This window comes from Pseudophryne corroboree (assembly GCF_028390025.1).
Source record: "Pseudophryne corroboree isolate aPseCor3 chromosome 3 unlocalized genomic scaffold, aPseCor3.hap2 SUPER_3_unloc_1, whole genome shotgun sequence".
NCBI lineage: Eukaryota > Metazoa > Chordata > Amphibia > Anura > Myobatrachidae > Pseudophryne > Pseudophryne corroboree.
Window position 1 is genome coordinate 7,673,549 of NW_026967493.1, and position 72,089 is coordinate 7,745,637.

Below are 72,089 nucleotides of genomic sequence, written 5' to 3' on the forward strand. Positions count from 1 at the left end.
GGCTCCAGCCGGCCAGATCGGATGCGGCCCAGCAGAATTTAAACAGACATTTTTGCTACAAAACTTAGGAATGTTCATTACAGCAGAGAGGGCAATCCACCTGGCAGCATCACATCCATATAATAATAATAATAAGCTGGGCAATATACTTTATTCACAGTGCATGTCTGTGTCCGGAGTGGGTGGGAAGTCTGTCTATGCGTGGTCTGTATGGCTGTATGTGCATCGTAGATTGACTGCTCAAATGGTCATGAAGTTAAATAAAATTGGTGTAGACCAGTAAGAAATCAGTCTTTATCTCTGTTATTGATTATCAATTTCTGCCCTATGTGCAGGGTATACTGTCCTGTGTAGCTCATCTGTATCCCTGATGATGGACGGACATCACATGACTGAGAGGATATTACACCTGACCCTGGAGATCATCTACCTGCTGACTGGGGAGGTGAGGGTGTCTAGGAGCGTCACAGTGACATCACTCTTATCTCTATAACTAACACAGGGACCTGACTGGGGAGGTGAGGGAGTCTGGGAGCGTTACAGTGACACCACTTTTATCTCTATTACTAACACAGGGACCTGACTGGGGAGGTGAGGGAGTCTGGGAGCATCACAGTGACTTCACACTTATCTCTATTTCTCTGACGTCCTAGTGGATGCTGGGACTCCGTAAGGACCATGGGGAATAGCGGCTCAGCAGGAGACTGGGCACAAAAGTAAAAGCTTTATGACTAGCTGGTGTGCACTGGCTCCTCCCCCTATGACCCTCCTCCAAGCCTCTGTTAGATTTTTGTGCCCGAACGAGAAGGGTGCATGCTAGGTGGCTCTCCTGAGCTGCTTAGAGTAAAAGTTTAAATAGGTTTTTTTATTTTCAGTGAGTACTGCTGGCAACAGGCTCACTGCATCGTGGGACTAAGGGGAGAAGAAGCGAACTCACCTGCGTGCAGAGTGGATTGGGCTTCTTGGCTACTGGACATTAGCTTCAGAGGGACGATCACAGGTTCAGCCTGGATGGGTCCCGGAGCCGCGCCGCCGGCCCCCTTACAGAGCCAGAAGAGCGAAGAGGTCCGGAGAAATCGGCGGCAGAAGACGTTCCTGTCTTCAAATAAGGTAGCGCACAGCACCGCAGCTGTGCGCCATTGCTCTCAGCACACTTCACACTCCGGTCACTGAGGGTGCAGGGCGCTGGGGGGGAGCGCCCTGAGACGCAATAAAACACTGTTTAAACCTTATATGGCTAAAGAAATGCATCACATATAGCTCCTGGGCTATATGGATGCATTTAACCCCTGCCAGTTTTCCTGAAAAAAGCGGGAGAAAAGGCCGCCGTGAAGGGGGCGGAGCCTATCTCCTCAGCACACAAGCGCCATTTTCCCTCACAGCTCCGCTGGAAGGACGGCTCCCTGACTCTCCCCTGCAGTCCTGCACTACAGAAACAGGGTAAAACAAGAGAGGGGGGGGCACTATTGGCAGCTAATATAAAACAGCAGCTATAAAAGGGAGAAACACTTATATAAGGTTATCCCTATACAGATATAGCGCTCTGGTGTGTGCTGGCAAACTCTCCCTCTGTCTCCCCAAAGGGCTCGTGGGGTCCTGTCCTTTATCAGAGCATTCCCTGTGTGTGTGCTGGGTGTCGGTACGATTGTGTCGACATGTATGAGGAGGAAAATGATGTGGAAGCGGAGCAATTGCCTGTTTTAGTGATGTCACCCCCTAGGGAGTCGACACCTGACTGGATGGTCGTATTTAAAGAATTACGTGACAATGTCAGCACTTTGCAAAAAAACTGTTGACGACATGAGACAGCCGGCAAATCAATTAGTGCCTGTCCAGGCGTCTCAGACACCGTCAGGGACGCTAAAACGCCCGTTACCTCAGATGGTCGACACAGACCCAGACACGGATACTGACTCCAGTGTCGACGGTGAGGAGACAAACGTAATGTCCAGTAGGGCCACACGTTACATGATCACGTTGAACATTTCTGACACTACAAGTACCACAAAAAAGGGTATTATGTGGGGTGTGAAAAAACTACCAGTAGTTTCTCTGACGTCCTAGTGGATGCTGGGACTCCGTAAGGACCATGGGGAATAGCGGCTCCGCAGGAGACAGGGCACAAGAATAAAAGCTTTAGGATCAGGTGGTGTGCACTGGCTCCTCCCCCTATGACCCTCCTCCAAGCCTCAGTTAGATTTTTGTGCCCGAACGAGAAGGGTGCATGCTAGGTGGCTCTCCTGAGCTGCTTGGAATAAAAGTTTATTTTAGGTTTTTTATTTTCAGTGAGTCCTGCTGGCAACAGGCTCACTGCATCGAGGGACTAAGGGGAGAAAAAGCGAACTCACCTGCGTGCAGAGTGGATTGGGCTTCTTAGGCTACTGTACATTAGCTCCAGAGGGACGATCACAGGTTCAGCCTGGATGGGTCACCGGAGCCGCGCCGCCGGCCCCCTTACAGAGCCAGAAGAGTGAAGAGGTCCGGTGAAATCGGCGGCAGAAGACGTTCCTGTCTTCAGACTAAGGTGTGTGCTGGCAAACTCTCCCTCTGTCTCTCCAAAGGGCTGGTGGGGTCCTGTCCTCTAACAGAGCATTCCCTGTGTGTGTGCTGTGTGTCGGTACGTGTGTGTCGACATGTTTGAGGAAGAAAATGATGTGGAGGCGGAGCAATTGCCTGTGTTAGTGATGTCACCCCCTAGGGTGTCGACACCTGACTGGATGATTGTTTTTAAAGAATTACGTGACAATGTCAGCAACTTGCAAAAAACTGTTGACGACATGAGACAGCCGGCAAATCAGTTAGTGCCTGTCCAGGCGTCTCAGACACCGTCAGGGGCCCTGAAACGCCCGTTACCTCAGTGGGTCCTGAAACGCCCGTTACCCAGACACAGATACTGAGTCTAGTGTCGACGGTGAGGAGACAAACGTAATGTCCAGTAGGGCCACACGTTACATGATCACGGCAATGAAGGAGGCATTGAACATTTCTGACACTACAAGTACCACAAAGAAGGGTATTATGTGGGGGGTGAAAAAACTACCAATAGTTTTTCCTGAGTCAGACGAATTAAATGAGGTGTGTGATAAAGCGTGGGTTTCCCCCGACAAAAAACTGCTAATTTCTAATAAATTATTGGCATTATACCCTTTCCCGCCAGAGGTTAGGGCGCGCTGGGAAACACCCCCTAGGGTAGATAAAGCGCTCACACGTTTATCTAAACAAGTAGCGTTACCGTCTCCTGATACGGCCACCCTCAAAGAACCAGCTGATAGAAGGCTGGAAAATATCCTAAAAAGTATATACACACATACTGGTGTTATACTGCGACCAGCAATCGCCTCAGCCTGGATGTGCAGTGCTGGAGTCGCGTGGTCGGATTCCCTGACTGAAAATATTGATACCCTGGACAGGGACAATATATTGTTAACTATAGAGAATTTGAAGGCTGCATTGCTATATATGCGTGATGCACAAAGGGATATTTGCACCCTGGCATCCAGAGTAAGCGCTATGTCCATTTCTGCTAGAAGAGCGTTATGGACGCGACAGTGGTCAGGAGATGCGGATTCCAAACGACATATGGAAGTATTGCCGTATAAAGGGGAGGAGTTATTTGGGGCTGGTCTATCGGACCTGGTGGCCACGGCAACGGCTGGAAAGTCCACCTTTTTACCCCAGGTCACTTCACATCAGCAGAAAAAGACACCGTCTTTTCAAAATCAGTACTTTCGTTCCCATAAGTACAAGAGAGCAAAAGGCCACTCATTTCTGCCCAGGGGCAGAGGAAGAGGAAAGAGACTGCACCATGCAGCCGCTTCCCAAGAGCAGAAGCCCTCCCCTGCTTCTGCCAAGTCTTCAGCATGACGCTGGGGCTTTACAAGCAGACACAGACACGGTGGGGGCCCGTCTCAAGAATTTCAACGCACAGTGGGCTCACTCGCAAGTGGACCCCTGGATTCTACAGGTAGTATCGCAGGGGTACAAACTGGAATTCGAGGCGTTTCCCCCTCGCCGGTTCCTGAAGTCTGCTCTACCAAAGTCTCCCTCCGACAGGGAGGCAGTTTTGGAAGCCATTCACAAGCTGTATTCCCAGCAGGTGATAATCAAGGTACCCCTCCTACAACAGGGAAAGGGGTATTATTCCACACTGTTTGTGGTACCGAAGCCGGACGGCTCGGTGAGACCAATTTTAAATCTGAAATCCTTGAACACTTACATAAAAAGGTTCAAATTCAAGATGGAGTCACTCAGAGCAGTGATAGCGAACCTGGAAGAAGGGGATTATATGGTGTCCCTGGACATCAAGGATGCTTATCTCCACGTCCCAATCTACCCTTCTCACCAAGGGTACCTCAGGTTTGTAGTACAAAACTGTCATTATCAGTTTCAGACGCTGCCGTTTGGGTTGTCCACGGCACCTCGAGTCTTTACCAAGGTAATGGCCGAAATGATGATTCTTCTTCGAAGAAAAGGCATATTAATTATCCCTTACTTGGACGATCTCCTGATAAGGGCAAGATCCAGGGAACAGTTAGAAGTCGGAGTAGCACTATCCCAGGTAGTGTTACGTCAGCACGGGTGGATCCTAAATATTCCAAAATCGCAGCTGATTCCAACGACACGTCTACTGTTCCTAGGAATGATTCTGGACACAGTCCAGAAGAAGGTGTTTCTCCCGGAGGAGAAAGCCAGGGAGTTATCCGAGCTAGTCAGGAACCTCCTAAAACCAGGCCAGGTGTCAGTGCATCAGTGCACGAGGGTCCTGGGAAAAATGGTGGCTTCTTACGAAGCGATTCCATTCAGAAGATTCCATGCAAGAACGTTTCAGTGGGATTTACTGGACAAATGGTCCGGATCGCATCTTCAGATGCATCAGCGGATAACCCTGTCACCAAGGACGGGTGGCATTCTGTATGCCGGCGGTCGGGCTCCCGGCGCTCAGTATACCGGCGCCGGGAGCCCGACCGCCGGCATACCGACACTTATTTTCCCTCGTGGGGGTCCACGACCCCCATAGAGGGAGAATAAAATAGTGTGGCGCGCGTAGCGCGCCACCGTGCCCGTAGCGTGGCGAGCGCAGCGAGCCCGCAAGGGGCTCATTTGCGCTCGCCACACTGTCGGTCAGCCGGCGGTCGGGCTTCCGGCGCCGGTATGCTGGGCGCCGGGAGCCCGACCGCCGGCCAGCCGTAGTGAACCCACCAAGGACAAGGGTGTCTCTTCTGTGGTGGCTGCAGAGTGCTCATCTACTAGAGGGCCGCAGATTTGGCATTCAGGATTGGATCCTGGTGACCACGGATGCCAGCCTGAGAGGCTGGGGGGCAGTCACACAGGGAAGAAATTTCCAGGGCTTGTGGTCAAGCATGGAAACATCTCTTCATATAAACATTCTGGAACTAAGGGCCATTTACAATGCCCTAAGTCAAGCGAAACCCCTGCTTCAGGGTCAGGCGGTATTGATCCAATCGGACAACATCACGTCAGTCGCCCACGTAAACAGACAGGGCGGCACGAGAAGCAGGAGGGCAATGGCAGAAACTGCAAGGATTCTTTGCTGGGCGGAAAATCATGTGATAGCACTGTCGGCAGTGTTTATTCCGGGAGTGGACAACTGGGAAGCAGACTTCCTCAGCAGACACGACCTTCACCCGGGAGAGTGGGGACTTCACCCAGAAGTCTTCCACCTGATTGTAAAGCGTTGGGAAAAACCAAAGGTGGACATGATGGCGTCCCGTCTAAACAAAAAACTAGACAGATATTTCGCCAGGTCAAGGGACCCTCAGGCGATAGCGGTGGACGCTCTGGTAACACCGTGGGTGTATCAGTCAGTGTATGTGTTCCCTCCTCTGCCTCTCATACCAAAAGTACTGAGAATCATAAGAAAGAGAGGAGTAAGAACTATACTCGTGGTTCCGGATTGGCCAAGAAGGACTTGGTACCCGGAACTTCAAGAGATGCTCACGGAAGACCCATGGCCTCTACCTCTAAGAAAGGACCTGCTCCAGCAGGGGCCTTGTCTGTTCCAAGACTTACTGCGGCTGCGTTTGACGGCATGGCGGTTGAACGCCGGATCCTGAAGGAAAAAGGCATTCCAGATGAAGTCATTCCTACCCTGATCAACGCCAGGAAGGATGTAACCGCAAAGCATTATCACCGCATTTGGCGAAAATATGTTGCGTGGTGTGAGGCCAAGAAGGCCCCTACAGAGGAATTTCAACTGGGTCGTTTCCTCCATTTCCTGCAAACAGGACTGTCTATGGGTCTAAAATTAGGGTCCATTAAGGTTCAAATTTCGGCCCTGTCGATTTTCTTCCAGAAAGAACTGGCTTCAGTGCCTGAAGTTCAGACATTTGTAAAAGGGGTGCTGCATATACAGCCTCCTTTTGTGCCTCCAGTGGCACCTTGGGATCTCAAGGTTGTTTTGAGTTTCCTAAAGTCACATTGGTTTGAACCACTCACCACTGTGGACTTAAAATATCTCACATGGAAGGTGACGATGCTGTTAGCCCTGGCTTCAGCCAGGCGTGTGTCAGAATTGGCAGCTTTATCATATAAAAGCCCTTACTTAATTTTTCATTCAGACAGGGCAGAATTGAGGACTCGTCCTCAATTTCTCCCTAAGGTGGTTTCTGCGTTTCACATGAACCAACCTATTGTGGTACCTGCGGCTACCAGGGACTTGGAGGACTCCAAGTTGCTTGACGTAGTCAGGGCCCTGAAAATATATGTTTCCAGGATGGCTGGAGTCAGAAAATCTGACTCGCTGTTTATCCTGTATGCACCCAACAGGCTGGGTGCTCCTGCTTCTAAGCAGACGATTGCTCGTTGGATTTGTAATACAATTCAGCTTGCACATTCTGTGGCAGGCCTGCCACAGCCAAAATCTGTTAAAGCCCATTCTACAAGGAAAGTGGGCTCATCTTGGGCGGCTGCCCGAGGGGTCTCGGCTTTACAACTTTGCCGAGCAGCTACTTGGTCAGGAGCAAACACATTTGCTAAATTCTACAAATTTGATACCCTGGCTGAGGAGGACCTGGAATTCTCTCATTCGGTGCTGCAGAGTCATCCGCACTCTCCCACCCGTTTGGGAGCTTTGGTATAATCCCCATGGTCCTTACGGAGTCCCAGCATCCACTAGGACATCAGAGAAAATAAGATTTTACTTACCGATAAATCTATTTCTCGTAGTCCGTAGTGGATGCTGGGCGCCCATCCAAGTGCGGATTGTCTGCAATACTTGTATATAGTTATTGTTACAAAATTCGGGTTATTCTTGTTGTGAGCCATCTTTTCAGAGGCTCCTTCGTTGTTATCATACTGTTAACTGGGTTCAGATCACAAGTTGTACGGTGTGATTGGTGTGGCTGGTATGAGTCTTACCCGGGATTCAATATCCTTCCTTATTATGTACGCTCGTCCGGGCACAGTATCCTAACTGAGGCTTGGAGGAGGGTCATAGGGGGAGGAGCCAGTGCACACCACCTGATCCTAAAGCTTTTATTCTTGTGCCCTGTCTCCTGCGGAGCCGCTATTCCCCATGGTCCTTACGGAGTCCCAGCATCCACTAGAAATAGATTTATCGGTAAGTAAAATCTTATTTTTTCTTGAATCAGATGAATTAAATGAGGTGTGTGATAAAGCTTGGGTTTCCCCCGATAAAAAACTGCTGATTTCTAATAAATTATTGGCACTATATCCTTTCCCGCCAGAGGTTAGGGCGCGTTGGGAAACACCCCCTAGGGTAGATAAGGCGCTCACACGCTTATCAAAACAAGTGGCGTTACCGTCTCCTGATACGGCCGCCCTCAAAGAACCAGCTGATAGAAGGCTGGAAAATATCTTAAAAGGTATATACACACATACTGGTGTTATACTGCGACCAGCAATCGCCTCAGCCTGGATGTGCAGCGCTGGAGTGGCTTGGTCGGATTCCCTGACTGAAAATATTGATACCCTGGATAGGGACAGTATATTATTAACTATAGAGCATTTAAAGGATGCATTACTATATATGCGAGATGCACAGAGGGATATTTGCACCCTGGCATCAAGAGTGAGTGCGATGTCCATTTCTGCCAGAAGAGCGTTATGGACGCGACAGTGGTCAGGTGATGCGGATTCCAAATGACATATGGAAGTATTGCCGTATAAAGGGGAGGAGTTATTTGGGGTCGGTCTGTCGGACCTGGTGGCCACGGCAACGGCTGGAAAATCCACCTTTTTACCCCAGGTCACCTCTCAGCAGAAAAAGACACCGTCTTTTCAAACTCAGTCCTTTCGTCCCCATAAGGGCAAGCGGGCAAAAGGCCACTCATTTCTGCCCCGGGGCAGAGGAAGAGGAAAAAGACTGCACCAGGCAGCCTCTTCCCAGGAGCAGAAGCCCTCCCCCGCTTCTGCCAAGTCTTCAGCATGACGCTGGGGCTTTACAAGCGGACTCAGGCACGGTGGGGGCCCGTCTCAAAAATTTCAACGCGCAGTGGGCTCACTCGCAAGTGGACCCCTGGATCCTGCAGGTAGTATCACAGGGGTACAAATTGGAATTCGAGACGTCTCTCCCTCGCCGGTTCCTGAAGTCTGCTCTACCAACGTCTCCCTCCGACAGGGAGGCAGTATTGGAAGCTATTCACAAGTTGTATTCCCAGCAGGTGATAATCAAGGTACCCCTCCTGCAACAGGGAAAGGGGTATTATTCCACGCTGTTTGTGGTACCGAAGCCGGACGGCTCGGTGAGACCAATTTTAAATCTAAAATCCTTGAAAAAGGTTCAAATTCAAGATGGAGTCACTCAGAGCAGTGATAGCGAACCTGGAAGAAGGGGACTATATGGTATCTCTGGACATCAAAGATGCTTATCTCCATGTCCCAATCTTCCCTTCTCACCAAGGGTACCTCAGGTTTGTGGTACAAAACTGTCATTATCAGTTTCAGACGCTGCCGTTTGGATTGTCCACGGCACCCCGGGTCTTTACCAAGGTAATGGCCGAAATGATGATTCTTCTTCGAAGAAAAGGCGTCTTAATTATCCCTTACTGGGACGATCTCCTGATAAGGGCAAGGTCCAGGGAACAGTTAGAGGTCGGAGTAGCACTATCTCAGGTAGTGCTACGTCAGCACGGGTGGATTCTAAATATCCCAAAATCACAGCTGATTCCAACAACACGTCTACTGTTGCTAGGGATGATTCTGGACACAGTCCAGAAAAAGGTGTTTCTCCCGGAGGAGAAGGCCAGGTAGTTATCCGAGCTAGTCAGGAACCTCCTAAAACCAGGCCAAGTGTCAGTGCATCAATGCACGAGAGTCTTGGGAAAAATGGTGGCTTCTTACGAAGCGATTCCATTCGGAAGATTCCATGCAAGAACTTTTCAGTGGGATCTGCTGGACAAATGGTCCGGATCGCATCTTCAGATGCATCAGCGGATAACCCTATCTCCAAGGACAAGGGTATCTCTCCTGTGGTGGTTACAGAGTGCTCATTTTCTAGAGGGACGCAGATTCGGCATTCAGGATTGGATGCTGGTGACCACGGATGCCAGCCTGAGAGGCTGGGGAGCAGTCACACAGGGAAGAAATTTCCAGGGCTTGTGGTCAAGCATGGAAACGTCTCTTCACATAAATATCCTGGAACTAAGGGCCATTTACAATGCCCTAAGTCAAGCAAGGCCTCTGCTTCAGGGTCAACCGGTATTGATCCAGTCGGACAACATCACGGCTGTCGCCCACGTAAACAGACAGGGCGGCACAAGAAGCAGGAGGGCAATGGCAGAAGCTGCAAGGATTCTCCGCTGGGCGGAAAATCATGTGATAGCACTGTCAGCAGTGTTCATTCCGGGAGTGGACAACTGGGAAGCAGACTTCCTCAGCAGACACGACCTCCACCCGGGGGAGTGGGGACTTCACCCAGAAGTCTTCCAAGTGATTGTAAACCGTTGGGAAAAACCAAAGGTGGACATGATGGTGTCCCGTCTCAACAAAAAACTGGACAGATATTGCGCCAGGTCAAGGGACCCTCAGGCAATAGCGGTGGACGCTCTGGTAACACCGTGGGTGTACCAGTCAATGTATGTGTTCCCTCCTCTGCCTCTCATACCCAAAGTACTGAGAATCATAAGAAGGAGAGGAGTAAGAACTATACTCGTGGCTCCGGATTGGCCAAGAAGAACTTGGTACCCGGAACTGCAAGAGATGCTCACGGAGGACCCGTGGCCTCTACCTCTAAGAAAGGACCTGCTCCAGCAGGGACCTTGTCTGTTCCAAGACTTACCGCGGCTGCGTTTGACGGCATGGCGGTTGAACGCCGGATCCTGAAGGAAAAAGGCATTCCAGATGAAGTCATCCCTACCCTGATCAAAGCCAGGAAGGATGTAACCGCAAAACATTATCACCGCATTTGGCGGAAATATGTTGCGTGGTGTGAGGCCAAGAAGGCCCCTACAGAGGAATTTCAACTGGGTCGTTTCCTACATTTCCTGCAAGCAGGACTGTCTATGGGCCTAAAATTAGGATCCATTAAGGTTCAAATTTCGGCCCTGTCGATCTTCTTCCAGAAAGAACTGGCTTCAGTGCCTGAAGTTCAGACGTTTGTCAAGGGGGTACTGCATATACAGCCTCCTTTTGTGCCTCCAGTGGCACCTTGGGATCTCAATGTAGTTTTAGGGTTCCTAAAATCACATTGGTTTGAACCACTCACCACTGTGGAATTAAGATATCTCACATGGAAGGTGGTCATGCTGTTAGCCCTGGCGTCAGCCAGGCGTGTCTCAGAATTGGCGGCTTTATCATATAAAAGCCCTTACCTAATTTTTCATTCAGACAGGGCAGAATTGAGGACTCGTCCTCAATTTCTCCCTAAGGTGGTTTCAGCGTTTCACATGAACCAGCCTATTGTGGTACCTGCGGCTACTAGGGACTTGGAGGACTCCAAGTTGCTTGACGTAGTCAGGGCCCTGAAAATATATGTTTCCAGGACGGCTGGAGTCAGAAAATCGGACTCGCTGTTTATCCTGTATGCACCCAAAAAGCTGGGTGCTCCTGCTTCTAAGCAGACGATTGCTCGTTGGATTTGTAGTACAATTCAGCTTGCACATTCTGTGGCAGGCCTGCCACAGCCAAAATCTGTTAAAGCCCATTCCACAAGGAAAGTGGGCTCATCTTGGGCGGCTGCCCGAGGGGTCTCGGCTTTACAACTTTGCCGAGCAGCTACTTGGTCAGGGGCAAACACGTTTGCTAAATTTTACAAATTCGATACCCTGGCTGAGGAGGACCTGGAGTTCTCTCATTCGGTGCTGCAGAGTCATCCGCACTCTCCCGCCCGTTTGGGAGCTTTGGTATAATCCCCATGGTCCTTACGGAGTCCCCAGCATCCACTAGGACGTCAGAGAAAATAAGAATTTACTTACCGATAATTCTATTTCTCGTAGTCCGTAGTGGATGCTGGGCGCCCATCCCAAGTGCGGATTGTCTGCAATACTTGTATATAGTTATTGTTACAAAAAATCGTGTTGTTTATTGTTGTGAGCCATCTTTTCAGAGGCTCCTACGTTTATCATACTGTTAACTGGGTTCAGATCACAAGTTGTACGGTGTGATTGGTGTGGCTGGTATGAGTCTTACCCGGGATTCAAAATCCTTCCTTATTATGTACGCTCGTCCGGGCACAGTGTCCTAACTGAGGCTTGGAGGAGGGTCATAGGGGGAGGAGCCAGTGCACACCAGGTAGTCATAAAGCTTTTACTTTTGTGCCCAGTCTCCTGTGGAGCCGCTATTCCCCATGGTCCTTACGGAGTCCCAGCATCCACTACGGACTACGAGAAATAGAATTATCGGTAAGTAAATTCTTATTTACTAACATCAGGACCTAACTGGAGATGTGAAGGTTTTTTTTGTAATATATAGTGATATATAATGGTGTCTCTCTCAATACCCAGGATCATACATTAATAAATAATGCATCTGGTGAACCCGTGACACCCAGAAGCCGTCCCCGTGTGTCAGGAGGACTGAGCAGGTCCCAGATCCCCATCCTGGTGCCTCCACCTCATTCACTGATACATGGAAAACACAATGACCAGAAGATCCTGGAACTCACCAACAAGATCATTCAGCTGCTGACTGGAGAGGTGACTGCTGGGAATGGGACATTATACAGTAACACCAGGGGATGTGTCTGGGTGATGACTGGAGAGGTGACTGCTGGGAATGGGGCATTATACAGTAACACCAGGAGATGTGTCCGGGTGATGACTGGAGAGGTGACTGCTGGGAATGGGACATTATACAGTAACACCGGGGGATGTGTCTGGGTGATGATTGGAGAGGTGACTGCTGGGAATGGGACATTATACAGTAACACCAGGGGATGTGTCTTGGTGATGACTGGAGAGGTGACTGATGGGAATGGGGCATTATACAGTAACACCAGGGGATGTGTCTGGGTGATGACTGTATCATTGTGTGTGTCAGGTTCCTATAAGGTGTGAGGATGTCACTGTCTATTTCTCCATGGAGGAGTGGGAGTATATAGAGGAACACAGGGGCCTGTACAAGGACATGATGGAGAATCACCGGCCCCTCACATCACTGGGTAAGAGGAGACTGTCATGTAGTGTTATGGAGAGAGCAGCTATGGGGGCCACCTAGATACACATCATCTGATAATCACATATATACAATGTACTCAGTCACTGTGTGTCTCCTACAGATGGGGCCAGTAACAGGAATACCCCAGAGAGATGTCCCCGTCCTCTTTATTCCCAGGATCATACAGAGGAGAATCACAGTATCTATATAGAGGGGGATCAGGTAGGTGGAACTGAAGGTGTTGCCCATTGCCAAAATGTGTTATTTCTCATCCCTTCCTAAGGCAGGTTACACATTAGGCGATATATTGGAATACGAACAATATATCGTCCATATCGCTCATTGTGTATGCTCAATCGCACAAGCACTTGCTTTATCAGCGTCATCGTATCATCTGATGTGCTGTATGTCAGATGAGACGACCACGCTGCTGACACCATGTAGGGAAATGCAGGATATACCTATATATATTGCTACACCGGCCGTCCCTGAAAAACGCATTGTACCCTGCCTACGACTAGTGAACCCTATAAAACTAGGTAGTAAATTTATAATAAACGTGAACATTCTGTTTGCGCTGCAGTAAACACAGCTTCTATCTCTGCCCATTCTACTCGGTCTGTGGGACCGTCATGGGCGGCACACCATGGAGCGTCTGCTGAACTTGTACAAGGCAGCTACATGGTCTTTCATCCACACTTTTCTTAGGTTCAGTGCCTTTGATACATTTGCCTCCCTGGATGCTTCGTTTGGCGCCAGATTCTACTATCCACTCAGGAGCGTACCCACCCTTGAAGTACTGCTTTAGGACATCCCTGATGTTATCCCTGTGTATCCCTATGGAACCCAAAAAAAAGGAGATTTATAGTAGACCAACCTTTTGTTAACTCTCTTTCTTCGAGGTCCATAGGGTCCACAGGTAGCCTAACCTGACACACCTGGCCTCTCTGGGTTTGCGGCTTTGGTCAACTGGTTCTCTTCTCTTGACTGTTGAGAATGCGTTCTTCTGTGTTACATGTCTTTCTTCTCTCTTCATCCTCTTCCTGCTTTGGACTTGTTACCAAAACTGACCTGCCTGAGCATGGGGGCGGGGTTATAGGGAGAGGGACTGTACGGTGCCCAGGAGCAGATCCTACCACCTATAACCCCGTTTGTTATCCCTGTGGAAACTTTGGACCTCGAAGAAAGAGAGTTAACAAAGGTAAATCTACCATAACTCTCTTTATTCCTTTCTTTTGTTTTCTCTAAAATCACTACAACAGTCACTATGACAATGAATTGCACATTTATACCCATTTCAGTCCGGCTCTATCCTGTCCGTTCCCCAGTGTAGTATGGTCATTAAATGTATAATACTGGGTACTTACTTCATATCCCCTAGGTACCAGAGGCATCCTGCAATATAGCATCTATAGAGAAGCTTTGTGGGTCTGATATTATACACTGATATTTATCTGTATGATCTCTGTTCTTTAACTCAGGAATTATTACATTGTCATATTTACAATTTTAGAGGAAAGATCTGATTATTAAAGTAGAAGATATAAAAGAGGAAGAGGAGACGTATGTGAGAGGTGATCAGCAGTGTAAGGAGGAGGAAATCCCTACAGGTATCAGCACAGGTGAGTAATAATCACTAAGTACAGAGTCACATATTCTCCTTGTTCTGTCACTCTGTCATACATCAGGAGCCATCATCCCCTATTATACTCCTGCTCCCCCCCCCCCACATCATGTCACTGTGTGTTACCAGCCCAGAGATCTGACCAGTCTCCTCCCCACACTCTCTGGTGTATCTCATACATCAGGAGCCATCAGCCCCTATTATACTCCTGCTCCCCCCCCCCCACATCATGTCACTGTGTGTTACCAGCCCAGAGATCTGACCAGTCTCCTCCCCACACTCTCTGGTGTATCTCATACATCAGGAGCCATCAGCCCCTATTATACTCCTGCTCTCCCCCTCACATCATGTCACTGTGTGTTACCAGTCCAGAGATCTGACCAGTCTCCTCCCCTCACTCTCTGGTGTATCTCATACATCAGGAGCCATCATCCCCTATTATACTCCTGCTCTCCCCCTCACATCATGTCACTGTGTGTTACCAGCCCAGAGATCTGACCAGTCTCCTCCCCACACTCTCTGGTGTATCTCATACATCAGGAGCCATCAGCCCCTATTATACTCCTGCTCTCCCCCTCACATCATGTCACTGTGTGTTACCAGCCCAGAGATCTGACCAGTCTCCTGCACACACTCTCTGGTGTATCTCATACATCAGGAGCCATCAGCCCCTATTATACTCCTGCTCTCCCCCTCACATCATGTCACTGTGTGTTACCAGCCCAGAGATCTAACCAGTCTCCTCCCCACACTCTCTGGTGTATCTCATACATCAGGAGCCATCAGCCCCTATTATACTCCTGCTCTCCCCCTGACATCATGTCACTGTGTGTTACCAGCCCAGAGATCTGACCAGTCTCCTCCCCACACTCTCTGGTGTATCTCATACATCAGGAGCCATCAGCCCCTATTAGACTCCTGCTCTCCCCCTCACATCATGTCACTGTGTGTTACCAGCCCAGAGATCTGACCAGTCTCCTCCCCACACTCTCTGGTGTATCTCATACATCAGGAGCCATCAGCCCCTATTATACTCCTGCTATCACCCTCACATCATGTCATTGTGTGTTACCAGCCCAGAGATCTGACCAGTCTCCTCCCCTCACTCTCTGGTGTATCTCATACATCAGGATCCATCAGCCCCTATTATGCTCCTGCTCTCCCCCTCACATCATGTCACTGTGTGTTACCAGCCCAGAGATCTGACCAGTCTCCTCCCCACACTCTCTGGTGTATCTCATACATCAGGAGCCATCAGCCCCTATTATACTCCTGCTCTCCCCCTCACATCATGTCAATGTGTGTTACCAGCCCAGGGATCTGACCAGTCTCCTCCCCACACTCTCTGGTGTGTATCATACATCAGGAGCCATCAGCCCCTATTATACTCCTGCTCTCCCCCTCACATCATGTCACTGTGTGTTACCAGCCCAGAGGTCTGACCAGTCTCCTCCAAACACTCTCTGGTGTATCTCATGCATCAGGAGACATCAGCCCCTATTATACTCCTGCTATCACCCTCACATCATGTCATTGTGTGTTACCAGCCCAGAGATCTGACCAGTCTCCTCCCCTCACTCTCTGGTGTATCTCATACATCAGGATCCATCAGCCCCTATTATGCTCCTGCTCTCCCCCTCACATCATGTCACTGTGTGTTACCAGCCCAGAGATCTGACCAGTCTCCTCCCCACACTCTCTGGTGTATCTCATACATCAGGAGCCATCAGCCCCTATTATACTCCTGCTCTCCCCCTCACATCATGTCAATGTGTGTTACCAGCCCAGGGATCTGACCAGTCTCCTCCCCACACTCTCTGGTGTGTATCATACATCAGGAGCCATCAGCCCCTATTATACTCCTTCTCTCCCTCTACCATCATGTCACTGTGTGTTACCAGCCCAGAGATCTGACCAGTCTCCTCCCCACACTCTCTGGTGTATCTCATACATCAGGAGACATCAGCCCCTATTATACTCCTGCTCTCCCCCTGACATCATGTCACTGTGTGTTACCAGCCCAGAGGTCTGACCAGTCTCCTCCCCACACTCTCTGGTGTATCTCATACATCAGGAGCCATCAGCCCCTATTATACCCCTGCTCTCACCCTGACATCATGTCACTGTGTGTTACCAGCCCAGAGATCTGACCAGTCTCCTCCCCACACTCTCTGGTGTATCTCATACATCAGGAGCCATCAGCCCCTATTATACTCCTGCTCTCCCCCTGACATCATGTCACTGTGTGTTACCAGCCCAGAGATATGACCAGTCTCCTCCCCACACTCTCTGGTGTATCTCATACATCAGGAGCCATCAGCCTCTATTATACGCCTGCTCTTCCCCTCACATCATGTCACTGTGTGTTACCAGCCCAGAGATCTAACCAGTCTCCTCCTCACACTCTCTGGTGTATCTCATACATCAGGATCCATCAGCCCCTATTATGCTCCTGCTCTCCCCCTCACATCATGTCACTGTGTGTTACCAGCCCAGAGATCTGACCAGTCTCCTCCCCACACTCTCTGGTGTATCTCATACATCAGGAGCCATCAGCCCCTATTATACTCCTTCTCTCCCTCTACCATCATGTCACTGTGTGTTACCAGCCCAGAGATCTGACCAGTCTCCTCCCCACACTCTCTGGTGTATCTCATACATCAGGAGCCATCAGCCCCTATTATACTCCTGCTCTCCCCCTGACATCATGTCACTGTGTGTTACCAGCCCAGAGATCTGACCAGTCTCCTCCCCACACTCTCTGGTGTATCTCATACATCAGGAGCCATCAGCCTCTATTATACTCCTGCTCTCCCCCTCACATCATGTCACTGTGTGTTACGAGCCCAGAGATCTGACCAGTCTCCTCCCCACATTCTCTGGTGTATCTCATACATCAGGAGCCATCAGCCTCTATTATACTCCTGCTCTCCCCCTCACATCATGTCACTGTGTGTTACCAGCCCAGAGATCTGACCAGTCTCCTCTCCACACTATCTGGTGTATCTCGTACATCAGGAGCCATCAGCCTCTATTATACTCCTTCTCTCCCTCTACCATCATGTCACTGTGTGTTACCAGCCCAGAGATCTGACCAGTCTCCTCCCCACACTCTCTGGTGTATCTCATACATCAGGAGCCATCAGCCCCTATTATACTCCTGCTCTCCCCCTCACATCATGTCACTGTGTGTTACCAGCCCAGAGATCTGACCAGTCTCCTCCCCACACTCTCTGGTGTATCTCATACATCAGGAGCCATCAGCCCCTATTATACTCCTTCTCTCCCTCTACCATCATGTCACTGTGTGTTACCAGCCCAGAGATCTGACCAGTCTCCTCCCCACACTCTCTGGTGTATCTCATACATCAGGAGCCATCAGCCCCTATTATACTCCTGCTCTCCCCCTGACATCATGTCACTGTGTGTTACCAGCCCAGAGATCTGACCAGTCTCCTCCCCACACTCTCTGGTGTATCTCATACATCAGGAGCCATCAGCCTCTATTATACTCCTGCTCTCCCCCTCACATCATGTCACTGTGTGTTACCAGCCCAGAGATCTGACCAGTCTCCTCTCCACACTCTCTGGTGTATCTCGTACATCAGGAGCCATCAGCCCCTATTATACTCCTTCTCTCCCTCTACCATCATGTCACTGTGTGTTACCAGCCCAGAGATCTGACCAGTCTCCTCCCCACACTCTCTGGTGTATCTCATACATCAGGAGCCATCAGCCCCTATTATACTCCTGCTCTCCCCCTCAAATCATGTCACTGTGTGTTACCAGCCCAGAGGTCTGACCAGTCTCCTCCCCACACTCTCTGGTGTATCTCATACATCAGCAGCCATCAGCCCCTATTAGACTCCTGCTCTCCCCCTCACATCATGTCACTGTGTGTTACCAGCCCAGAGATCTAACCAGTCTCCTCCCCACACTCTCTGGTGTATCTCATACATCAGGAGCCATCAGCCCCTATTATACTCCTGCTCTCCCCCTGACATCATGTCACTGTGTGTTACCAGCCCAGAGATCTGACCAGTCTCCTCCCCACACTCTCTGGTGTATCTCATACTTCAGGAGCCATCAGCCCCTATTAGACTCCTGCTCTCCCCCTCACATCATGTCACTGTGTGTTACCAGCCCAGAGATCTAACCAGTCTCCTCCTCACACTCTCTGGTGTATCTCATACATCAGGATCCATCAGCCCCTATTATGCTCCTGCTCTCCCCCTCACATCATGTCACTGTGTGTTACCAGCCCAGAGATCTGACCAGTCTCCTCCCCACACTCTCTGGTGTATCTCATACATCAGGAGCCATCAGCCTCTATTATACTCCTGCTCTCCCCCTCACATCATGTCACTGTGTGTTACCAGCCCAGAGATCTGACCAGTCTCCTCTCCACACTCTCTGGTGTATCTCGTACATCAGGAGCCATCAGCCCCTATTATACTCCTTCTCTCCCTCTACCATCATGTCACTGTGTGTTACCAGCCCAGAGATCTGACCAGTCTCCTCCCCACACTCTCTGGTGTATCTCATACATCAGGAGCCATCAGCCCCTATTATACTCCTGCTCTCTCCCTCTACCATCATGTCACTGTGTGTTACCAGCCCAGAGATCTGACCAGTCTCCTCCCCACACTCTCTAGTGTATCTCATACATCAGGAGCCATCAGCCCCTATTATACTCCTGCTCTCCCCCTCACATCATGTCACTGTGTGTTACCAGCCCAGAGATCTGACCAGTCTCCTCCCCACACTCTCTGGTGTATCTCATACATCAGGAGCCATCAGCCCCTATTATACTCCTGCTCTCCTCCTCACATCATGTCACTGTGTGTTACCAGCCCAGAGGTCTGACCAGTCTCCTCCCCACACTCTCTGGTGTATCTCATACATCAGGAGCCATCAGCCCCTATTATACTCCTGCTCTCCCCCTGACATCATGTCACTGTGTGTTACCAGCCCAGAGATCTGACCAGTCTCCTCCCCACACTCTCTGGTGTATCTCATACATCAGGAGCCATCAGCCCCTATTAGACTCCTGCTCTCCCCCTCACATCATGTCACTGTGTGTTACCAGCCCAGAGATTTAACCAGTCTCCTCCCCACACTCTCTGGTGTATCTCATACATCAGGAGCCATCAGCCCCTATTATACTCCTGCTCTCCCCCTGACATCATGTCACTGTGTGTTACCAGCCCAGAGATCTGACCAGTCTACTCCCCACACTCTCTGGTGTATCTCATACATCAGGAGCCATCAGCCCCTATTAGACTCCTGCTCTCCCCCTCACATCATGTCACTGTGTGTTACCAGCCCAGAGATCTGACCAGTTTCCTCCCCACACTCTCTGGTGTATCTCATACATCAGGAGCCATCAGCCCCTATTAGACGCCTGCTCTCCCCCTCACATCATGTCACTGTGTGTTACCAGCCCAGAGATCTAACCAGTCTCCTCCCCACACTCTCTGGTGTATCTCATACATCAGGAGCCATCAGCCCCTATTATACTCCTGCTCTCCCCCTGACATCATGTCACTGTGTGTTACCAGCCCAGAGATATGACCAGTCTCCTCCCCACACTCTCTGGTGTATCTCATACATCAGGAGCCATCAGCCTCTATTATACGCCTGCTCTTCCCCTCACATCATGTCACTGTGTGTTACCAGCCCAGAGATCTAACCAGTCTCCTCCTCACACTCTCTGGTGTATCTCATACATCAGGATCCATCAGCCCCTATTATGCTCCTGCTCTCCCCCTCACATCATGTCACTGTGTGTTACCAGCCCAGAGATCTGACCAGTCTCCTCCCCACACTCTCTGGTGTATCTCATACATCAGGAGCCATCAGTCTCTATTATACTCCTGCTCTCCCCCTCACATCATATCACTGTGTGTTACCAGCCCAGAGATCTGACCAGTCTCCTCCCCACATTCTCTGGTGTATCTCATACATCAGGAGCCATCAGCCTTTATTATACTCCTGCTCTCCCCCTCACATCATGTCACTGTGTGTTACCAGCCCAGAGATCTGACCAGTCTCCTCTCCACACTATCTGGTGTATCTCGTACATCAGGAGCCATCAGCCCCTATTATACTCCTTCTCTCCCTCTACCATCATGTCACTGTGTGTTACCAGCCCAGAGATCTGACCAGTCTCCTCCCCACACTCTCTAGTGTATCTCATACATCAGGAGCCATCAGCCCCTATTATACTCCTGCTCTCCCCCTCACATCATGTCACTGTGTGTTACCAGCCCAGAGATCTGACCAGTCTCCTCCCCACACTCTCTGGTGTATCTCATACATCAGGAGCCATCAGCCTCTATTATACTCCTGCTCTCCCCCTCACATCATGTCACTGTGTGTTACGAGCCCAGAGATCTGACCAGTCTCCTCCCCACATTCTCTGGTGTATCTCATACATCAGGAGCCATCAGCCTCTATTATACTCCTGCTCTCCCCCTCACATCATGTCACTGTGTGTTACGAGCCCAGAGATCTGACCAGTCTCCTCTCCACACTATCTGGTGTATCTCGTACATCAGGAGCCATCAGCCTCTATTATACTCCTTCTCTCCCTCTACCATCATGTCACTGTGTGTTACCAGCCCAGAGATCTGACCAGTCTCCTCCCCACACTCTCTGGTGTATCTCATACATCAGGAGCCATCAGCCCCTATTATACTCCTGCTCTCCCCCTCACATCATGTCACTGTGTGTTACCAGCCCAGAGATCTGACCAGTCTCCTCCCCACACTCTCTGGTGTATCTCATACATCAGGAGCCATCAGCCCCTATTATACTCCTTCTCTCCCTCTACCATCATGTCACTGTGTGTTACCAGCCCAGAGATCTGACCAGTCTCCTCCCCACACTCTCTGGTGTATCTCATACATCAGGAGCCATCAGCCCCTATTATACTCCTGCTCTCCCCCTGACATCATGTCACTGTGTGTTACCAGCCCAGAGATCTGACCAGTCTCCTCCCCACACTCTCTGGTGTATCTCATACATCAGGAGCCATCAGCCCCTATTAGACTCCTGCTCTCCCCCTCACATCATGTCACTGTGTGTTACCAGCCCAGAGATCTAACCAGTCTCCTCCTCACACTCTCTGGTGTATCTCATACATCAGGATCCATCAGCCCCTATTATGTTCCTGCTCTCCCCCTCACATCATGTCACTGTGTGTTACCAGCCCAGAGATCTGACCAGTCTCCTCCCCACACTCTCTGGTGTATCTCATACATCAGGAGCCATCAGCCTCTATTATACTCCTGCTCTCCCCCTCACATCATGTCACTGTGTGTTACCAGCCCAGAGATCTGACCAGTCTCCTCCCCACACTCTCTGGTGTATCTCGTACATCAGGAGCCATCAGCCCCTATTATACTCCTTCTCTCCCTCTACCATCATGTCACTGTGTGTTACCAGCCCAGAGATCTGACCAGTCTCCTCCCCACACTCTCTGGTGTATCTCATACATCAGAAGCCATCAGCCCCTATTATACTCCTTCTCTCCCTCTACCATCATGTCACTGTGTGTTACCAGCCCAGAGATCTGACCAGTCTCCTCCCCACACTCTCTGGTGTATCTCATACATCAGGAGCCATCAGCCCCTATTATACTCCTGCTCTCCTCCTCACATCATGTCACTGTGTGTTACCAGCCCAGAGGTCTGACCAGTCTCCTCCCCACACTCTCTGGTGTATCTCATACATCAGGAGCCATCAGCCCCTATTATACTCCTGCTCTCCCCCTGACATCATGTCACTGTGTGTTACCAGCCCAGAGATCTGACCAGTTTCCTCCCCACACTCTCTGGTGTATCTCATACATCAGGAGCCATCAGCCCCTATTAGACGCCTGCTCTCCCCCTCACATCATGTCACTGTGTGTTACCAGCCCAGAGATCTAACCAGTCTCCTCCCCACACTCTCTGGTGTATCTCATACATCAGGAGCCATCAGCCCCTATTATACTCCTGCTCTCCCCCTGACATCATGTCACTGTGTGTTACCAGCCCAGAGATCTGACCAGTCTCCTCTCCACACTCTCTGGTGTATCTCGTACATCAGGAGCCATCAGCCCCTATTATACTCCTTCTCTCCCTCTACCATCATGTCACTGTGTGTTACCAGCCCAGAGATCTGACCAGTCTCCTCCCCACACTCTCTGGTGTATCTCGTACATCAGGAGCCATCAGCCCCTATTATACGCCTTCTCTCCCTCTACCATCATGTCACTGTGTGTTACCAGCCCAGAGATCTGACCAGTCTCCTCCCCACACTCTCTGGTGTATCTCATACATCAGGAGCCATCAGCCCTATTAGACTCCTGCTCTCCCCCTCACATCATATCACTGTGTGTTACCAGCCCAGAGATCTGACCAGTCTCCTCTCCACACTCTCTGGTGTATCTCATACATCAGGAGCCATCAGCCCCTATTAGACTCCTGCTCTCCCCCTCACATCATGTCACTGTGTGTTACCAGCCCAGAGATCTGACCAGTCTCCTCCCCACACTCTCTGGTGTATCTCATACATCAGGAGCCATCAGCCCCTATTATACTCCTGCTCTCCCCCTGACATCATGTCACTGTGTGTTACCAGCCCAGAGATCTGACCAGTCTCCTCCCCACACTCTCTGGTGTATCTCATACATCAGGAGCCATCAGCCCCTATTAGACTCCTGCTCTCCCCCTCACATCATGTCACTGTGTGTTACCAGCCCAGAGATCTAACCAGTCTCCTCCTCACACTCTCTGGTGTATCTCATACATCAGAATCCATCAGCCCCTATTATGCTCCTGCTCTCCCCCTCACATCATGTCACTGTGTGTTACCAGCCCAGAGATCTGACAAGTCTCCTCCCCACACTCTCTGGTGTATCTCATACATCAGGAGCCATCAGCCTCTATTATACTCCCGCTCTCCCCCTCACATCATGTCACTGTGTGTTACCAGCCCAGAGATCTGACCAGTCTCCTCTCCACACTCTCTGGTGTATCTCGTATATCAGGAGCCATCAGCCCCTATTATACTCCTTCTCTCCCTCTACCATCATGTCACTGTGTGTTACCAGCCCAGAGATCTGACCAGTCTCCTCCCCACACTCTCTGGTGTATCTCATACATCAGGAGCCATCAGCCCCTATTATACTCCTGCTCTCCCCTCACATCATGTCACTGTGTGTCACCAGCCCAGAGATCTGACCAGTCTCCTCCCCACACTCTCTGGTGTATCTCATACATCAGGCGCCATCAGCCCCTATTATACTCCTTCCCTCCCTCTACCATCATGTCACTGTGTGTTACCAGCCCAGAGATCTGACCAGTCTCCTCCCCACAATCTCTGGTGTATCTCATACATCAGGAGCCATCAGCCCCTTTTATACTCCTGCTCTCCCCCTCACATCATGTCACTGTGTGTTACCAGCCCAGAGATCTGACCAGTCTCCTCCCCACACTCTCTGGTGTATCTCATACATCTGATTGGTTGCTAGTTGCAACTTCTCTTTTTATCTCTCTCTACGGCTTGATACATCTCCCCCCATGTCCTTTTTAGTGACTACTCCCCGGCCAGTGTTAGTCCTACACCCTAATCCTCTTCATGACAAACATCAGCAATCACATGTTTGTGACTAGTTTGATCATGACTTATCACAGTAATTGACCTGGGCAAAATAATTTGTGGGTCCCAGGGATCCCTCACTTTAGAAACTAGGTGTCCTACTCCACTGTTTCGGGGTGCCATCATTTATTATTGTGGGTGAGGGAAGGCAGCAGTTGGAACAGTGCTGGGGGGGGGGGGTAAGGAGGGGGCTTAGGGGCAGGCAGTGATGAGGATAGGAAGGGGTAAGGGTCAATAGCAGCTGGGGCAGAACTGGGGGGAGTAAGATGGGGGCTAGGGGAGAACAGTGCTGAGGGTAAGGGTAAATAACAGCTGGGGCAGAACTGGGGGGCAAGGGGGAGGATAGGTGCAGGTAGTGCTGGTGTAGGGAGGGGGTAAGGGTAGACAGCAGTTTAAATTAGTAGTTTCAGTTTGCTCATCTCCCTTCCCCGCCCATCTGCCACAGAGCGCCTCCACATGCGTATCCTAGAATGTAATAGAACCTATATATCCTCTGAATTCTTCATTCACAAAGTGAAACTTGAAAATATTGACTGGAAATGTTGGGCACAGCAATGCACGCCTTATAGTAACACAGTATGCTAGAGTTCTCTAGAGATGCTAATTTCCATATATTTTGTTCTCAGCAGATGGACACAACAGCAGGAATAATTCGGGGACACGTCTCATAGTATCTCGTAGCTTCTCGCAAGATTCTCCAGATGAAAGCCCCTTTACCCCACATATACATCCAGCATTTCACGGTGCAAATATATCATCTGTTCATTCTAATCATGAAGAATGCTCCCCTGATAATGTTATTATTTTTACACACAGTTTAGATCATACAGATGATGAACCATTTTCATGTTCTGAATGTGGGAAATGTTTTACAAAGCAGTTAAGTCTTTCTATACATCAGAAGAGAGTTCACACATCTGAGAGGCCTTTTCTGTGTTTTATATGTGGGAAAGGTTTTAAGCTGAAAGGAGATCTTAATAGACATACAAAGATTCACACAGGTGAGAAGCCATTTTCCTGTTCTGAATGTGGGAAATGTTTTGCACGTCAGGGAACACTTGATGCACATAAGAGAACTCACACAGGTGAAAGGCCATTTTCATGCTCTGAATGTGGAAAATGTTTTACACAGAGAGGAGTACGTGATGAACATCAGAGAACTCACACGGGTGAGAGGCCATTTCTGTGTCCTGAATGTGGGAAATGTTTTACACAGAAAAGAAATCTTGATATACATAAGAGAACTCACACAGCTGAGATGCCATTTTCATGTTCTGAATGTGGGAAGTGTTTTAAACATAAATCGACTCTTTTTAGTCATCAGAAACTTCACACAGGAGGGAAAAACAATGTATATGAGTGTCTAGAAATATAGAAATGACAGCAGCATTTGCAATACTATAATTTTATTTATAAATTTCATAACAAGCATAATGACAATCTTAGCCTAGATTGCTGTCCCTGCTTAATGAGGGGTAAATTACATTTGCTTGTACACACTATATACTAATATATAACAATTAAATTAAAATCCAGACCTAGCTTTAATGAATGTCACCAACATAAGGCTGCAACAGATTCCCCATGTAAATGGGCGTATAATGGGATCTGTAACCTCTGACATTACCTCACTTGGCTGTAAGTGACGGTGTGAGGTGGGGTGTGTAATGGAACCTGTAACCTGATGTTATCTTACTTGGCTGTAAGTGACGGTGTGAGGTGAGGCGTGTAATGGGATCTGTAACCTCTGACATTATCTCACTTGGCTTTAAGTGACGATGTGAGGTGGGGCGTGTAATGGGATCTGTAACCTCTGACGTTATCTCACTTGGCTGTAAGTGACGGTGTGAGGTGGGGCGTGTAATGGGATCTGTAACCTCTGACGTTATCTCACTTGGCTGTAAGTGACGGTGTGAGGTGGGGCGTGTAATGGAACCTGTAACGTATGATGTTATCTCACTTGGCTGTAAGTGACGGTGTGAGGTGGGGCATGTAATGGGATCTGTAACCTCTGATGTTATCTCACTTGGCTGTAAGTGACGGTGTGAGGTGGGGCGTGTAATGGGATCTGTAACCTCTGATGTTATCTCACTTGGCTGTAAGTGATGGTGTGAGGTGGGGCATGTAATGGGATCTGTAACCTCTGACATTACCTCACTTGGCTGTAAGTGACGATGTGAGGTGGGGCGTGTAATGGGATCTGTAACCTCTGACATTACCTCACTTGGCTGTAAGTGACGGTGTGAGGTGGGGCATGTAATGGGATCTGTAACCTCTGACGTTATCTCACTTGGCTGTAAGTGACGGTGTGAGGTGAGGCGTGTAATGGGATCTGTAACCTCTGATGTTACCTCACTTGGCTGTAAGTGATGGTGTGAGGTGGGGCGTGTAATGGGACCTGTAACCTCTGATGTTATCTCACTTGGCTGTAAGTGACGGTGTGAGGTGGGGCGTGTAATGGGATCTGTAACCTCTGATGTTATCTCACTTGGCTGTAAGTGACGGTGTGAGGTGGGGCGTGTAATGGGATCTGTAACCTCTGATATTATCTCACTTGGCTGTAAGTGACGGTGTGAGGTGGGGCGTGTAATGGGATCTGTAACCTCTGACGTTATCTCACTTGGCTGTAAGTGACAGTGTGAGGTGAGGCGTGTAATGGGATCTGTAACCTCTGATGTTATCTCACTTGGCTGTAAGTGATGGTGTGAGGTGGGGCGTGTAATGGGATCTGTAACCTCTGATGTTATCTCACTTGGCTGTAAGTGACGGTGTGAGGTGAGGCGTGTAATGGGATCTGTAACCTCTGATGTTATCTCACTTGGCTGTAAGTGACTGTGCGAGGTGGGGCGTATAATGGGATCTGTAACCTCTGACGTTATCTCACTTGGCTGTAAGTGACGGTGTGAGGTGGGGCGTGTAATGGGATCTGTAACCTCTGATGTTATCTCACTTGGCTGTAAGTGACGATGTGAGGTGGGGCGTATAATGGGATCTGTAACCTCTGATGTTACCTCACTTGGCTGTAAGTGACTGTGTGAGGTGAGGCATGTAATGGGATCTGTAACCTCTGATATTATCTCACTTGGCTGTAAGTGACGGTGTGAGGTGGGGCGTGTAATGGGATCTGTAACCTCTGATGTTATCTCACTTGGCTGTAAGTGACGGTGTGAGGTGGGGCGTGTAATGGGATCTGTAACCTCTGATATTATCTCACTTGGCTGTAAGTGACGGTGTGAGGTGGGGCGTGTAATGGGATCTGTAACCTCTGACGTTATCTCACTTGGCTGTAAGTGACGGTGTGAGGTGAGGCGTGTAATGGGATCTGTAATCTCTGATGTTATCTCACTTGGCTGTAAGTGATGGTGTGAGGTGGGGCGTGTAATGGGATCTGTAACCTCTGATGTTATCTCACTTGGCTGTAAGTGACGGTGTGAGGTGAGGCGTGTAATGGGATCTGTAACCTCTGATGTTATCTCACTTGGCTGTAAGTGACTGTGCGAGGTGGGGCGTATAATGGGATCTGTAACCTCTGACGTTATCTCACTTGGCTGTAAGTGACGGTGTGAGGTGGAGCGTGTAATGGGATCTGTAACCTCTGATGTTATCTCACTTGGCTGTAAGTGACGATGTGAGGTGGGGTGTATAATGGGATCTGTAACCTCTGATGTTACCTCACTTGGCTGTAAGTGTCTGTGTGAGGTGAGGCATGTAATGGGATCTGTAACCTCTGATGTTATCTCACTTGGCTGTAAGTGACGGTGTGAGGTGGGGTGTGTAATGGGATCTGTAACCTCTGATGTTACCTCACTTGGCTGTAAGTGATGGTGTGAGGTGGGGCGTGTAATGGGATCTGTAACCTCTGACGTTATCTCACTTGGCTGTAAGTGATGGTGTGAGGTGGGGCGTGTAATGGGATCTGTAACCTCTGACGTTATCTCACTTGGCTGTAAGTGACTGTGAGGTGGGGCGTGTAATGGGATCTGTAACCTCTGACGTTATCTCACTTGGCTGTAAGTGATGGTGTGAGGTGGGGCGTGTAATGGGATCTGTAACCTCTGATGTTACCTCACTTGGCTGTAAGTGATGGTGTGAGGTGGGGCGTGTAATGGGATCTGTAACCTCTGACGTTATCTCACTTGGCTGTAAGTGACTGTGTGAGGTGAGGCATGTAATGGGATCTGTAACCTCTGATGTTATCTCACTTGGCTGTAAGTGACGGTGTGAGGTGGGGTGTGTAATGGGATCTGTAACCTCTGATGTTACCTCACTTGGCTGTAAGTGACGGTGTGAGGTGGGGTGTGTAATGGGATCTGTAACCTCTGATGTTATCTCACTTGGCTGTAAGTGACGGTGTGAGGTGGGACGTGTAATGGGATCTGTAACCTCTGATGTTATCTCACTTGGCTGTAAGTGACGGTGTGAGGTGGGGCGTGTAATGGGATCTGTAACCTCTGATGTTATCTCACTTGGCTGTAAGTGACGGTGTGAGGTGGGGCGTGTAATGGGATCTGTAACCTCTGACGTTATCTCACTTGGCTATAAGTGACGGTGTGAGGTGGGGCGTGTAATGGGATCTGTAACCTCTGACGTTATCTCACTTGGCTGTAAGTGATGGTGTGAGGTGGGGCGTGTAATGGGATCTGTAACCTCTGACGTTATCTCACTTGGCTATAAGTGACGGTGTGAGGTGGGGCGTGTAATGGGATCTGTAACCTCTGACGTTATCTCACTTGGCTGTAAGTGACGGTGTGAGGTGGGTCGTGTAATGGGACCTGTAACCTCTGATGTTATCTCACTTGGCTGTAAGTGACGGTGTGAGGTGAGGCGTGTAATGGGATCTATAACCTCTGATGTTATCTCACTTGGCTGTAAGTGATGGTGTGAGGTGGGGCGTGTAATGGGATCTGTAACCTCTGATGTTATCTCACTTGGCTGTAAGTGACGGTGTGAGGTGGGACGTGTAATGGGATCTGTAACCTCTGATGTTATCTCACTTGGCTGTAAGTGACGGTGTGAGGTGGGGCGTGTAATGGGATCTCTAACCTCTGACGTTATCTCACTTGGCTGTAAGTGACTGTGTGAGGTGGGGCGTGTAATGGGATCTGTAACCTCTGATGTTATCTCACTTGGCTGTAAGTGACGGTGTGAGGTGGGACGTGTAATGGGATCTGTAACCTCTGATGTTATCTCACTTGGCTGTAAGTGACGGTGTGAGGTGGGGCGTGTAATGGGATCTGTAACCTCTGACGTTATCTCACTTGGCTGTAAGTGACTGTGTGAGGTGGGGCGTGTAATGGGATCTGTAACCTCTGACGTTATCTCACTTGGCTGTAAGTGATGGTGTGAGGTGGGGCGTGTAATGGGATCTGTAACCTCTGATGTTATCTCACTTGGCTGTAAGTGACGGTGTGAGGTGGGACGTGTAATGGGATCTGTAACCTCTGACGTTATCTCCCTTGGCTGTAAGTGATGGTGTGAGGTGGGGCGTGTAATGGGATCTGTAACCTCTGACGTTATCTCACTTTGCTGTAAGTGACGATGTGAGGTGGGGCGTGTAATGGGATCTGTAACCTCTGATGTTATCTCACTTGGCTGTAAGTGACGGTGTGAGGTGGGGCGTGTAATGGGATCTGTAACCTCTGACGTTATCTCACTTGGCTGTAAGTGACGGTGTGAGGTGGGGCGTGTAATGGGATCTGTAACCTCTGATGTTATCTCACTTGGCTGTAAGTGACGGTGTGAGGTGGGGCGTGTAATGGGATCTGTAACCTCTGATGTTATCTCACTTGGCTGTAAGTGACGGTGTGAGGTGGGGCGTGTAATGGGATCTGTAACCTCTGACGTTATCTCACTTGGCTGTAAGTGATGGTGTGAGGTGGGGCGTGTAATGGGATCTGTAACCTCTGACGTGATCTCACTTGGCTGTAAGTGACGGTGTGATGTGGGGCGTGTAATGGGATCTGTAACCTCTGATGTTATCTCACTTGGCTGTAAGTGACGGTGTGAGGTGGGGCGTGTAATGGGATCTGTAACCTCTGACGTTATCTCACTTGGCTGTAAGTGATGGTGTGAGGTGGGGCGTGTAATGGGATCTGTAACCTCTGACGTTATCTCACTTGGCTGTAAGTGACGGTGTGAGGTGGGGCGTGTAATGGGATCTGTAACCTCTGACGTTATCTCACTTGGCTGTAAGTGATGGTGTGAGGTGGGGCGTGTAATGGGATCTGTAACCTCTGACGTTATCTCACTTGGCTGTAAGTGACGGTGTGATGTGGGGCGTGTAATGGGATCTGTAACCTCTGATGTTATCTCACTTGGCTGTAAGTGACTGTGTGAGGTGGGGCGTGTAATGGGATCTGTAACCTCTGACGTTATCTCACTTGGCTGTAAGTGATGGTGTGAGGTGGGGCGTGTAATGGGATCTGTAACCTCTGATGTTATCTCACTTGGCTGTAAGTGACGGTGTGAGGTGGGGCGTGTAATGGGATCTGTAACCTCTGACGTTATCTCACTTGGCTGTAAGTGATGGTGTGAGGTGGGGCGTGTAATGGGATCTGTAACCTCTGACGTTATCTCACTTGGCTGTAAGTGATGGTGTGAGGTGGGGCGTGTAATGGGATCTGTAACCTCTGATGTTATCTCACTTGGCTGTAAGTGACGGTGTGAGGTGGGGCATGTAATGGGATCTGTAACCTCTGACGTTATCTCACTTGGCTGTAAGTGATGGTGTGAGGTGGGGCATGTAATGGGATCTGTAACCTCTAACGTTATCTCACTTGGCTGTAAGTGACGGTGTGAGGTGGGGCGTGTAATGGGATCTGTAACCTCTGACGTTATCTCACTTGGCTGTAAGTGATGGTGTGAGGTGGGGCGTGTAATGGGATCTGTAACCTCTGATGTTATCTCACTTGGCTGTAAGTGACGGTGTGAGGTGGGGCGTGTAATGGGATCTGTAACCTCTGACGTTACCTCACTTGGCTGTAAGTGATGGTGTGAGGTGGGGCATGTAATGGGATCTGTAACCTCTAACGTTATCTCACTTGGCTGTAAGTGACGGTGTGAGGTGGGGCGTGTAATGGGATCTGTAACCTCTGACGTTACCTCACTTGGCTGTAAGTGATGGTGTGAGGTGGGGCATGTAATGGGATCTGTAACCTCTGATGTTATCTCACTTGGCTGTAAGTGACTGTGTGAGGTGGGGCGTGTAATGGGATCTGTAACCTCTGATGTTATCTCACTTGGCTGTAAGTGACGGTGTGAGGTGGGACGTGTAATGGGATCTGTAACCTCTGATGTTATCTCACTTGGCTGTAAGTGACGGTGTGAGGTGGGACGTGTAATGGGATCTGTAACCTCTGATGTTATCTCACTTGGCTGTAAGTGACGGTGTGAGGTGGGACGTGTAATGGGATCTGTAACCTCTGATGTTATCTCACTTGGCTGTACGTGACGGTGTGAGGTGGGGCGTGTAATGGGATCTGTAACCTCTGATGTTATCTCACTTGGCTGTAAGTGACGGTGTGAGGTGGGGCGTGTAATGGGATCTGTAACCTCTGATGTTATCTCACTTGGCTGTAAGTGACGGTGTGAGGTGGGGCGTGTAATGGGATCTGTAACCTCTGATGTTATCTCACTTGGCTGTAAGTGATGGTGTGAGGTGGGGCGTGTAATGGGATCTGTAACCTCTGACGTTATCTCACTTGGCTGTAAGTGACGGTGTGAGGTGGGGCGTGTAATGGGATCTGTAACCTCTGACGTTATCTCACTTGGCTGTAAGTGATGGTGTGAGGTGGGGCGTGTAATGGGATCTGTAACCTCTGATGTTATCTCACTTGGCTGTAAGTGACGGTGTGAGGTGGGGCGTGTAATGGGATCTGTAACCTCTGATGTTATCTCACTTGGCTGTAAGTGATGGTGCGAGGTGGGGCGTGTAATGGTATCTGTAACCTCTGATGTTATCTCACTTGGCTGTAAGTGACGGTGTGAGGTGGGGCGTGTAATGGGATCTGTAACCTCTGATGTTATCTCACTTGGCTGTAAGTGATGGTGTGAGGTGGGGCGTGTAATGGGATCTGTAACCTCTGATGTTATCTCACTTGGCTGTAAGTGACGGTGTGAGGTGGGGCGTGTAATGGGATCTGTAACCTCTGATGTTATCTCACTTGGCTGTAAGTGACGGTGTGAGGTGAGGCGTGTAATGGGATATGTAACCTCTGACGTTATCTCCCTTGGCTGTAAGTGACGGTGTGAGGTGGGTCGTGTAATGGGATCTGTAACCTCTGATGTTATCTCACTTGGCTGTAAGTGACGGTGTGAGGTGGGACGGGTAATGGAATCTGTAACCTCCGACGTTATCTCACTTGGCTATAAGTGACGGTGTGAGGTGGGGCGTGTAATGGGATCTGTAACCTCTGATGTTATCTCACTTGGCTGTAAGTGACGGTGTGAGGTGGGGCGTGTAATGGGATCTGTAACCTCTGATGTTATCTCACTTGGCTGTAAGTGACGGTGTGAGGTGGGGCGTGTAATGGGATCTGTAACCTCTGACGTTATCTCACTTGGCTGTAAGTGACTGTGTGAGGTGGGGCGTGTAATGGGATCTGTAACCTCTGACGTTATCTCACTTGGCTGTAAGTGACGGTGTGAGGTGAGGCGTGTAATGGGATATGTAACCTCTGATGTTATCTCCCTTGGGTGTAAGTGACGGTGTGAGGTGGGGCGTGTAATGGGATCTGTAACCTCTGACGTTATCTCACTTGGCTGTAAGTGACGGTGTGAGGTGGGGCGTGTAATGCGATCTGTAACCTCTGACGTTATCTCACTTGGCTGTAAGTGATGGTGTGAGGTGGGGCGTGTAATGGGATCTGTAACCTCTGATGTTACCTCACTTGGCTGTAAGTGATGGTGTGAGGTGGGGCGTGTAATGGGATCTGTAACCTCTGACGTTATCTCACTTGGCTGTAAGTGACTGTGAGGTGGGGCGTGTAATGGGATCTGTAACCTCTGACGTTATCTCACTTGGCTGTAAGTGATGGTGTGAGGTGGGGCGTGTAATGGGATCTGTAACCTCTGATGTTACCTCACTTGGCTGTAAGTGATGGTGTGAGGTGGGGCGTGTAATGGGATCTGTAACCTCTGACGTTATCTCACTTGGCTGTAAGTGACGGTGTGAGGTGGGGTGTGTAATGGGATCTGTAACCTCTGATGTTACCTCACTTGGCTGTAAGTGACGGTGTGAGGTGGGGTGTGTAATGGGATCTGTAACCTCTGATGTTATCTCACTTGGCTGTAAGTGACGGTGTGAGGTGGGACGTGTAATGGGATCTGTAACCTCTGATGTTATCTCACTTGGCTGTAAGTGACGGTGTGAGGTGGGGCGTGTAATGGGATCTGTAACCTCTGATGTTATCTCACTTGGCTGTAAGTGACGGTGTGAGGTGGGGCGTGTAATGGGATCTGTAACCTCTGACGTTATCTCACTTGGCTGTAAGTGACTGTGTGAGGTGGGGCGTGTAATGGGATCTGTAACCTCTGACGTTATCTCACTTGGCTGTAAGTGACGGTGTGAGGTGAGGCGTGTAATGGGATATGTAACCTCTGATGTTATCTCCCTTGGGTGTAAGTGACGGTGTGAGGTGGGGCGTGTAATGGGATCTGTAACCTCTGACGTTATCTCACTTGGCTGTAAGTGACGGTGTGAGGTGGGGCGTGTAATGCGATCTGTAACCTCTGACGTTATCTCACTTGGCTGTAAGTGATGGTGTGAGGTGGGGCGTGTAATGGGATCTGTAACCTCTGATGTTACCTCACTTGGCTGTAAGTGATGGTGTGAGGTGGGGCGTGTAATGGGATCTGTAACCTCTGACGTTATCTCACTTGGCTGTAAGTGACTGTGAGGTGGGGCGTGTAATGGGATCTGTAACCTCTGACGTTATCTCACTTGGCTGTAAGTGATGGTGTGAGGTGGGGCGTGTAATGGGATCTGTAACCTCTGATGTTACCTCACTTGGCTGTAAGTGATGGTGTGAGGTGGGGCGTGTAATGGGATCTGTAACCTCTGACGTTATCTCACTTGGCTGTAAGTGACGGTGTGAGGTGGGGTGTGTAATGGGATCTGTAACCTCTGATGTTACCTCACTTGGCTGTAAGTGACGGTGTGAGGTGGGGTGTGTAATGGGATCTGTAACCTCTGATGTTATCTCACTTGGCTGTAAGTGACGGTGTGAGGTGGGACGTGTAATGGGATCTGTAACCTCTGATGTTATCTCACTTGGCTGTAAGTGACGGTGTGAGGTGGGGCGTGTAATGGGATCTGTAACCTCTGACGTTATCTCACTTGGCTGTAAGTGACGGTGTGAGGTGGGGCGTGTAATGGGATCTGTAACCTCTGACGTTATCTCACTTGGCTATAAGTGACGGTGTGAGGTGGGGCGTGTAATGGGATCTGTAACCTCTGACGTTATCTCACTTGGCTGTAAGTGATGGTGTGAGGTGGGGCGTGTAATGGGATCTGTAACCTCTGACGTTATCTCACTTGGCTATAAGTGACGGTGTGAGGTGGGGCGTGTAATGGGATCTGTAACCTCTGACGTTATCTCACTTGGCTGTAAGTGACGGTGTGAGGTGGGTCGTGTAATGGGACCTGTAACCTCTGATGTTATCTCACTTGGCTGTAAGTGACGGTGTGAGGTGAGGCGTGTAATGGGATCTATAACCTCTGATGTTATCTCACTTGGCTGTAAGTGATGGTGTGAGGTGGGGCGTGTAATGGGATCTGTAACCTCTGATGTTATCTCACTTGGCTGTAAGTGACGGTGTGAGGTGGGACGTGTAATGGGATCTGTAACCTCTGATGTTATCTCACTTGGCTGTAAGTGACTGTGTGAGGTGGGGCGTGTAATGGGATCTGTAACCTCTGATGTTATCTCACTTGGCTGTAAGTGACGGTGTGAGGTGGGACGTGTAATGGGATCTGTAACCTCTGATGTTATCTCACTTGGCTGTAAGTGACGGTGTGAGGTGGGGCGTGTAATGGGATCTGTAACCTCTGACGTTATCTCACTTGGCTGTAAGTGACTGTGTGAGGTGGGGCGTGTAATGGGATCTGTAACCTCTGACGTTATCTCACTTGGCTGTAAGTGATGGTGTGAGGTGGGGCGTGTAATGGGATCTGTAACCTCTGATGTTATCTCACTTGGCTGTAAGTGACGGTGTGAGGTGGGACGTGTAATGGGATCTGTAACCTCTGACGTTATCTCCCTTGGCTGTAAGTGATGGTGTGAGGTGGGGCGTGTAATGGGATCTGTAACCTCTGACGTTATCTCACTTTGCTGTAAGTGACGATGTGAGGTGGGGCGTGTAATGGGATCTGTAACCTCTGATGTTATCTCACTTGGCTGTAAGTGACGGTGTGAGGTGGGGCGTGTAATGGGATCTGTAACCTCTGACGTTATCTCACTTGGCTGTAAGTGACGGTGTGAGGTGGGGCGTGTAATGGGATCTGTAACCTCTGATGTTATCTCACTTGGCTGTAAGTGACGGTGTGAGGTGGGGCGTGTAATGGGATCTGTAACCTCTGATGTTATCTCACTTGGCTGTAAGTGACGGTGTGAGGTGGGGCGTGTAATGGGATCTGTAACCTCTGACGTTATCTCACTTGGCTGTAAGTGATGGTGTGAGGTGGGGCGTGTAATGGGATCTGTAACCTCTGACGTGATCTCACTTGGCTGTAAGTGACGGTGTGATGTGGGGCGTGTAATGGGATCTGTAACCTCTGATGTTATCTCACTTGGCTGTAAGTGACGGTGTGAGGTGGGGCGTGTAATGGGATCTGTAACCTCTGACGTTATCTCACTTGGCTGTAAGTGATGGTGTGAGGTGGGGCGTGTAATGGGATCTGTAACCTCTGACGTTATCTCACTTGGCTGTAAGTGACGGTGTGAGGTGGGGCGTGTAATGGGATCTGTAACCTCTGACGTTATCTCACTTGGCTGTAAGTGATGGTGTGAGGTGGGGCGTGTAATGGGATCTGTAACCTCTGACGTTATCTCACTTGGCTGTAAGTGACGGTGTGATGTGGGGCGTGTAATGGGATCTGTAACCTCTGACGTTATCTCACTTGGCTGTAAGTGATGGTGTGAGGTGGGGCGTGTAATGGGATCTGTAACCTCTGATGTTATCTCACTTGGCTGTAAGTGACGGTGTGAGGTGGGGCGTGTAATGGGATCTGTAACCTCTGACGTTATCTCACTTGGCTGTAAGTGATGGTGTGAGGTGGGGCGTGTAATGGGATCTGTAACCTCTGACGTTATCTCACTTGGCTGTAAGTGATGGTGTGAGGTGGGGCGTGTAATGGGATCTGTAACCTCTGATGTTATCTCACTTGGCTGTAAGTGACGGTGTGAGGTGGGGCGTGTAATGGGATCTGTAACCTCTGACGTTATCTCACTTGGCTGTAAGTGATGGTGTGAGGTGGGGCATGTAATGGGATCTGTAACCTCTAACGTTATCTCACTTGGCTGTAAGTGACGGTGTGAGGTGGGGCGTGTAATGGGATCTGTAACCTCTGACGTTATCTCACTTGGCTGTAAGTGATGGTGTGAGGTGGGGCGTGTAATGGGATCTGTAACCTCTGATGTTATCTCACTTGGCTGTAAGTGACGGTGTGAGGTGGGGCGTGTAATGGGATCTGTAACCTCTGACGTTACCTCACTTGGCTGTAAGTGATGGTGTGAGGTGGGGCATGTAATGGGATCTGTAACCTCTAACGTTATCTCACTTGGCTGTAAGTGACGGTGTGAGGTGGGGCGTGTAATGGGATCTGTAACCTCTGACGTTACCTCACTTGGCTGTAAGTGATGGTGTGAGGTGGGGCATGTAATGGGATCTGTAACCTCTGATGTTATCTCACTTGGCTGTAAGTGACTGTGTGAGGTGGGGCGTGTAATGGGATCTGTAACCTCTGATATTATCTCACTTGGCTGTAAGTGACGGTGTGAGGTGGGACGTGTAATGGGATCTGTAACCTCTGATGTTATCTCACTTGGCTGTAAGTGACGGTGTGAGGTGGGACGTGTAATGGGATCTGTAACCTCTGATGTTATCTCACTTGGCTGTAAGTGACGGTGTGAGGTGGGACGTGTAATGGGATCTGTAACCTCTGATGTTATCTCACTTGGCTGTACGTGACGGTGTGAGGTGGGGCGTGTAATGGGATCTGTAACCTCTGATGTTATCTCACTTGGCTGTAAGTGACGGTGTGAGGTGGGGCGTGTAATGGGATCTGTAACCTCTGATATTATCTCACTTGGCTGTAAGTGACGGTGTGAGGTGGGGCGTGTAATGGGATCTGTAACCTCTGATGTTATCTCACTTGGCTGTAAGTGATGGTGTGAGGTGGGGCGTGTAATGGGATCTGTAACCTCTGACGTTATCTCACTTGGCTGTAAGTGACGGTGTGAGGTGGGGCGTGTAATGGGATCTGTAACCTCTGACGTTATCTCACTTGGCTGTAAGTGATGGTGTGAGGTGGGGCGTGTAATGGGATCTGTAACCTCTGATGTTATCTCACTTGGCTGTAAGTGACGGTGTGAGGTGGGGCGTGTAATGGGATCTGTAACCTCTGACGTTATCTCACTTGGCTGTAAGTGATGGTGCGAGGTGGGGCGTGTAATGGGATCTGTAACCTCTGATGTTATCTCACTTGGCTGTAAGTGATGGTGTGAGGTGGGGCGTGTAATGGGATCTGTAACCTCTGATGTTATCTCACTTGGCTGTAAGTGACGGTGTGAGGTGGGGCGTGTAATGGGATCTGTAACCTCTGATGTTATCTCACTTGGCTGTAAGTGATGGTGTGAGGTGGGGCGTGTAATGGGATCTGTAACCTCTGATGTTATCTCACTTGGCTGTAAGTGACGGTGTGAGGTGGGGCGTGTAATGGGATCTGTAACCTCTGATGTTATCTCACTTGGCTGTAAGTGACGGTGTGAGGTGAGGCGTGTAATGGGATATGTAACCTCTGACGTTATCTCCCTTGGCTGTAAGTGACGGTGTGAGGTGGGTCGTGTAATGGGATCTGTAACCTCTGATGTTATCTCACTTGGCTGTAAGTGACGGTGTGAGGTGGGACGGGTAATGGAATCTGTAACCTCCGACGTTATCTCACTTGGCTATAAGTGACGGTGTGAGGTGGGGCGTGTAATGGGATCTGTAACCTCTGATGTTATCTCACTTGGCTGTAAGTGACGGTGTGAGGTGGGGCGTGTAATGGGATCTGTAACCTCTGATGTTATCTCACTTGGCTGTAAGTGACGGTGTGAGGTGGGGCGTGTAATGGGATCTGTAACCTTTGACGTTATCTCACTTGGCTGTAAGTGACTGTGTGAGGTGGGGCGTGTAATGGGATCTGTAACCTCTGACGTTATCTCACTTGGCTGTAAGTGACGGTGTGAGGTGAGGCGTGTAATGGGATATGTAACCTCTGATGTTATCTCCCTTGGGTGTAAGTGACGGTGTGAGGTGGGGCGTGTAATGGGATCTGTAACCTCTGACGTTATCTCACTTGGCTGTAAGTGACGGTGTGAGGTGGGGCGTGTAATGCGATCTGTAACCTCTGACGTTATCTCACTTGGCTGTAAGTGACGGTGTGAGGTGGGGCATGTAATGGGACAACTAATATCAATGTCCATTAAGGGTGTCCGACTCCCAGTGTTCCCAGAGCCGGCCCTAGGTATAGGCAAGCTAGGCAAATGCCTAGGGCATTTGGAATGCCTAGGGGCATAAGCAGCTTTTCTGTGTGTGACTACGGCTCTATCTGCAAACGAAATGCATTACTAATGTGCAGCATTATGTGTATAAGGTGTACTACAGTACTTTGTGGCGTAACGTAAAGAAAGGGCACTACTGTGTGGTCTAATGTGAATAAAGAGCAATATGGTGTGGTGTAATGTGAATAAGGGGCACTACTGTGAGGAGTAATGTGGTGCTACTGTGTGATATAACACCAATAAGAGACACTATTGCATGATATAATGTGAATAAAGTTGAGTACTGTGTGGCGTAATTTCAACTATTGTCTGGCCATGCCCCTTCCCAGCAAGAACATGCACCGTTTTGGGTTGCGCACCGAATGTGCACACTGTTCCTATTTAAAATATATGGGTAGCACCAAAATGAAGACTGCTATGGGTGACGGGTGATGGTTCTGGGAAAGGGGTGCAGTGTCAGAGGCGGAACTAGCGTCTGTGCAAGGGGGCACCAGACAAAATCTTGCCTAGGGCATCATATTGGTTAGGGCCGGCTCTGAGTGTTCCCCGTAGAGTAATGAGTACAGATATGGAAAACCATACAGGGCCATCAGAGGATTGGTAGGATCAGTATAGATTGTCCTCATTATACAGGTATATATCAGTGTCTATCCAGCTCCATTGAGGAATATTATTATGCTCCTTTATTTAGACATCTATAGGTTTTCTTTTTTTTTTCTTACCATTCTCTTATTTTATCTTCATATAATATAATAGTATAATATATCTTCCCCCTTTTCCCATGGTTTTTCATGTTTTATTTTCCCTTCCCCCGCCCCCCTTTTTTTCCCCCTCTGTGTAGTTTTATGTCACAGTTTGTTATATACTGTAAACTGTGTAATCTCACGCTGTTATTGTACTCATTGTTATATAGGATCTGCTTTGCTGGAAAATTCTATTTCAATAAAAATATTTGATTAAAAAAAAAAAAACGAACTGAGAGTTTGGTAGGAAGTTAGAAAACAGAACACCGCCCTGACCTGTGTGACATCCACGTGGTATAACGCAGCTGTGTGCGGCAGTGGTCACTTTTTGTTTTTTCCTCTTACGTCCTAGAGGATGCTGGGGTCCACATTAGTACCATGGGGTATAGACGGGTCCACTAGGAACCACTGGCACTTTAAGAGTTTGAGAGTACCAGACTCGGTTTAGAAAATGTGCCCGGAGGAGGCTGTCACAGCTAGGGGAGCTCATAGATCTTCTTTAGTTACATTTTTTTTCTAAGAGTTAGTTAGGCACAGGGAGGCTGCTGGCAACAGCCTCCCTGCTTCGTGGGACTAAGGAAGGGGGGTAGGGGGGGGGGAGTAGTGTCCGCCCTGAGGGGTCTGAGCCACTATCTCAGCTGACAGGACACTGAGCTCCTGAGGGTGATGTTCGTTAGCCGCCCCAGGCGACCGCTCACTCCCGCAGCATGCCGCCACCCCCTTACAGAGCCAGAAGAATTTTGCTGGCGAGTGAGTCACCTGCCCCCCTGGCAAGCGCAGAGCCGGTGTGAAGATGGTGGCAACAGGGTGGAAGCGCAGTTCTAACTGCGCTCCGGAGGCTCATTGGTACATAGTGGGGCGCCCTGAGCCAGCGCCTATGCCATACTCTGGTCACACGGCTGTCAGGGACCTCGGTAACTGTGCCAGCATTAACCCTCAGGCCAGTACAAAGAATGTGAAGAGCGGGAAGCAGCGCCATGTTCAGGTGGCAGAGCTTCTCCTCAGAGCGGACCCAGCAGCGTTCAGCGCTATTTTCCTGCCTGCAGTTCCTACACAGAAATGCTGACAGGGAGAGCTGTCCCTCCAAGCAACTCCAGTTATCCTGTGCGGTACCAGGGGGTTGTAGAAGGGAGGGGGAGGCTGTGTAAATACTGTGTAGTCTATTAAGGTGCACAGATAGCGCTGGTAGTTTATTTTCTCTGACGTCCTAGTGGATGCTGGGAACTCCGTAAGGACCATGGGGAATAGCGGCTCCGAAGGAGGCTGGGCACTCTAGAAAGATCTTAGACTACCTGGTTTGCACTGGCTCCTCCCACTATGACCCTCCTCCAAGCGTCAGTTAGATTTCGTGCCCGGCCAAGGTTGGATGCACACTAGGGGCTCTCCTGAGCTCTTAGAAAGTAATAGTCTTAGATTTTTTTATTTTCAGTGAGACCTGCTGGCAACAGGCTCACTGCAGCGAGGGACTAAGGGGAGAAGAAGCGAACTCGCCTGCTTGCAGCCGGATTGGGCTTCTTAGGCTACTGGACACCATTAGCTCCAGAGGGATCGACCGCAGGCCCAGCCTTGATGTTCGGTCCCGGAGCCGCGCCGCCGTCCCCCTTACAGAGCCAGAAGCAAGAAGATGGTCCGGAAAATCGGCGGCATGAAGACTCTGTCTTCACCAAGGTAGCGCACAGCACTGCAGCTGTGCGCCATTGCTCCTCTCACACACTTCACACTCCGGTCACTGAGGGTGCAGGGCGCTGGGCGGGGGCGCCCTGAGGCAGCAATAAAAACACCTTGGCTGGCTAAAATACCTCAATATATAGCCCCAGGGGCTATATATGAGTTAAATACCCCTGCCAGAATTCCATAAAAAGCGGGAGAATAGGCCGCAAAAAAGGGGCGGAGCCTATCTCCTCAGCACACTGGCGCCATTTTTCCCTCACAGCTCCGCTGGAAGGAAGCTCCCTGGCTCTTCCCTGCAATCTACAGTACCAGTAAGAGGGAAAAGAGAGGGGGGCATTAAATTTGGCAGTATATATATTATATTTTATTGAAAAGCAGCTATTAGGGACATAACTCAGTTAGTCCCTGTATATATATAGCGCTCTGGTGTGTGCTGGCATACTCTTACTCTGTCCCCCCAAAGGGCTTTTTGTGGGTCCTGTCCTCTGTTTGAGCATTCCCTGTGTGTGTGGGGTGTGTCGGTACGGCTGTGTCGACATGTTTGATGAGGATAATGAGGTGGAGGCGGAGCAGATGCCTTTAGAAGGGATGTCACCCCCTGGGGGGCAGACACCTGAGTGGATGAGCTTATGGAAAGAAATGAGTGCACGTATAGACTCTTTACATAAGAAATTTGACGACATGCCAACTGTGGGACAGCCGAGTCTTCAGCTCGTGCCTGTCCAGGTGTCTCAAGGGGCATCAGGGGCTCTAAAACGCCCGCTATCTCAGGTGGCAAACGTAGATGTCGACACTGATACTGACACCAGTGTCGACGAGGATGAGTCGAATCTAATGCCCGTCAGGGCCATTCACTGCATGATTGAAGCAATGAAAGAGGTGCTAAACATTTCTGATTTACATCCAGGTACCACAAAAAAGGGTATTATGTTTGGGGAGAAAAAACTACCCGTAGTTTTTCCCCCTTCAGATGAATTAAATGAGGTGTGTGAAGAAGCGTGGCTTTCCCCTGATAAAAAATTAGTAATTCCTAAGAAGCTACTAATGGCGTTCCCTTTCCCGCCAGAGGATAGGTTACGCTGGGAAACACCCCCTAGGGTGGATAAAGCGCTCACACGTTTGTCTAAAAAGGTGGCACTACCGTCACAGGATACGGCCGCCCTTAAGGAGCCTGCTGATAGAAAGCAGGAGGCGATCCTGAAGTCTGTTTACACACACTCAGGCATTATACTTAGACCAGCTATTGCGTCAGCATGGATGTGCAGTGCTGCCGCTGCGTGGTCAGATAAACTGTCAGAAAATATTGACACGTTAGACAGAGACACGATTCTGCTAACAATTGACCATATCAAAGACTCAGTTTTATACATGAGAGATGCACAGAGGGAAATCTGCCGGCTGGCATCTAAAGTAAGTGCATTATCCATCTCAGCTAGGAGATGCTTGTGGACTCGCCAGTGGACTGGAGATGCAGATTCCAAAAGGCACATGGAAGTTTTGCCTTATAAGGGGGAGGAATTATTTGGGGATGGTCTCTCCGACCTAGTTTCCACAGCAACGTCTGGGAAGTCAGCATTTCTACCCCATGTCCCCTCACAGCCTAAGAAGGCGCCATTTTATCAGGTTCAGTCCTTTCGGACACAGAAAAGCAAGCGTGGAAAAGGAGGTTCTTTTCTGTCTAGGGGCAGAGGTAGGGGAAAAAGGCTGCAACAAACAGCAGGTTCCCAGGAGCAAAAGTCCTCCCCCGCCTCTTCTTCTAAGTCCGCCGCATGACGGTGGGGCTCCACAGGCGGAGCCAGGTACGGTGGGGGCCCGCCTCAAAAATTTCAGCGATCAGTGGGCTCACTCACAAGTGGATTCCTGGATCCTTCAAGTAGTATCTCAGGGGTACAAGCTGGAATTCGAGGCGGCTCCACCCCACCGGTTCCTAAAATCTGCCTTGCCGATTGCTCCCTCAGACAGGGAGGCGGTGCTAGCGGCAATTCACAAGCTGTATTCCCAGCAGGTGATAATCAAGGTACCCCTACTTCAACGAGGTCGGGGTTACTATTCCACACTATTTGTGGTACCGAAACCAGACGGTTCGGTGAGACCCATTTTAAATTTGAAATCCTTGAACAAGTACATAAAAAAATTAAAGTTCAAGATGGAATCGCTCAGGGCGGTTATTGCAAGCCTGGACGAAGGGGATTACATGGTTTCCCTGGACATCAAGGATGCTTACCTGCATGTCCCCATTTACCATCCTCACCAGGAGTACCTCAGATTTGTGGTACAGGACTGCCATTACTAATTCCAGACGCTGCCGTTTGGACTCTCCACGGCACCAAGGGTATTTACCAAGGTTATGGCGGAAATGATGATACTCCTTCGAAGAAAGGGAGTTTTAATTATCCCGTACTTGGACGATCTCCTAATAAAGGCACGGTCCAAGGAACAGTTGTTGGTGGGAGTAGCACTATCTCAGGAAGTGCTGCGCCAGCACGGCTGGATTCTGAATATTCCAAAGTCACAGCTGGTACCGACGACACGTCTAATGTTCCTGGGGATGATTCTGGACACAGCCCAGAAAAAAGTGTTTCTCCCGGAGGAGAAAGCCAGGGAGTTGTCTTCTCTAGTCAGAGACCTCCTGAAACCAAAACAGGTATCGGTGCATCACTGCACGCGGGTCCTGGGAAAGATGGTAGCTTCTTACGAAGCAATTCCATTCGGCAGGTTCCATGCCAGAATTTTTCAGTGGGATCTGTTGGACAAGTGGTCCGGATCGCATCTTCAGATGCATCGCTTGATAACCCTGTCTCCAAGAACCAGGGTGTCTCTTCTATGGTGGCTGCAGAGTGCTCATCTTCTGGAGGGCCACAGATTCGGCATACAGGACTAGGTCCTGGTGACCACGGATGCCAGCCTGCGAGGCTGGGGGGCAGTCACAAAGGGAAAAAACTTCCAAGGACTATGGTCAAGTCAGGAGACTTCTCTTCACATAAATATTCTGGAGCTAAGGGCCATCTACAATGCCCTAAGTCAAGCAAAATCCCTGCTTCTACACCAGCCGGTGCTGATCCAGTCAGACAACATCACGGCAGTCGCCCATGTGAATCGACAGGGCGGCACAAGAAGCAGGATGGCAATGGCAGAAGCCACAAGAATTCTCCAATGGGCGGAAAATCATGTACTAGCACTGTCAACAGTGTTCATTCCGGGTGTAGACAACTGGGAAGCAGACTTTCTCAGCAGACACGATCTCCACCCGGGAGAGTGGGGACTTCATCCAGAAGTCTTCCAAATGATTGCAAATCAGTGGGGTCGTCCACAGGTGGACATGATGGCGTCCCGTCTAAACAAAAAACTAGAGAGGTATTGCGCCAGGTCAAGAGACCCTCAGGCGATAGCGGTGGACGCTCTGGTAACACCGTGGGTGTACCAGTCAGTTTATGTGTTCCCTCCTCTACCTCTCATACCAAAGGTATTGAGAATAATAAGAAAGCAAGGAGTAAACACAATTCTCGTGGTTCCGGATTGGCCAAGAAGAGCGTGGTACCCAGAACTTCAAGAGATGATCTCAGAGGACCCGTGGCCTCTGCCACTGAGACAAGACCTGCTACAGCAGGGGCCCTGTCTGTTCCAAGACTTACCGCGGCTGCGTTTAACGGCATGGCGGTTGAACACGGGATCCTGAGGGAAAAGGGCATTCCGGAGGAAGTCATTCCTACGCTTATTAAAGCCAGGAAAGAGGTTACAGCAAATCATTATCACCGCATATGGCGGAAATATGTTGCATGGTGTGAGGCCGAAAAGGCCCCAACAGAGGAATTTCAACTAGGTCGATTTCTGCATTTCCTGCAAGCAGGAGTGAATATGGGCCTAAAACTGGGCTCCATTAAGGTACAGATCTTGGCTCTGTCGATTTTCTTTCAGAAAGAACTAGCTTCAGTACCTGAAGTTCAGACATTTGTAAAGGGAGTGCTGCATATTCAGCCCCCGTTTGTGCCTCCTGTGGCACCTTGGGATCTCAACAAGGTGTTGAGTTTCTTAAAATCACATTGGTTTGAACCACTAAAAACCGTGGATCTGAAATATCTCACGTGGAAGGTGGTTATGTTATTGGCCTTGGCTTCTGCCAGGCGAGTATCAGAATTGGCGGCTTTGTCTTGTAAAAGCCCTTATCTGATTTTCCATATGGATAGGGCAGAATTGAGGACTCGTCCCCAGTTTCTCCCTAAGGTGGTGTCAGCGTTTCACCTGAATCAGCCTATTGTGGTGCCTGCGGCTACTGGGGACTTGGAGGACTCCAAGTTGTTAGACGTGGTCAGGGCCCTGAAAATATATGTTTCCAGAACGGCTGGAGTCAGAAAATCTGACTCGTTGTTTATCCTATATGCACCCAACAAGCTGGGTGCTCCTGCTTCTAAGCAGACTATTGCTCGTTGGATTTGTAGTACAATTCAGGTTGCGCATTCTGTGGCAGGCCTGCCACAGCCAAAATCTGTCAATGCCCATTCCACAAGGAAGGTGGGCTCATCTTGGGCGGTTGCCCGAGGGGTCTCGGCTTTACAACTTTGCCGAGCTACTACTTGGTCAGGGGCAAACACATTTGCAAAATTCTATAAATTTGATACCCTGGCTGAGGAGGACCTGGAGTTCTCTCATTCGGTGTTGCAGAGTCATCCGCACTCTCCCGTCCGTTTGGGAGCTTTGGTATAATCCCCATGGTCCTTACGGAGTTCCCAGCATCCACTAGGACGTCAGAGAAAATAAGAATTTACTCACCGGTAATTCTATTTCTCGTAGTCCGTAGTGGATGCTGGGCGCCCATCCCAAGTGCGGTTTATCTGCAATACTTGTACATAGTTATTGTTAACTAAATCGGGTTATTGTTGAGCCATCTGTTGAGAGGCTCGGTTGTTTCATACTGTTAACTGGGTTTCATATCACAAGTTGTACGGTGTGATTGGTGTGGCTGGTATGAGTCTTACCCGGGATTCAAAATCCTTCCTTATTGTGTACGCTCGTCCGGGCACAGTATCCTAACTGAGGCTTGGAGGAGGGTCATAGTGGGAGGAGCCAGTGCACACCAGGTAGTCTTAAGATCTTTCTAGAGTGCCCAGCCTCCTTCGGAGCCGCTATTCCCCATGGTCCTTACGGAGTTCCCAGCATCCACTACGGACTACGAGAAATAGAATTACCGGTGAGTAAATTCTTATTTTCTCTTGCATCCTAGAGGATGCTGGGGACTCCATAAGGACCATGGGGTATAGACGGGCTCCGCAGGAGACATGTGCATTATAAAGAACTTTTAGTTACGGTGTGCACTGGCTCCTCCCTCTATGCCCCTCCTCCAGACCTCAGTTACATTTTGTGCCCAAAGGAGATAGGGTGCATTACAGGGGAGCTCCCCTGAGTTTCTCTGATTAAAGAATTTTGTTAGGTTCTTTTATGTTCAGGGAGCACTGCTGGCAACAGGCTCCCTGCATCGTGGGACTGAGGAGAGAGAAACAGACCTACTTAACTTATAGGCTCTGATTCTTAGGCTACTGGACACCATTAGCTCCAGAGGGAGTCGGAACGCAGGTCTCACCCTGCCGTTCGTCCCGGAGCCGCACCGCCGTCCTCCTCGCAGAGCCGGAAGATAGAAGCCGGGTGAGTATAAGAAGAAAAGAAGACTTCATGGCAGCAGGAGACTTCAGATCTTCACTGAGGTAACGCGCCATTGCTCCCACACATTACACACACAGAACAGGCACTGATGGGTGCAGGGCGCAGGGGGGGGCGCCCTGGGCAGCAATAAACCTCTGGACTGGCATTTATGGGCATATTAGGCTGCGGAGGCAGTAAATACAGAGATCCCCCGCCATTTTTTTAATATTAAAGCGGGACCGAAGCCCGTTGCTGGTGGGGGCGGAGCTTGATCCCTCAGCACTAACAGCGCCATTTTCTCCACAGAACGTTACAGAGAAGCTGGCGCAGTGAATGTATAACATTGAGGTATATATATAAAAGCGCTATCTGATTTTCTCTGACGTCCTAGTGGATGCTGGGAACTCCGTAAGGACCATGGGGAATAGCGGCTCCGCAGGAGACTGGGCACAAATAGAAAGCTTTAGGACTACCTGGTGTGCACTGGCTCCTCCCCCTATGATCCTCCTCCAAGCCTCAGTTAGATTTTTGTGCCCAGCCGAGCTGGGTGCAATCTAGGGGGCTCTCCTGAGCTTCTTAGAAGAAAGTTAGTTTTAGCTTTTCTCTGACGTCCTAGTGGATGCTGGGACTCCGTCAGGACCATGGGGAATAGCGGCTCCGCAGGAGACAGGGCACAAAATTTAAAAGTTTGACCACTAGGTGGTGTGCACTGGCTCCTCCCCCTATGACCCTCCTCCAAGCCTCAGTTAGGTTTTTGTGCCCGTCCGAGCAGGGTGCAATCTAGGTGGCTCTCCTAAAGAGCTGCTTAGAAAAAGTTTGTTAGGTTTTTTTATTTTCAGTGAGTCCTGCTGGCAACAGGCTCACTGCAACGAGGGACTTAGGGGAAAAGAAGTGAACTCACCTGCGTGCAGGATGGATTTGCTTCTTAGGCTACTGGACACTAGCTCCAGAGGGACGATCACAGGTACAGCCTGGATGGGTCACCGGAGCCGCGCCGCCGACCCCCTTGCAGATGCCGAATAGAGAAGAGGTCCAGAAACCGGCGGCAGAAGACGTCTCAGTCTTCATGAGGTAGCGCACAGCACTGCAGCTGTGCGCCATTGCTCTCCGCACACTTCACACCAGCGGTCACTGAGGGTGCAGGGCGCTGGGGGGGGCGCCCTGGGCAGCAATGTAATATACCTATTCTGGCTAAAATATATCACATATAGCCCCTGGGGCTATATGGATGTATTTAACCCCTGCCAGGTTCCAAAAAAACCGGGAGAAGAAGCCCGCCGAAAAGGGGGCGGGGCCTATTCTCCTCAGCACACAGCGCCATTTTCCTGCCCAGCTCCGCTGCGAGGAAGGCTCCCAGGACTCTCCCCTGCACTGCACTACAGAAACAGGGTAAAAACAGAGAGGGGGGCACTTATTGGCGATATTTATAATATTTGAGCTGCTATAAAGGGAACACACTTATTAAGGTTGTCCCTATATATATTTATAGCGCTTGGGTGTGTGCTGGCAAACTCTCCCTCTGTCTCCCCAAAGGGCTAGTGGGGTCCTGTCTTCTATCAGAGCATTCCCTGTGTGTCTGCTGTGTGTCGGTACGTGTGTGTCGACATGTATGAGGACGATGTTGGCGTGGAGGCGGAGCAATTGCCTGTAATGGTGATGTCACCCCCTAGGGAGTCGACACCAGAATGGATGGCTTTGTTTATGGAATTACGGGATAGTGTCAGCACGCTACAAAAGTCGGTTGACGACATGAGACAGCCGGCAAACCAGTTAGTACCTGTCCAGGCGTCTCAGACACCGTCAGGGGCTGTAAAACGCCCTTTACCTCAGTCGGTCGACACAGACCCAGACACTGACACTGAATCCAGTGTCGACGGTGAAGAAACAAACGTATTTTCCAGTAGGGCCACACGTTATATGATCACGGCAATGAAGGAGGCTTTGCATATCTCTGATACTGCAAGTACCACAAAAAGGGGTATTATGTGGGGTGTGAAAAAACTACCGATAGTTTTTCCTGAATCAGAGGAACTGAATGAAGTGTGTGATGAAGCGTGGGTTACCCCAGATAGAAAACTGCTAATTTCAAAGAAGTTATTGGCATTATACCCTTTCCCGCCAGAGGTTAGGGCGCGCTGGGAAACACCTCCTAGGGTGGATAAGGCGCTCACACGCTTATCAAAGCAAGTGGCGTTACCGTCTCCTGATACGGCCGCCCTCAAGGATCCAGCTGATAGGAGGCTGGAGAATACATTAAAAAGTATATACACACATACTGGTGTTATACTGAGACCAGCAATCGCCTCAGCCTGGATGTGCAGTGCTGGCGTGGCTTGGTCGGAGTCACTGTCTGAAAATATTGATACCCTGGATAGGGACAGTATTTTACTGACTAAAGAGCAGTTAAAGGATGCATTTCTTTATATGCGAGATGCACAGAGAGATATTTGCACTCTGGCATCAAGAGTAAGTGCAATGTCCATATCTGCCAGAAGAAGTTTATGGACGCGCCAGTGGTCAGGTGATGCGGATTCCAAACGACATATGGAAGTATTGCCGTATAAGGGGGAGGAATTATTTGGGGTCGGTCTATCGGATCTGGTGGCCACGGCAACGGCCGGAAAATCCACCTTTTTACCCCAGGTCACCTCCGCAGTCCTTTCGTTCTTATAAGAACAAACGAGCAAAAGGACATTCCTATTTGCCCCGAGGCAAAGGAAAGGGTAAGAGACTGCAACAAGCAGCTCCTTCCCAGGAGCAGAAGCCCTCCCCGGCTTCTACAAAGGCTTCAGCATGACGCTGGGACCTTACAAGCAGACTCAGGGGCGGTGGGGGGTCGCCTCAAACATTTCAGCGCACAGTGGGCTCACTCGCAGGTGGACCCCTGGATCCTGCAGGTAGTATCTCAGGGTTACAGGTTGGAATTCGAGAAGTCCCCTCCTCGCCGGTATTACTCCACGCTATTTGTGGTACCGAAGCCGGACAGCTCGGTAAGACCGATTCTAAATCTAAAATCTCTGAACCTGTACATACAAAAATTCAAGTTCAAGATGGAGTCACTCAGAGCAGTGATAGCGAATCTGGAAGAAGGGGATTTTATGGTGTCCTTGGACATTAAGGATGCTTACCTTCATGTTCCAATTTGCCCTTCACACCAAGGGTACCTCAGGTTCGTGGTACAAAACTGTCATTATCAGTTTCAGACGCTGCCGTTTGGATTGTCCACGGCACCCCGGGTCTTTACCAAGGTAATGGCCGAAATGATGATCCTTCTTCGAAGAGAAGGCGTCTTAATTATCCCTTACTTGGACGATCTCCTGATAAGGGCAAGATCCAGAGAACAGCTGGAGGTCGGAGTAGCACTAACCCAAGTAGTGCTCCAACAACACGGGTGGATTCTGAATTTTCCAAAATCCCAACTGATCCCGACGACACGTCTGTTGTTCCTAGGGATGATTCTGGACACTGTTCAGAAAAAGGTATTTCTTCCGGAGGAGAAAGCCAGGGAGTTATCCGATCTAGTCAGGAACCTCCTAAAACCAGGAAAAGTATCTGTGCATCAATGCACAAGAGTCCTGGGAAAAATGGTAGCTTCTTACGAAGCGATTCCATTCAGCAGATTCCATGCACGAACTTTTCAGTGGGATCTGCTGGAAAAATGGTCCTGATCGCATCTGCAGATGCATCAGCGGATAAAATTGTCCACAAGGACAAGAGTGTCTCTGCTATGGTGGTTGCAGAGTGCTCATCTGTTAGAGGGCCGCAGATTCGGCATACAGAACTGGGTCCTAGTGACCACGGATGCCAGCCTGAGAGGCTGGGGAGCGGTCACACAGGGAAGAAACTTCCAGGGCGTGTGGTCAAGCCTGGAGACGTCTCTTCACATAAATATACTGGAACTAAGAGCAATCTACAATGCTCTAAGCCTGGCAAAACCTCTGCTTCAGGGTCAGCCGGTGTTGATTCAGTCGGACAACATCACGGCAGTCGCCCACGTAAACAGACAGGGCGGCACAAGAAGCAGGAGGGCAATGGCAGAAGCTGCAAGGATTCTTCGCTGGGCAGAGAATCATGTGTTAGCACTGTCAGCTGTGTTCATCCCGGGAGTGGACAACTGGGAAGCAGACTTCCTCAGCAGACACGATCTGCACCCGGGAGAGTGGGGACTTCATCCAGAAGTCTTCCACATGATTGTGGTCCATTGGGAAAGACCAATGGTGGACATGATGGCGTCACGCCTCAACAAAAAACTGGACAGGTATTGCGCCAGGTCAAGAGACCCTCAGGCAATAGCTGTAGACGCTCTGGTAACACCATGGGTGTACCAGTCAGTGTATGTGTTTCCTCCTCTGCCTCTCATACCAAAAGTACTGAGAATTATACGGCAAAGGGGAGTAAGAACGATACTCGTGGCTCCGGATTGGCCAAGAAGAACTTGGTACCCGGAACTTCAGGAGATGCTCACGGAAGATCCGTGGCCTCTACCTCTAAGATGGGACCTGCTTCAGCAAGGACCGTGTCTATTCCAAGACTTACCGCGGCTGCGTTTGACGGCATGGCGGTTGAACGCCGAATCCTAAGGGAAAAAGGCATTCCGGAAGAGGTCATCCCTACCCTGGTAAAAGCCAGGAAGGAGGTGACTGCACAACATTATCACCGCATTTGGAGAAAATATGTTGCGTGGTGTGAGGCCAGGAAGGCCCCGACGGAGGAATTTCAACTGGGTCGATTCCTACATTTCCTGCAAACAGGATTGTCTATGGGCCTCAAATTAGGGTCCATTAAGGTTCAAATTTCGGCCCTGTCGATTTTCTTCCAGAAAGAATTGGCTTCAGTTCCTGAAGTCCAGACTTTTGTAAAAGGAGTACTACATATACAGCCCCCGGTTGTGCCCCCAGTGGCACCGTGGGATCTTAATGTAGTTTTGGATTTTCTCAAATCCCATTGGTTTGAGCCACTCAAATCGGTGGATTTGAAATATCTTACATGGAAAGTAACCATGCTACTGGCCCTGGCTTCAGCCAGGAGAGTGTCAGAATTGGCGGCTTTATCGTATAAAAGCCCATATCTGATTTTCCATTCGGACAGGGCAGAACTGCGGACGCGTCCTCAGTTTCTGCCTAAGGTGGTTTCAGCGTTTCACCTGAACCAGCCTATTGTGGTGCCTGCGGCTACTAGCGATTTGGAGGATTCCAAGTTGCTGGACGTTGTCAGAGCAATGAAAATATATATTTCAAGGACGGCTGGAGTCAGAAAATCTGACTCGCTGTTTATACTGTATGCACCCAACAAGCTGGGTGCTCCTGCTTCTAAGCAGACGATTGCTCGCTGGATTTGTAGCACAATTCAACTTGCACATTCTGTGGCAGGCATGCCACAGCCTAAATCTGTCAAGGCCCATTCCACAAGGAAGGTGGGCTCCTCCTGGGCGGCTGCCCGAGGGGTCTCGGCATTACAACTCTGCCGAGCAGCTACGTGGTCAGGGGAGAACACGTTTGTAAAATTCTACAAATTTGATACCCTGGCTAAGGAGGACCTGGAGTTCTCTCATTCGGTGCTGCAGAGTCATCCACACTCTCCCGCCCGTTTGGGAGCTTTGGTATAATCCCCATGGTCCTGACGGAGTCCCAGCATCCACTAGGACGTGTGAGTGTTTGGGTACGCATTAGCTTATACCTACTGAAGTGTGTCTGAAACCTGTGAATATTTAACTAGGAAGAAAATTGTAGCATACTTTAAGTGTTTGACACATGCGGTGTTGTCACACATTGGTTTATTTCCATTTCTTTATGACTTATGCCGGGAGACTACAATAGAAGTTTCCAGTGGTTATCTACATACGAAAATTGAAAGATACCTTGATAGGAGTCATACAGCTCCCCATACTGTGAGTTTTGGTACGCATTTTCTTTGGCTTATCCCTAAAGGAGAGAAAGATACCTTTACATGTTTACAGCCCACCTATAGAGCGTGAGTGTTGGGGTACGCATCACCTGTCTGTCACAGAGAATCCTCATAATTAACCTAGAGTTTTGAGTGTGACCCTATCTTCAATACATTGGCTGCTATATGAATGAATAAAGGGCACCGTCATAAAAGAAACCTTGATACGTTTCATACTTCCACTTTTAGTGTGAGTGGGGTACGCTCTGAATTCACTTCATCCATCTAAAGACAGCATATGTACAATAATAGGTTGTGATATTACGTACTACACATTGGTTGTCTACTTCTTCTTTTTTATGACATCGACATTTGGGAATCCTATATTGTCTACCTGAATGGGAGAGACGTCTGAGAGGAAAGGATTCATCACTCAGTCTTAAAGGGACGTTATGGTGATAATTGATCTTAGCGCTTGTGGTATATAACAGCGTTTCAAATTTCTGGTTTTCTATTTCTTGATTTAAATGTGGTGACATTTACTCTGAAATCTGTTACACCTGAGCAGCTTAGCGCCAGTTAGGACCACCCCGACACACTCTGTTTCTAGCTTGGGCTTCTTAGGCTACTGGACACCATTAGCTCCAGAGGGATCGAACACAGGCCCAGCCTCGGAGTCCGGTCCCAGGGCCGCGCCGCCGGCCCCCTTACAGAGCCAGAAGCAAGAAGAGGTCCGGAAAATCGGCGGCAGAAGACATCAGTCTTCATCAAGGTAGCGCACAGCACTGCAGCTGTGCGCCATTGCTCCTCATGCACACCTCACACTGCGGTCACTGACGGGTGCAGGGCGCTGGGGGGGGGGGCGCCCTGAGCAGCAATATTAACACCTTGGTTGGCAAAAATACATCACATATAACCCCCAGGGCTATATGGATGTACATTAACCCCTGCCAGATTTTCCAAAAAAGCGGGAGAAAAGTCAGCCGAAAAGGGGGCGGAGCTATCTCCCTCAGCACACTGTCGCCATTTTCCCTCACAGCTCCGCTGGAAGGACGTCTCCCTGACTCTCCCCTGCAGTCCTGCACTACAGAAAATGGTAAAAAAGAGATGGGGGGCACTATTTAGGCGCAGTATTAAATATAACAGCAGCTATAGGGGAAAACACTCTATATAGTGATATCCCTGTGTATATATAGCGTTCTGGTGTGTGCTGGCATACTCTCCCTCTGTCTCCCCAAAGGGCTAGGTGGGGTCCTGTCCTCTTTCAGAGCATTCCCGGTGTGTGTGCTGTGTGTCGGTACGGCTGTGTCGACATGTATGAAGAGGAAAATGATGTGGAGGCGGAGCAATTGCCTGTAGTGGAGATGTCACCCCCTAGGGCAGGCATTCCCAACCCCGGTCCTCAAGGCACACCAACAGTGCAGGGTTTAGTGATATCCAGGCTGCAGCACGGATGGTTAAATCAAAATAACTGAGCTACTAATTAAGTCACCTGTGCTGAAGCCTGGATATCACTAAAACCTGCACTGTTAGTGTGCCTTGAGGACCGTGGTTGGGAATGCCTGCCCTAGGGGGTCGACACCTGAGTGGATGGGCTTATGGAAGGAATTACGTGAAAGTGTCAACTCTTTACATAAGAAGTTTGATGACATGGGACAGCCGGCTTCTCAGCTTGTGCCTGTCCAGGCGTCTCAAAGGCCATCAGGGGCTCTAAAACGCCCGCTACCTCAGATGGCAGATACAGACGTCGACACGGATACTGACTTCAGTGTCGACGACGAGGAGACAAATGTAACTTCCAGTAGGGCCACACGTTACATGATTGAGGCAATGAAAAATGTTTTACACATTTCTGATAATACCACAGGTACCACTAAAAAGGGTATTATGTTTGGTGAGAAAAAACTACCTGTAGTTTTTCCTGCATCTGAGGAATTAAATGAAGTGTGTGATGAAGCGTGGATTTCTCCCGACAAAAAACTGATAATTCCTAAGAGGTTATTGGCAGTGTACCCTTTCCCGCCAGAGGATAGGGCACGTTGGGAAACACCCCCTAGGGTGGATAAAGCGCTCACACGCTTGTCCAAACAGGTGGCACTTCCGTCTCCGGATACGGCCACCCTTAAGGAACCTGCTGACAGAAAGAAGGCGACTATACTAAAGTGTATATACACACACACTGGTGTTATACTGCGACCAGCGATCGCCTCAGCCTGGATGTGCAGTGCTGGGGTGGCTTGGTCAGACTCCCTGACAGAAAATATTGATACCCTGATAGGGACAGTATATTACTGACTGTAGAGCATTTAAAAGATGCATTTTTATACATGCGTGATGCACAGAGGGATATTTGCCGACTGGCATCAAGAGTAAGTGCTATGTCCATTTCCGCCAGAAGAGGGTTATGGACTCGGCAGTGGTCAGGTGATGCCGATTCTAAAAGGCATATGGAAGTATTGCCTTATAAAGGGGAGGAGTTATTTGGGGTAGGTCTGTCGCACCTGGTTTCCACGGCAACTGCTGGGAAATCCACGTTTTTACCCCAGGTTGCCTCTCAGCAAAAGAAGACATCGTATTATCATACGCAGTCCTTTCGGCCCCATAAGGGCAAGCGGGCAAAAGGCTCCTCTTTTCTGCCCCGTGGCAAAGGGAGAGGAAAAAGGCTGCAGCAAACAGCCAGTTCCCACTAACAGAAGTCCTCCCCCGCTTCCGCCAAGTCCTCAGCATGACGCTGGGGCTCTATAGGCGGACTCAGGTATGATGGGGGCCCGTCTCAAGAATTTCAGCGCACAGTGGGCTCGCTCACAAGTAGATCCCTGGATCCTTCAGGTAGTATCTCAGGGGTACAAATTGGAATTCGAAACGTCTCCCCCTCGCCGTTTCCTAAAGTCTGCCTTACCTCCGACTCCCTCCGACAGGGAGGCGGTATTAGAAGCTATTCATAAGCTGTATTCCCAGCAGGTGATAACCAAGGTACCCCTCCTGCAACAAGGAAAGGGGTATTATTCCACAATGTTTGTGGTACCGAAGCCGGACGGTTCGGTGAGACCCATTTTAAATCTAAAGTCATTGAACACTTACATAAAGAAGTTCAAATTCAAGATGGAGTCACTGAGAGCGGTTATCTCGAGCCTGGAGGAAGGGGATTATATGGTGTCACTGGACATCAAGGATGCTTACCTGCATGTCCCAATTTACCCTTATCACCAAGGGTACCTCAGGTAATGGCCGAAACGATGATACTCCTTCGAAGGAAGGGAGTTTTAATTATCCCGTACTTGGACGATCTCCTGATAAGGGCGAGATCCAGGGAACAGTTGGTAGTCGGGGTAGCACTATCTCAAGAAGTGTTACGACAGCACGGTTGGATTCTCAATATTCCAAAATCGCAGCTGATCCCGACGACACGTCTTCTGTTCCTAGGGATGATTCTGGACACAGTCCAGAAAAAGGTATTTCTCCCGGAGGAGAAAGCCAGGGAGTTATCCGATCTAGTCAGAAACCTCCTAAAACCAGGTCAAGTATCGGTGCTTCAATGCACAAGGGTCCTGGGAAAAATGGTGGCTTCTTACGAAGAAATTCCATTCGGCAGATTCCACGCAAGAACTTTCCAGTGGGACCTGCTGGACAAATGGTCCGGATCGCATCTTCAGATGCATCAGCGGATAACCCTGTCACCAAGGACAAGGGTGTCTCTCCTGTGGTGGTTGCAGAGTGCTCATCTTTTAGAGGGCCACAGATTCGGCATTCAGGACTGGGTCCTGGTGACCACGGATGCCAGCCTTCGAGGCTGGGGAGCAGTCACACAGGGAAGAAATTTCCAGGGATTGTGGTCAAACCTGGAGACCTCACTATACATAAATATCCTGGAGCTAAGGGCCATTTACAATGCCCTAAGCCAAGCGAGACCTTTGCTTCAGGACCAGCCGGTGTTGATCCAGTCGGACAACATCACGGCGGTCGCCCACGTAAACAGACAGGGCGGCACAAGAAGCAGGAGGGCGATGGCAGAAGCTGCAAGGATTCTCCGATGGGCGGAAAATCATGTGATAGCACTGTCAGCAGTGTTTATTCCGGGAGTGGACAACTGGGAAGCAGACTTCCTCAGCAGACACGACCTCCACCCGGGAGAGTGGGGACTTCACCCGGAAGTCTTCCACATGATTGTAAGCCGTTGGGAAAAACCAAAGGTGGACATGATGGCGTCCCGCCTCAACAAAAAACTAAAAAGTTATTGCGCCAGGTCAAGGGACCCTCAGGCGATAGCTGTGGACGCTCTGGTAACGCCGTGGATGTACCAGTCGGTTTATGTGTTCCCTCCTCTGCCTCTCATACCCAAGGTACTGAGAATTATAAGACGGAGAGGAGTAAGAACTATACTCGTGGCTCCGGATTGGCCAAGAAGGACTTGGTACCCGGAACTTCAAGAGATGCTCACAGAGGAACCTTGGCCTCTACCTCTAAGAAGGGACCTACTCCAGCAGGGACCCTGTCTGTTCCAAGACTTACCGCGGCTGCGTTTGACGGCATGGCGGTTGAACACCGGATCCTAAAAGAAAAGGGCATTCCGGAGGAAGTCATTCCGGAGGAAGTCATTCCTACGCTCATTAAAGCCAGGAAAGATGTAACCGCACAACATTATCACCGCATATGGAGAAAATATGTTGCGTGGTGTGAGGCCAGAAAGGCCCCAACGGAGGAATTTCTGCACTTCCTACAGTCAGGGGTGACTATGGGCCTAAAATTGGGTTCCATTAAGGTCCAGATTTCGGCTCTGTCGATTTTCTTCCAAAAAGAACTGGCTTCACTGCCTGAAGTTCAGACCTTTGTTAAGGGAGAGCTGCATATTCAGCCTCCTTTTGTGCCTCCAGTGGCACCTTGGGACCTCAACGTGGTGTTGGGTTTCCTAAAGTCACATTGGTTTGAGCCACTTAAAACCGTGGATTTAAAATATCTCGCGTGGAAAGTGGTCATGCTTTTGGCCTTGACTTCGGCCAGGCATGTGTCAGAATTGGCGGCTTTGTCATGTAAAAGCCCCTATCTGATTTTCCATATGGATAGGGCAGAATTGAGGACTCGTCCCCAGTTTCTCCCTAAGGTGGTATCAGCTTTTCACTTGAACCAACCTATCGTGGTGCCTGCGGCTACTAGGGACTTGGAGGACTCCAAGTTACTGAACGTAGTCAGGGCCTTGAAAATTGACGGCATGGCGGTTGAACGCCGGATCCTGAAGGAAAAAGGCATTCCAGAGGAAGTCTTCCCTACTTTGACAAAAGCTAGAAAGGATGTAACCGCAAAGCATTAAAACCGCATTTGAAGAAAATATGTTGCGTGGTGCGAGGCCAGGAAGGCCCCAACGGAGGAATTTCAACTGGATCGATTCCTGCATTTCCTGCAAACATGAGTGTCTATGGGCCTCAAATTGGGATCCATTAAGGTTCAGATTTCGGCCCTGTCGATTTTCTTCCAGAAAGAACTGGCTTCAGTTCCTGAAGTTCAGACGTTTGTCAAGGGAGTGCTGCATATACAGCCTCCTTTTGTGCCTCCAGTGGCACCTTGGGATCTCAATGTAGTTTTGGGGTTCCTAAAATCACATTGGTTTGAACCACTTAAATCTGTGGATTTAAAATATCTCACGTGGAAAGTGGTCATGCTGTTGGCCCTGGCTTCGGCCAGGCGCGTGTCGGAATTGGCGGCTTTATCCTGTAAAAGCCCTTATCTGATTTTCCATTCGGACAGGGCGGAATTGAGGACTCGTCCTCAGTTTCTCCCTAAGGTGGTTTCAGCGTTTCACCTGAACCAGCCTATTGTGGTGCCTGCGGCTACTAGGGACTTGGAGGACTCCAAGTTGCTGGACGTTGTCAGGGCCCTGAAAATATATGTTTTCAGGACGGCTGGAGTCAGAAAATCTGACTCGCTGTTTATCCTGTACGCACCCAACAAGCTGGGTGCTCCTGCTTCTAAGCAGACTATTGCTCGCTGGATTTGTAGTACAATTCCGCTTGCGCATTCTGTGGCAGGCCTGCCACAGCCAAAATCTGTAAAAGCCCACTCCACAAGGAAGGTGGGCTCATCTTGGGCGGCTGCCCGAGGGGTCTCGGCTTTACAACTTTGCCGAGCTGCTACTTGGTCAGGGTCAAATACTTTTGTAAAATTTTACAAATTTGACACTCTGGCTGAGGAGGACCTTGAGTTTTCTCATTCGGTGCTGCAGAGTCATCCGCACTCTCCCGCCCGTTTGGGAGCTTTGGTATAATCCCCATGGTCCTTACGGAGTCCCCAGCATCCACTAGGACGTCAGAGAAAATAAGAATTTACTCACCGATAATTATATTTCTTGTAGTCCGCAGTGGATGCTGGGCGCCCATCCCAAGTGCACATTGTCTGCAATACTTGTACATAGTTATTGTTAACTAATCGGGTTCTTGTTGTGAGCCATCTATTCAGAGGCTCCTCTGTTATCATGCTGTTAACTGGGTTTCATATCACAAGTTGTACGGTGTGATTGGTGTGGCTGGTATGAGTCTTACCCGGGATACAAAATCCTTCCTTATTGTGTCAGCTCTTCCGGGCACAGTATCCTAACTGAGGCTTGGAGGAGGGTCATAGGGGGAGAAGCCAGTGCACACCAGGTAGTCCTAAAGCTTTCTATTTGTGCCCAGTCTCCTGCTGATCCGCTATTCCCCATGGTCCTTACGGAGTCCCCAGCATCCACTACGGACTACGAGAAATAGAATTATCGGTGAGTAAATTCTGTCAGTTGGCGCTGGGTGTGTGCTGGCATACTCTCTCTCTGTCTCTCCAAAGGGCCTTGTTGGGGAATTGTCCCCTTATAGTTATATCCCTGTGTGCGTGGGGGTGTGTCGGTACGTGCGTGTCGGCATGTCTGAAGTGGAAGGCTCGTCCAAGGAGGAGGTGGAGCAGATGAATGGTGTGTCTCCGTGGGCAACGTCGACTCATGAGTGGATGGACATGTGGCATATGTTAAATGCAAGTGTGGCCTCATTACATAAGAGAGTGGACAAAGCAGAGTCCAGGGAGAAAACAGGGGGTTAGTCCACGGATTGGACCGAGTCACAGGGCCCTTCTGGGTCTCAAAAACGTCCCTTATCCCAAATAGTAGATACTAGTACCAACACAGATTCTGACTCCAGTGTCAACTACGAGGATGCAAGATTACACCCAAGGGTGGCAAAAAGTATTCAGTGTATGATTATTGCAATAAAAGATATTTTGCATATCGCTTATGACCCCTCTGTCCCCGACGGGATCCGGACTGAAAGTCGACAGTAACTAGGTCGACAATGTCTAGGTCGACCACTATTGGTCGACAGTAACTAGGTCGACAGGGTGTCTAGGTCGACATGTTCTAGGTCGACAGGTCAAAAGGTCGACATGAGTTTTTCACAATTTGTTTCTTTTTTTTAACCTTTTCATACTTAACGATCCACATGGACTACGATTGGAACGGTAATCAGTGCCGAGCGAAGTGAAGGCACCATGCCCGAAGCATGGCGAGCGAAGCGGTGCACTAATTGGGGTTCCCGGTCACTCTACGAAGAAAACGAAACCAAAATAACATTAAAAACTCATGTCGACCTTTTGACCTGTCGACCTAGAACATGTAGACCTAAAGACCCTGTCGACCTAGTTACTGTCTACCAATAGTGGTCGACCTAGACATTGTCGACCTAGTTACTGTCGACTTTCAATACCACACCCGTCCCCGACAAGAGGGTACACATGTTTAAGGAAAAGAAACCTGAGGTAACCTTTCCCCCATCTCATGAGCTTAACAAGTTATTTGAAAAAACTTGGAAAACGCCAGATAAGAAACTGCAGATTCCCAAAAGGGTTCTGTCAAAGTCGAAAAATATAGTAGTACACAATGCCTTGTACTAACCCCAATGCACATGCCCGCTGCTCGTGCATTCAGTCTGCCGTGCGTGCACATGTCCATAAATTGCGTACACTCGCTCCGGCGATTACGCGCGGTATATGCGTATTTACGGTAGAGTTTATGAGCTTGTAGCGGGCGATTCGTTTATAGCATAGTTAACCCATATAGCGTGTTTTATAGGTAATAGTCCCCTTAATAATATCTGTAAGTATGTTTAGTGTAACTGGTTCATGGACATGGGGATTCCTCTTTGCATGATACGAAGGGTCAGGCAAAGGTTGAACGGTGGTGCCTATTATCCAACGGAAGAGTATTTTATTAGAAACATTCCGGTGTTGGTTAGGAAGAGATTAATTGCTCCTGCGTATAGTTAGGTTTATAAGAAGTTTATGGACATTTACTGTATTTGCAGTTCATTATCCATGCGGCGGGAATCCTGTGGATACCTCCCACCTGAGCAGTTTGAAATAGTCACAGCCCACCTGTTCGAATCCACCTATGACCTTTTGTTATAATGCAGAGTCACATTCCTGTGTCCAATGAATAATAAGATTGTAGGGACCATTGTATTGTACTGTAGGATGTGTATATAAGACCACCAGCCTGGGCCAGCTCACTCACTTCTCTCCACAAAGGTTTTCCCCGTGATGACTGAGAGCTGGTTTCCAGATAGCGCCTGCGAGTCATTCCCACGTGTGTAAGTTTCTCTGTGGCCATTTCGTTACTCTGTGTGTATGCAATTGTTCTCTTCTTGTTATCCTTTAAGTGTTTGCCATTTATTCTCTTTTTGTTTATCTGTGTTTACGATCGTTCACTGTTGTTTATATTTCTGTTTTGCTATTCTGTTTAGTTATTAATGTTAGGTCTGTAGTGTATGAGCTGTTACTGTTTTCCCCTTTTACGTACAAAATATCATCTATAAAGGTTTCGGAACCTTAGCAAGCATTGTGTGTTTCACCAGTTATTATAAAGGGTTTCTGAGTGTCTCAATCGCTCAATCAGCTTTCATATAATCAAGGTTAATCAACGTTACTTTGTGGTAATATTCCAGTACTAAGGTTTACGGTATAAGCATACCCTTACAGTGTTCATTGAAAAAGGTTTAAAGGTCAACAACTGTGTGTACGCTCGCTGCGTGTATTTCCTACACTCAGCGCAGCATGTGTACGCAACGTGCGTACCACGTACGGTTCTTTATACGCAAACTGCGTATAAAGTACGCAGCACGTGGTTTAGCGGCCATTACGGCTACACGGTATTAGTATATAGCTTATGTTAAAAGGTAGATATTTGACTCTAACAGTTCTTATGGCGTATCCTTTCCCTACACAGGACAGGGTACGTTGAGAATCCTCTCCCATGGTGGACAAGGCTTTAACACGCCTGGCCAAGAAGGTGGCGCTACCGTCTCCAGACACGGCAGCCCTCGAGGATCCTGCTGATCACAGACAGGAAACTACTTTAAAGTCTATTTATGCGCGTACAGGTGCTTTGCTCAGACCGGCAATAGCGTCGGCATGGGTATGTAGCGCAATGGCAGCATGGACAGATACCTTGTCAGCTGACCTTGATACCCTAGACAGGGATACCATTTTATTAACTTTAGCCCACATTAAGGACGCAGTCTTATATGTGAGGGACGCTCAAAGAGACGACGGACTGCTGGGTTCCAGAGCCAATGCCATGGCTATTTCTGCGAGACGAGCTCTATGGACCCGCCAATGGACGAATGATGTGGACTCAAAAAAGCATATGGAGGTTTTACCTTACAAGGGTGAAGTGTTGTTTGGGGAGGGGCTCGCGGACCTGGTTTCCACAACCACCGCGGGTAAATCTACCTTTTTACCTTTTGTTCCCCAACAGCAAAAGAAAACTCCACAGTATCAGATGCAGTCCTTTCGGACGCATAAGTCCAGAAGAGGTTGGGGTTCCTCCTTCCTTGCCAGAGGTAAGGGTAGAGGAAAAATAACACCTGCTTCGGCTAGTTCCCAGGAGCAGAAGTTCTCCCCGGCTTCTACAAAATCCACTGCATGACGCTGGGGCTCCCCTAAGGGAGTCCGCACCAGTGGGGGCACGCCTTCGACTTTTCAGCCAGATCTGGGGTCTTTCAGACATGGATCCTGGGGCGATGAAAATTGTTTCCCAAGGCTACAAGCTGGAATTCGAAGAGGTGCCCCCACGCCGATTTTTCAAGTCGGTTTTACCAGCTTCACCCCTAGGGAGGGAAGTAGTGTTAGCTGCAATTCAAAAGCTGTGTCAACAGCAAGTGGTTGTCAAGGTTCCCCTGGTCCAACAGGGGAAAGGGTATTATTCCACCCTGTTTGTGGTCCCGAAGCTGGATGGTTTGGTCAGACCCATTTTAAATCTAAAATCCCTAAACCTGTACTTGAAAAAGTTCAAATTCAAGATGGAATCGCTCCGAGCAGTGATCTCCAGCCTGGAAGGGGGGATTTTATGGTGTCACTAGACATAAAGGATGCTTACCTTCATGTCCCCATATATCCCTCTCATCAGGAGTACCTGAGTTTCGCTGTACAGGACTGTCATTACCAGTTTCAGATGTTGCCGGTTGAGCTTTCCACGGCCCGAGGATTTTCACCAAGGTGATGGCGGAAATGATGGTACTCCTGCGCAAACGAGTCACAATTATCCCATACTTGGACTATCTCCTGATAAAGGCGAGATCGAGAGATAAATTGCTGAAGAGCGTGTCGCTCTCCCTGAGAGTGTTCCAACAGCACGGTTGGATTCTCCATCTGTCAAAGTCACAATTGGTTCCAACGACTCGACTATCATTCCTAGGCATGATTCTGGACACGGAACAAAATAAGATTTTCTCCCATCGGAAAAAGCCCAGAACCTCCAGAACATGGTCAGAGACCTGCTAAAACCAAAAAGAGTGTCAGTTCATCAATGCACTCGGGTTCTGGGAAAAATGGTGGCAGCCTACGAGGCCATCCCCTTCGGCAGGTTTCATGCGAGGACTTTTCAGTGGGACCTTCTGGACAAGTGGTCCGGGTCACATCTACAAATACATCAGAAAATAACACTGTCCCCCAGGGCCAGGGTGTCTCTCCTATGGTGGCTGCAGAGTGCTCACCTTCTAGAGGGTCGCAGGTTCAGCATTCAGAACTGGGTTCTGGTGACCATGGATGCGAGCCTCCGAGGATGAGGAGCAGTCACACAAGGAAGAAATTTTCAGTGACTATGGTCAAGCCAGGAGGCTTGTCTACACATCAACATACTGGAATTGAGGGCCATATACAACGGCCTATGACAAGCGGAGAATCTTCTTCGCGACCTCCCGGTTCTGATTCAATCAGACAACGTCAAACAGCCGTGGCTCATGTAAACCGCCAAGGTGGGACAAGGAGCAGAGTCGCGATGGCGGAAGCCACCAGGATTCTTCGCTGGGCGGAAAATCACATAAGCGTTCTGTCAGCTGTCTTCATTCTGGGAGTGGACAACTGGGAAGCAGACTTCCTCAGCAGACACGATCTCCATCCAGGAGAGGGGGGACTTCATCAAGATGTTTTTGCAGAGATAACAAGTCTCTGGGGAATTCCTCAAATAGACATGATGGCGTCACGCCTCAACAAGAAGCTTCGGAGGTATTGTGCCAGGTCCTGGGATCCTCAGGCAGTAGCAGTAGATGCCCTGGTGACTCCATGGGTGTTTCAGTCAGTTCCAGTGTTTCCTCCTCTTCCTCTCATCACAAAAATTTTGAGGATCATAAGACAAAAAAGAGTACAGACAATACTCATTGTTCCAGATTGGCCTTGAAGGGCCTGGTACTCAGATCTTCAGGAAATGCTCTCAGAAGATCCTTGGCCTCTTCCTCTCAGGGAGGACCTGTTGCAGCAGGGGCCCTGTGTGTTCTAAGACTTACCGCGGTTACGTTTGACAGCATGGCGGTTGAACACCGAATCCTAGCTGGGAAAGGTGTTCCGGAGGAAGTCATCCCTACTCTGATAAAGGCTAGAAAGGAGGTGACTGCGAACCATTATCACCGTATCTGGAGGAAGTATGTATCTCGGTGTGAAGCCAAGAATGCTCCTACGGAAGATTTCCATCTGGGCCGGTTTCTCCACTTTCTACAGTCAGGAGTGGATATGGGCCTGAAGTTAGGCTCCATTAAGGTACAGATTTCAGCCCTATCTATATTCTTTCAGAGGGAATTGGCTTCTCTCCCAGAAGTCCAGACTTTTGTGAAGGGAGTGCTGCACATCCAGCCCCACTTTGTGTCCCCAGTGGCACCGTGGGACCTTAACGTGGTGTTAAGTTTCCTGAAATCTCACTGGTTTGAACCTCTTCAAACGGTTGAATTAAAATTTCTCACGTGGAAGGTGGTCATGTTATTGGCCTTGGCATCGGCAACGCGGGTGTCCGAATTGGCGACCTTGTCCCACAAGAGCCCCTATTTGATTTCCCATGTGGATAGAGCTGAGTTAAGGACTCGTCCTCAATTTTTACCTAAGGTGGTTTCTTCATTTCATGTGAACCAACCTATTGTGGTGCCTGTGGCTACGGGGGACTGGGAGGACTCCAAGTCCCTGGATGTGGTCAGGGCCTTAAAGATTTATGTAGCCAGGACGGCTAGGGTTAGGAAAACAGAGGCTATGTTTATCCTGTATGCAGCCAATAAGGTTGGCGCTCCTGCTTCTAAGCAGACTATTGCTCGCTGGATCTGTAACACGATTCAGCAGGCTCATTCTACGGCAGGATTGCTGTTACCTAATTCAGTAAAGGCCCATTCCACTAGGAAGGTGGGCTCTTCTCGGGCGGAGCCCGTCTATACCCCATGGTCCTTACAGAGTCCCCAGCATCCTCTACGGACTAGGAGAAAATGATTTACCGGTAGGTTTAAAATCTTATTTCTACCTCAGAAAGCGCTGTGTGTGGGTTGACTCCAATCTCTGTCTCTCTCTGTTTCATAATTGGGGGGGAAACTCTGTCTGACATTTCCCTGTGTTTGTAGTTGTTTGTTATCTCCCATAGCCATGTCTAGGGACTCTGTGTCATATGCTGCAGAAGATGTTTCCTCTCAGGAGGAATCCATTCCATGTACACAGGAATGTAATGCCTTATCTCAGATCCCTATTATTGAGCCTGAGTGGTTAATCTATATTAAAGGAATGACCTCTCAAATCTCTACTAGGGTAGCAAATACTGAGACTGAAAGTCAGGTGTTAAAGAAATCTATGGCAGTTTGGTCAGGTTCTGTTCCTATTCCTGCAAAATCCCCCAGCATGTTCCCACAGAAACGGGCACTTGCCCATATTATGCAAAATGACACGGATACCGACTCTGATGCTGCAGACGGTGATGGGGATGTGCTGAGGGGGACGGCATCCCTTACAAAGGGGGTGCAGCTCATGATTGAGGCCATTATAGATGTGTTATACATTACTGACACGCCACCTGAGCAGGTTGAGGAGGCTTACTTCACTGACAATAAGAAAGCCTCGCTAACCTTCCCTACGTCTAAAGAATTGAACGCTATATTTGAAAAATCCTGGGAAAACACGGAGAAAAAATTCCAGATTCCAAAAAGGATTTGGGTTGCTTTTCCCTTCCCTGAGGAGGATAGGAAAAAATTGGAAAACCCACCCATAGTCGACGCATCTGTCTCCAGACTGTCTAAAAAGGTGGTTTTACCTGTCCCTGTATCTACTGCGTTAAAAGAACCGGCTGATCGCAAGATTGACACTACGCTGAAATCCATTTACACTGCTGCAGGAGTGGCGTTAAGGCCCACTATTGCCTGTGCATGGATTTCTAAAGCCATAGTAAAGTGGTCAGGCACATTACTAGAGGATTTGGATACAATGGATAGAGGTGACACTGAATCGTTCCTACGTAACATACAGTGATTATGCGGGGTTCATGGTGGAATCCATGAAGGACCTGGGTACGCTGACTGCGTGGATATCTTCCATGTCAGTATCAGCTCGCAGGGGACTCTGGCTATGCCAATGGTCTGCAGACGTGGAATCCAGGAGAAGTGTGGAGAACCTACCCTACACAGGTCATGCTCTATTTGGGGAAGCATTGGATGTGTGGATTTCCACGGCAACCGTGGGTAAGTCACCTTTCCTTCCCTCTGCTACGCCTCCTATGCAGAAACCTTTTTCTTCAGCTGCATCGCAGTCCTTTCGGACCGCTAGGGTAAAAACGTCCAAGCCTCCTACCACCTTCTTTAGATTTGGTCGTGCAAAGTCCAAAAAGCCTGCTCCCGCAGGCTCCCCGGACCAGAAACCTGCTTCTGGTTCCACAAAATCCTCAGCATGACGGTGGACCGCACAGCCTGGAGGACGGGTCGGTGGGTGCGAGACTCAGACGGCCTGGATCCCTGGGTACAGGATATTGTGTCCCAGGGGTACAGACTGGAATTTCAAGAACTCCCGCCTCACGATTCTTCAAATCAGGCTTGCCAGCTTCGCTGACAGACAGGGTTATCCTACAGGAAGCCATCCTAAAATTGGAAAAGTCACAGGTCATTATTCCAGTTCCACCTCATATGCAAAACAAGGGTTATTATTCAAACCTTTTCGTGGTATCGAAGCCGGATGGTTCGATCAGACCAATTTTTAACTTGAAATCGCTGAATCCTTACCTGAAGGTGTTCAAATTCAAGATGGAGTCTCTCAGGGCAGTAATCTCAGGTCTGGAGGAGGGAGAGTTTCTGGTATCCATTGATATCAAGGATGCATACCTCCACATTCTGATTTGGCTGCCGAACCAGACTTATCTCAGATTTGCCCTGTTAGACAGTCACTATCAATTTCAGGCGCTGCCATTCGGCCTCTCCACAGCACCGAGTGTGTTCCCCAAGGTGATGGCAGAGATGATGGTTCTCCACAGACAGGGGGTGAACATAATCCCATATATGAACAATCTGCTGATAAAGGCATCATCCAAGGAGACGACGTTGCAGTCCATTGGTCTCACGACTCGTCTGCTCAGGGACCACGGTTGGATCCTGAACCTTCCAAAATCACATTTGGAGCCGACAAGGAGATTGTCTTTTCTGGGAATGATCCTCGACATGGAAGTGCAGAGGGTGTTTCTGTAAGAGGACAAAGCGTTGGTGATTCAAACAATGGTCCGGGACGTCCTGAAGCCAGCCCGGGTATCTGTTCATCAGTGCATTCGTCTTCTGGGGAATATGGTTGCCTCTTACGAGGCTTTACAGTACGGAAGGTTTCATGCTTGGTCCTTCCAACTGGATCTCCTGGACAGTTGGTCGGGATCTCACCTACACATGCACCAGAGAATACGTCTGTCACCGAAATCCAGGAATTCACTCCTCTGGTGGCTGCAACTACCTCACCTTCTGGAGGGCCGCAGGTTTGGGATTCAGGATTGGATCCTTCTAACCACGGATGCAAGTCTTCCAATAAATATTCTGGAACTAAGAGCCGTCTACAACGGTCTTCTCCAAGCGGCCCATCTTCTGCAAGATCGAGCCATTCAAGTGCAGTCAGACAATGTAACGACGGTGGCCTACATAAACCGACAGGGCGGAACGAAGAGCAGAGCTGTAATGTCAGAGGTAACAAGAATCATCCTCTGGGCTGAAAAACACGCGTTGGAGCTGTCAGCAATCGTCATTCTGGTAGACATCTGGGAAGCAGACTTCCTCAGAAGACATGATCTCCATCCAGGAGAATGGGGCCTCCATCCGGAGGTGTTCACAGAGTTGACAGATCTTTGGGGTGTACCTCAAATAGACATGATAGCCTCCTGTCTAAACAAGAAGCTTCAGAGGTATTGTTCCAGATCAAGGGACCTGTAAGCCATGGCAGTGGACGCTCCGGGGGTCTCTGTGGGTGTTCTAGTCGGTATACGTGTTTTCTCCACTTCCACTCATTCTAAGAGTTCTAAAACTCATGAGGAGAATAAGAGTTCAGGCAATCCTCATTGCTCCGGACTGGCCAAGGAGGGCTTGGTACGCGGATCTTCTGGGTCTTCTGCTGGAAGATCCGAGGCCTATTTCTCTTCGGGAGGACTTACTGCAACAGGGGCCGTTCGCTTATCAAGACTTACCGTGGCTACGTTTGACGGCATGGAAGTTGAACGCCAGATATTAGCTCTGAAGAGCATTCCGAACAAAGTTATTGCTACCCTGATACAGGCTAGGAAAGCAGTGACGTATAAACATTACCATCGCATTTGGAAAAACTATGTCTCTTGGTGTGAATCCAAGAAGTTTCCTACAGTGGAGTTTCAACTGGGACGGTTTCTCCTCTTCCTGCAAGCAGGCGTGGATAATAATATGGGCCTGAGGTTGGGATCCGTAAAGGTCTAGATTTCGGCCCTATCCATTTTCTTTCAGAAACTGGCTTCCCTCCCTGAGGTTCAGACTTTCTTGAAAGGGATTCTGCACATCCAGCCTCCCATTGTGCCACCTATGGCACCCTGGGATCTTAACGTGGTTTTACAGTTCCTTCAATTGGATTGGCTCGAGCCTCTACAGGAGGTTGAGGTCAAGTTTCTAACGTGGAAGGCTGTCACTTTGTTGGCCTTAGCTTCTGCTAGACGTGTGTCGGAGTTGGGGGCTTTGTCCTGTAAAAGCCCCTACTTGATCTTCCATTAAGATAGAGATGAGCTCCGGACACGTCAGTAGTTCTTTACGAAGGTTGTGTCGGCTTTTCATATCAAACAACCTATTGTGGTGCCAGTTGCTACTGACTCCTCAAAGTCCTTAGATTTTGTAAGGGCTCTGAAAATCTATGTGAAGAGGACTGCTCGTCGCAGAAAATCGGACTCTCTGTCCTGTATGATCCCAAGAAAATTGGGTGTCCTGCTTCTAACCAGACGATCTCTCGCTGGATCAGGTTCACTATCCAGCATGCGTATTCTACGGCAGGTTTGCAGTGTCCAAGATCTGTTAAGGCCCACTCTACTCATAAGGTGGGTTCTTCCTGGGCAGCTGCCCGGGGTATCTCGGCTTTACAGCTTTGCCGAGCAGCTACTTGGTCTGGGTCGAACACATTTGCTAAGTTCTACAAGTTCGATACTTTGACCAAACTTTAGGTCCTCAGAGACCAATCAGTTCTGCAGGAGCCTCCGCGCTCTCCCTCCCGTTCTGGGAGCTTTGGTACATCCCCATGGTACTAATGTGGACCCCAGCATCCTCTAGGACGTAAGAGTAATGATTTTAATTACCTACCGGTAAATCCTTTTGTCGTAGTCCGTACAGGATGCTGGGTGCCCGCCCAGCACTTCGTTATCCTGCAGTGGTTCAGTACTGGTTTGTTCTTAGTTACGTACTGCCTTGTTACTTGGTTTAGTAATGTTTCATCTGTTGGTGAATTTCAAACTAGTTAGCTTGGTTTGCCTTGTGTGAGCTGGTGTGAATCTCGCCACTGTCTATGCATAATCCTTCTCTCGAAGATGTCTGTCTCCTCGAGCACAGTTTGTAGACTGTAGTCTGGTAGGAGGGACATAGAGGGAGGAGCTAGCCCACACTCTCAAACTCTTAAAGTGCCAATGGCTCCTTGTGGACCCATCTATACCCCATGGTACTAATGTGGACCCCAGCATCCTCTATGGACTACGAGAAAAGGATTTACCGGTAGGTAATTAAAATCCTATTTTTACCAATTTGTCAGCAAAACATTCACAAAATAATAATTTGTAAAGTATTAGATATTCAATAAATAACATTACGACTGTCTTAAAACAATGAAACTATTCTTGTGAACATGCAATCAAATTTCTTTGATTTAGAAAAACCTGCTGTGCTTAGTGATACCTTGCATGTAAGGGAAAGGGTGTGGGAAGGAAATTAGAGAGGGGGTGTAGCGTTTCTGACAGGCAGTAGCTTGGATGTATTTTTCTAACATCCAAAAGGGATATTGAGGACTTAGTACGATGGCGTATAGATGTGTTCCAAAGGAGCTTGTGCTCTTTAAATTTCTTCAACTGGCTGTGCTGGCTCCTCCCCTCTATGCCCCCTCCTACAGCCAGTTTAGAAAAATGTGCCCTCCTGAGAGGATGCACACTCTGCAAGCTCCAGAGGATTTTTTTTCTTTAGTTTATTTTAAACTTTGTTTTCTCTTATGTCCTAGAGGATACTGGGGTCCACATTAGTACAATGGGGTATAGACTGGTCCACTAGGAGCCTTGGTCACTTTAAGAAATTGATAGTGTAGGCTGGCTCCTCCCTCTATGCCCCTCCTACCAGACTCAGTTTAGAAAATGTGCCCGGAGGAGCCGGTCATGCTTAGGGAAGCTCCTGAAGAGGTTTCTGCATTTATTTTCTTTTTGTTGTTTTCAGGCAGGACTGGATGGCACCAGCCTGCCTGCTTCGTCGGGGGGGGGCAACCTCCCATGAGTTAATGCTCCCGTTCCCCGCTGACAGGACACTGAGCTCCTCGGGGTCCTATTCGCAAGCCCCACCGAGACAAGCGTACATTCCCGCAGCATGCCGCCACCCCTAACAGAGCCAGAAGTAAGAAGAGTTGTGAGTAGGTGGCCAGTGTCTCGGTTAGCGGGTCGCCGGCTCTAATGGCGGCACAAGGGGTAGGAGTGCAGTGCTGACAAGCAGGCTGCGGCTCCAGGCTTCAGAGGCATACAGGATGCTGTGTGTTCCGCTGTGAGGGGCGAGCTGAAGCCACAACACACACATACCCACACTGGCAGTCATTCTACAGGGGTTTTAACACACTGTAGAACAGAAATTACCTCAGCCAGTATCAAATAAAACTGAGAAGATTGCGTGCCATTAAGGGGGTGGGGCTTCACTATGAGCGGATCCGGCAGCTCACCAGTGCCATTTTCCCTCTCCAGCTATATCCAGGCAGACTGGCAGGGAAGCGCAGCTACTCCAGAAGGACTCCAGAACACCTCAGCGGTACCAGGGGGTCATAGCAAATGGGGGAAGCAATATTTGGTGTACTAAACCCTATGAAGGGTACTTGGTTTACGACCCAACTAAACTTGTACTTTAGCTATAGGGGCGCTGTGTGGCTGGCTCCATTATACTCTGTCTCTCCCTAGAGGGATCTGTGTGGGTTAACTGTGTTTTACCCTATTTTCATGTATGTGTGTGTTTTCTTTCACATTTACTATGTCAAAGGAGTGTGTATCATGCACAGCAGAGTGTTTTTCTCAATCTGGGGGATCACTGCCATGTACTCGGGATAGTACACATTCTCAGGCTAGTGGATCTGAACCAGTATGGTTAGATTCATTAAAAGGGATGATTTCAAATATTTTGAATATATTATCCCAAAATGAGGAGGAGACACAATACTTAAGGTAATCTGTTGATGACCTGATGAATAGAGAATCAGTGGTTATTCCAGCGTCTCAGACCCCTGCCATTTGTCCACAGAAGCGTACTTTGGCCCAAATCATGCAGGCTGATACCGATGATGATGATGATGTATCAGACCCAGAGGAGGGTGAAGTAGACTCGGGAGGGGGGGATGCAGCTCTGTCACAGGGAATACAAGCCCTGATAGACGCTATTAGAGATGTCCTGCACGTTCCTGACAAGGTGACAGAAGAAGATGAGGAATCTTATTTTAATGGAAAAAAAAATAAATCCTCAGCTACTTTCCCTGCATCTAAGGAATGACATTCCCTATTTGAAGCAACTTGAGTAAATCCTGACAAGAAGTTTCAGATTCCAAAAC

At 49.2% G+C, this 72,089-nt stretch overlaps 1 protein-coding gene across 1 annotated transcript; it reads left to right on the forward strand.

Moving 5' to 3' along the window:
• Positions 1 to 339: 339 nt before the first annotated feature.
• Positions 340 to 30,422, forward strand: LOC134983168 (oocyte zinc finger protein XlCOF8.4-like). The gene is made up of 6 exons (XM_063948929.1): positions 340 to 445; positions 11,922 to 12,113; positions 12,457 to 12,577; positions 12,695 to 12,795; positions 14,087 to 14,195; positions 24,472 to 30,422. Exons 1-6 carry the CDS (start codon positions 371 to 373, stop codon positions 25,218 to 25,220), a joined length of 1,347 nt encoding a protein of 448 aa, XP_063804999.1. The 5' UTR covers positions 340 to 370; the 3' UTR covers positions 25,221 to 30,422.
• Positions 30,423 to 72,089: the final 41,667 nt, after the last annotated feature.

What these genes read in the sequence shown, in the direction of transcription:
- LOC134983168 (XM_063948929.1), top strand. Translation starts at nt 371, where the DNA reads ATGATGGACGGACATCACATGACTGAGAGGATATTACACCTGACCCTG. An exon ending in TCTATATAGAGGGGGATCAG is followed by an intron (nt 12,796 to 14,086) that starts GTAGGTGGAACT and finishes TTACAATTTTAG; the next exon opens with AGGAAAGATCTGATTATTAA. An exon ending in CCCTACAGGTATCAGCACAG is followed by an intron (nt 14,196 to 24,471) that starts GTGAGTAATAAT and finishes TTTTGTTCTCAG; the next exon opens with CAGATGGACACAACAGCAGG.